Below are 72,089 nucleotides of genomic sequence, written 5' to 3'. Positions count from 1 at the left end.
CTTTGTATAATATCTTCTATTTCTATCCATTTTGTCACAAATGGCAAGCTATCTTTTATGGGTAAGTAATATTCTATGTGTGTGTGTGTGTGTATATATATATCCATACATATATGTACATCCTTTATATCTATATGGAATATGTGTATGTATAGATATGTAATATTCTGCATGTGTGTATATATATCCATGCACATATATACATCCTCTATATCTATTCATCTAGTAATGCATACTTGAATTTTCACCATTGTAAATGATGCTGCAATAAACATAGAGGTGAAGATACCTTTTGAATTCGTGTTTTTGTTTTCTTTGGGTCAATGTCCAATAGTGGAATTACTAGATTATATAGTATTTCTATTTTTAACCTTTTGAGGAAACTCCATAAAGTTTTCCACAGTGCTTGCACTAATTTACATTCCTGCAGCAGTGTCTGATAATTCCCTTCATTCCACATCCTCAAAAAGATAAAAAACACTTGTTTTTTATCTTTTTGATACTAGCCTTTCTGACCAATGTGAGATGATAATCTCATTGTTTTTTCTTATATACATTTCTCCCATGAGTAGTAATGTTGAACGTATATTCATACTGTTCATCTTCTGCATGTTTTGTTAGTCTCTTTGTTTTTGAGTTATGTCTATTGAGGTCCTCTGCCCATTTTCAATTTTGTTTTGTTTATTGGTGTTGAGGTGTATAAGTTCTTTATATATTTTCTATATTAACCTCTTTTTAAATATATCATTTGCAAATGTGTTCTCCCATTTACTGGGTTGCTTTGTTGTTTAGCTTATGGTTTTCTTTGCTGTGCAAAACATTTTTATTTTGGTGTAGAACCAATAGTCATTGGTTTTTTTTTTTGTTTGGTTTGTTTGTTTGTTTGTTTTTTAATTTTTTCAATTTATATATTTTCAGAAAAACAGTATTCATTATTTTTTCACCACACCCAGGGCTCCATGCAATCCGTGCCCTCTATAATACCCACCACCTGGTACCCCAACCTCCCACCCCCCCCGCCACTTCAAACCCCTCAGATTGTTTTTCAGAGTCCATAGTCTCTCGTGATTCACCTCCCCTTCCAATTTACCCCAACTCCCTTCTCCTCTCTAACACCCCTTGTCCTCCATGATATTTGTTATGCTCCACAAATAAGTGAAACCATATGATAATTGACTCTCTCTGCTTGACTTATTTCACTCAGCATAATCTCTTCCAGTCCCATCCATGTTGCTACAAAAGTTGTTTGCTTTAGTTTCCCTTGGCTAAAGAGACATATTCATAAATATGCTGCTGAGGGAAATGTCCAAGAAATTACTGCATATATTTTTAGATGTTTTATGGTTTCATTTCTCATATTTAGATCTTTAGTCCACTTTGAGTTTATTTTGGGCTATGGTATAAAAAGTTGTCCAGTTTCATTCTTTTATACATAGCTGTGCCATTTCCCCAAAACCATTTGTTGAAAAGACCCTTTTCCCTTTGCTTATTCTTGCCTCATTTGTTCTGCATTAATTGAACGTATATGTGTGGGTTTATTCTGAGCTTTCAATTCTGTTCTGTTGATCTAGTGTCCATTTTTGTTCCAATACCATACTGTGCTGATTACTGTCGCCTTGTAGTGCAACTTGAAACCTTGTGATACCTCTAGCTTTGTTTTTCTTTTTCAGGACACTTTTGTTATTGAGGATCTTTTGTGGTTCTCTACAAATTTTAGACTTGCTTATTTCACTTCTGTGAAATTTACTGTTGTATTCTGATAGGATTGCATTCAATCTGTACATTGTTATCCATCTTATGGACATTTTAACGGTATTTGTTTTTCCAATTCATGAGCATGGAATATCATTCCATTGGTTGTTTCATCTTGAATTTCTCTCATCAGTATTTTACAGTTTTTAGAAAATAGGTTTGCACCTCCTTAGTTAAGTGTATTCCCAGATATTTTACAATAGTTCCTGCAATTGTAAATGGGAATGTTTTTGTAATTTCAATGGTATCTGTACATTGTTTTTGTATCCTGTAAATTTACTAAATTCATGGATCCTTCCTAGCAGTTTTTTTTGGTAGAGTCTTTAGGGTTGTCTACATATAGTATCATGTCATCTGCACATAACGAGATCTTTACTTCTTCCTTACCAATTTGGATGTCTTTCATTCCATTTTCTTTTCTGATTGTTGTAGCTAGGACTTCCAGTACTATGTTGAATAAAAGTGGTGAGAATAGACAGTCTTAGCTTATTCCTGACCTTAAGGGAAATGCTCTCCGGTTTTTGGAACTGAATAGCATGTTCATTGCAGATTCTTCATCAATGGCCTTTATTATATTGAGATTTGTTTCCCCCAACCTACACTGTTGAAGTTTTTTTTATCATGAATAACTCTCGTACTTTGTAAAATGATTTTTCTGTATCTACTGACATGATCATATTATCCTTTCTCTTATGGATGAGATGTATTACATTGATTTTCTTTGAATGATTAGCAAATATATTTGCAAATCAGCGTTTGCAAATATTTAAATATTGATTGGCAAATATTTATTCTGCATGAGAGGATAAACCCCACTTGATTATGGTGAGTGATTTTTGTAATGTATTGTTGGTTTCAGCTTGCTAATATTTTGTTGAAAATTTTTGCTTCTATGTTATTCAGAGTTATTAGCCTGTAGTTCTTTTGTTTTGTAGTGCCTTTGTCTAGTTTTGACATCAGGGTAATTCTGGCTTCATAGAATGAATTTGGAAATTTTCCTTTTTTTCTTATTTTTGTGGAAACATTTAAAAAAAAACAGGTATTAACTCTGCTTTAAATGTTTGCTAGAATTCACCTATGAAGCTATCTGTTTCTGGATTTCTGTTTTTTGGGAGTTTTGATTACTCTTTTTATTTCCATGCTGGTAATCTCTCTCTCTTCAGATTTTCTATGTTTTCCTGATTCATTTTGGAATGTTACATGTTTCTAGACTTCATCCATTTCTTTCAGGTTATCCAATTTTTTGGTATATAATTTTTCATAATACTGTCCTACAATCCTCAGTATTCCTGTGGTGTCACTTACTGTTCCTCTTCTTTCATTTTTGATACTGTTTGTGTGACTCCCCTCCTGCCTTTTGTTTGTTTGTATTTGTTTTTATTTTTTAATTAATCAAATAATTAATTAATTTTTAAATTATGTTCAGTTAGCTGCTGTATACTACATAATTAGTTCTTGATGTATTGTTCAATGATTCATTAGTTATGTATAATACCCAGTGCTCATCACAGCATATGCCCTCCTCAACACCCATCACCCTGTTACCCCCTGCCCCACCCTCCTCCCCTCTGAAACCCCAAGATTTTTTTCTTGGGGTCCATAGTTTCTTATGGTTCTTCTCTCTCTCTGATTTCTCCCCCTTTGGATTTCCCCTCTCTTTCCCTATGGTTCTGCATGCTATTGCTTATGTTCCATATATGAGTGAAACTATATGATAATTGTCTTTCTCTGTTTGACTTACTTCACTTAACATAATCCCCTCCAGTCCCAACCATGTCAGTGCAAATGGTGGGTATTCATTGTTTCTGGTGGCTGAGTAATATTCCACTGTGTATAATACCACACTTTTATCCATTCATCTGTTGAAAGGCATCTTGGCTCCTTCCACTGTTTGGGTATTGTGGACATTCCTGCTACGAACATGTGCCCCTTCTTTTCGCCACATCTGTATCCTTCGGGTAAATACTCAGTAGTGCAATTGTTGGGTTGCAGGGTGGCTCTATTCTTAACATCTTGAGGAACCTCCTTTCTGTCTTCCAAAGTGGCTGTCCCAACTTGCATTCCCACCAACAGTGCAAGAGGGTTTCCCTTTCTCCACATCCTCGCCAACACTTGTTGTTTCTTGTTTTGTTTGTTTTTGTCATTCTAACTGGTGTAACGTGGTACCTTTTTTTTTTTTTTTTTTAAGATTTCATTTATTTGACAGAGATCACAAGTAGACGGAGAGGCAGGCAGAGAGAGAGAGAGAGGAAGGGAAGCAGGCTCCCCAGTGAGCAGAGAGCCCGATGCAGGGCTTTGTCCAAGGACCCTGAGATCGTGACCTGAGCCGAAGGCAGAGGTTTTAACCCACTGAGCCACCCAGGTGCCCTTGTAAGGTGGTATCTTATTGTGGCTTTATTTGTTTTTTGATGAATCTACCTAGGGGGGGTCATCAATTTTGTGGGCCTTTATGGCACCAGCTCCTGGTTTCAATGATTTGTGCTATTGGTTTTCCAATGTCTATTTCATGTATTTCTGCTCTAATCTTTCCTATTTTTTTTCCTTCTGTTGGCTTTAGACTTCATTTGTTGTTCCATTTCTAGCTCCTTTATGTGTAAATTTAGGTTTACTTCAGAATTTTCCTGCTTCTTGAGATAGACCTGCATAGCTCTAAACTTAATTCTCCGAACTGCTTTTGTGGCCTGCCATGTATTTCAGATCATTGTGTATTTACTTTCATTTGTCTCCATGTATTTTTTTATTTCCTCTTTGTCTTTTGGTTGAACCTTTCATTGTATAGAAATATTAATTAACCTCCATGTCCTTGTGCTCTTTCTGGAGTTTTTTCTTGTAGGTGATCTTTAGTTTCATTGCATTGTGGTCAGAACAGATGTATGGTATGTCTTCAATTCTTTTTTAATTTTTAATTTTTTAAATTTCTTTTCAGTGTAACAAAATTTATATTACAACCTGTTGAGGTTTGTCTTATGGCCTAATATGTGATTATCCTGGAGAATTTTTCATGCCAAGAACATGAGAAGAATGTGTATGCTGCTGTTTTATGAGAGAATATATCTGTTAGATTTGTCTGGTTCCCTGCGTCTTGCAAAGCTACTATTTTTTTGTTGATTTTGAGTTTTGATGATCTGTCCATTGTTGTAAATGGGGTGTTAAATTCACCTACTATTATTGTATTGCTATCAATTAATTCCTGTATGTTTGTTATTAGCTGCTTTATATATTTGGGTTCTCCAATGTAGATGTTAGGTGCGTAAATATTTACAGTTCTTATAACTTCTTGTTGGATTATTTTGTTTAAGATAATGTAGCATCCTTGTTGGGAAACTTGGGAGGCTCAGTCAGTTAAGCATGTGCCTTCAGCTCAGGTCATGCTCGAGGGTCCTGGGATTGAGTCCCACATTGGGCTCTCTGCTCAGCAGGGAGCTTGCTTCTCCCTCTTCCTCTGCCCTTCTTTCTCTCTCACTTTCTCTCTTTCAAATAAATAAATAAAGTCTTTCTAAAAAAATAGCATCCGTCTTTGTCTCTTATTACCTTTTTTATCTTAAATTCTATTTTGTATGATATAAGTATTGTTACCCACCTTTCTTTTTGCATCCATTTCTATGATAAATGCTTCTCCATCCTTTCACTTTCATCATGCATGTGCCTTTAGGTAGGAAATGAGTTTTACTACAGATGAGTTTTGTTTCTCTATCCATCTGCCCCCCGTCTACTGATTGGAGCATTTAGTCAATTTATATTCAAAGTAGTTAATGAAACCAGAAGCAAGTTCTTTGGGCACAAAATTCACAATATGTGCAGATTAAACAACATTCTCCTAAAGAACCGAAAAAATTAAACAACATTCTCCTAATGGGCCAAGAGGAATCAAAAGGTAAATAAAAAAGTATCTTGACACAAGCAAAATAAGGCACACAACATACCAAAATGTATAGGTTACAGCAAAAACAGTTCAAAGAGAGAAGCTTAGAGTAATAAATCCCTATACCTAGAAAAACAAATTAATATCTCAAATAAGTAACCTAACTTTACACCTCAAGAAATAGAACAAGAAGAGAAAACTAAGCCAACAGCAGGCAGAAGGGAAAAGATCAATATCAAAACAGAAATAAAGGAATGAAAGACAAAAAAGTAATAGAAAATATTGATGAACCAAGAGATAGTTTTTTAAAATGATAAACAAAATGGGCAAATCTTTAGCTAGCCAGAAGAAAAAAGAGAAGACACACAAAAATCAAATTGAAAAAAACTGATAAACGAAAATACAAAGGATCTTATATGTCAACAGATTGGATTACCTAGAAGAAATACATAAATTCCTAGAAACATAGAACTACTAAGACTGACTCAGGGACAATTTTTTTTTTCAGGGACAAATTTTTTTAAAGTCTAAATAGATAGAAAATGATGGAGATTGAGTCAGTAATCAAGTCTCTCAATAAAAAATAACCCAGGACTACATTGCTTCACTGGTAATTCTACCAAACTTTGAAAGAAGAAGTAATACCATTTCTTTTTTTTTTTTTCCTCTTGTAAGATTTTATTTATTTATTCAACAGAGAAAGAAAGAGATCACAAGTAGGCAGAGAAGCAGGCAGAGAGAGAGAGAGGGGAACAGGCTCCCTGCTGTGCAGACAGCCCGATGTGGGGCTCGATTCCAGGACCCCAAGATTACGACCTGAGCCAAAGGCAGAGGCTTAACCCACTGAGCAACCCAGGTGCCCCAGAATTAATACCATTTCTTTTCAATCTCTTCCAAAGAATTGAATACGAGGAAACATACACAAACTTATTTTAAGAGACCAGCATTATTACCCTGGGACTAAAGCCAGACAAAACAGTAGAAGAAAGAAAAAGTATAAGCCAAAATCCTTAATGAGCATAAATAATCAATTTTTTAAACAAAATGCTAACAAATCTAATTCAACAGCATATCAAAAGGATCATACAATAATAACAAATGGGACTGAACCCTGGGATGCAAGCATAATTTCACATGAACAAATCAATATATATATAAGTCACCAAAGCCAAATAAGGGGTACAAATCATATGCGTACCTCTGTGGAGGCCAAAATTAAAAATTGAAGAAAATTAAATGCCTTTTTATGATAAAAGTGCTCAACAAGTTGTGCATAGAAAGAAGGTAACTCAACATAATAAAAGCCACATAGGACAAACCCACAGTTAACATAATATGCAATAGCAAAAATTAGAGATCTTTTCCTCTAAGTTTAGGAATGAGACAAGGATAACTACTCACAGCAATTATACTCAAAATAGTACTGGAAGTTCTAGCCATAGCAATGAAATAAACCTACAAGCAAAAAGATAGGAAAGGCATCCAAAACATAAAGAAAGAAGTAAGCCCTAAAGATTCCACCAAAAACTTTTAGAAATAATAAATAAATTTAGTAAAGTTTGAAGAGATAAAATGATTATACAAAACCCCTTTGCATTTCTGCACACTAAAAATCAACTAGCTGAAATACAAATTTAGAAAACAATCCCAGTTACAACTGAATTGAAAAATAAATAAAATACCATTCATAGAAAAATGGATGCAGAAGATGTGGAGTGTGTATATACCATGGATGGATAGCCATCTGGAGGAAGGGCAAGATGGAGGAGAAATAGGAGATCCTGTTTCAACCAGTCCCCTGAATTGCACTAGACATCTACCAGAACACTCTAAACACCCATGAAATCAGCCTGAGATGTAAGAGTATATACTTATGGATCTCTGCTGGAGCAGAGGATCATCAGTGGAGAGGTACTTGGGGACCAGTATTAACTTGGAGTCTAATTAAAAGCACACAAAAAGAACAAATGGGCCTTAAGGGGCAATTGGTGGAATCGGGCAGCCACAAACATGGATATAAACCCACAGTCCCAGGGTGGCCACAGCCAATGCCCACCCATATCTGAGAAAGCCGGGCAAGGGCTCCAGTTGGTAGCCCCTGAGTCCACGGCTTTCCACTGCTTGTACCACCGTTCAGACTACGTGCACCCCTGCCCATGCCTGAGAGAGCCTGGCTCAGGCTCCTGCCAGAGGTCCCTGAACCAGGAGCCTTCTGTGACCTGCACCAGTGCTGGATCGTGGGCATGGACCCCAGGCAGCAGTCCTGGCAATGGCAGCTGCCAGCATTGGGTTCACCCAGACCAATATTGCTTGCAGGTTTAGTGGCACTGGGGTGCAGAGACAAGCGGAGGGTCATGGGTGACCACTGACACAGTGGCTGGGAGTGCACACCACCTGTGGGAGGCTGTGGTGTTCAGCAGAGTTTGCAGAGGGGGAGTCTGTGTGATCTAGACCATTCAGAAGGGAGGAGACCGAGGCTTCTCTCTGAGGCCAAGGACTGGGTGCAGTTTACTTTGCACTAACTCTCTGAAAAGCCACTAAAGAACAAAAACTCCAGGGAACAAAAGCCTGAAAAAACAGTTTCCACAGAGCTTAGACTCTTGATAGGGTGCAGGGCAACTCACCCCAAGCGAAATTGTCTGAAAAACAATGTGGTAGGCCCCTCCTTCAGAAGATAAACCAAAAGAAAAAGAGGACAACCACCACAATATCTCCATAAAACTGTACAACCCCAACATCAGGGGAAAACAGTTTATTAAGCCTCCAGTATGGCCCCAAAACCTGTGTATTTCAATAGCAAAAAAAAAAAAAAAAAAAAAAAAAAATCTGATTAAAAGATTCCCAGAGGATCTGAAGAGATATTTTTCCAAAGAAAATTTGTACAGATGGTCTACAGGTACATAATAAGATCCTCAACATCACCATTGTGCAGGAAAATGCAAATCAAAACCACAATGAAATACTGTCTCACGCATTTTAGAATGACTACTATCAAAAAGACTTGAAATAATAAGCATCGGCAAGGATGTGGAGAAAAGGGAATTCTTGTGCAGTGTTGGCAGGAATGTGAATTGATGCAGCCACTATGGAAAACATGAGATTTCCTCAAAAATAGTAAAAATAGAGCTAACATATGATACAGGAACTCCTGTTCCGGGTATTCAACCAAAGATAATGAAAAACATTAACTTGAAAAGGGACTTACACACCTCCATGTTCATTGCTCCATTTTTACAATAGCCAAGATATTAAAACATTCTAAGTGTTCATCAATGGATCAATGGATAAAGAAACTCTGTATATATCTATATAGACATATATAGATATATGAAGATATATATAATCTGTGGTATATATAAATGCAGTATATATTTATGTGTGTATATGTGTACATACAGATCTATATGTGTATATGTAAATATGTGTACACACACACACACACACACACATATATATATATATATATATATATATATATATAGTAGAATACTATTCAGCTATAAAAAATAGTAACTGTCATTATTTGTAACACCACAGTTGGACCTTGGTTGCTTCAGCTAAGTGAAATAGGTCAGACAGAGGAAAAAAAAAATCATGTGATCTCAAGTGATCTAAACAAGAAAACAAAACAATTTTTTAAAAAGCTCATGAGAACATTAGAGAACAGATTGGTGGTTGCTGCTGGGTGAGGCATAAAATTGGTTGAAGAGGTAAAAGGTATAATTAAGCCTAATTCTCACTTTGACTCTCTAGCTCTCATTTTTTCCCTTTGTTTTGTTTCTTAAATTCCACATATGAGTGAAATCATATAGTATTTGTCTTCCTCTGACATATTTTTCTTAGCATGACACTTTCTAGCTTCATCCATGTCATTACAAATGGCAAGATTTCTTTCTTTTTATTTTCTTTCTTTTTTTCTATTTCCTTCTTTTTATTTTCTTTTTATAATCCTTTAATAATTGAAAAAAAGTGTTTAACAACGTATAGCATCCATACATGATAAAAAACTCTCAACAAACTAACGGTAGAGGAAACATATCTCTACAAAATTAAAGCCAAATGTAAAAAAACCACTGCTAATATCATTCTCAATGGGAAAGAGCTGAGGGCTTCTCCTCTAGAGTCAGGAATAAAACACGGATGTCCACTCTAAAAGAGTATTGGAGGTCCTAGCTACAACAATCAGACAGCATAAAAGAAAAACAAAAGGCATCCAAATCAACAAGGAAGAAGTAAAACTTTCACTGTATGCAGAAGACATGATGCTCTATATAGAAAACCCAAAAGACTCCATCAAAAAATCATTAGAATTGATACACAAATTCAGTAAAGCTGCAGGATTCAAAATCAATGTACAGAAATCGGTTATATTTCTGTCCATCAATAATGAAGCAGTAGAAAGAAAAATCAAGGAATCGATACTATTCATAATTGCACCCAAAATCACAAGATATCTAGGAATAACATAACCAAAGTAGTAAGACCTGTGCTCTAAAATCTATATAACAATGATGAAAGAAATTGAAGATGACACAAATAAATGGAAAGACATTCCATACTAAGGGACCAGAAGAACACATATTGTTAAAATGTCTATACTACCCAAAGCAATCGAAACATTTTATGCAATCCCTATCAAATACCATGAGCATTTTTCACAAAGAGACAACAAGCAATTCTAAAATTTGTATGGAACTAGAAGAAATCCCAAATATCCAAAGTAATCTTGAGAAAGAAAAGCAAAGCTGGAGGAGGCATCACAATTCTGAACATCAAGTTATATTACAAAGCTGTAATGCCCCAAACAGTATGGTACTGGCACAAAAATAGATGTGGAGATCAATGACACAGAATAGAAAACACAAAAGTGAACCCACAACTGTGTAGTCAATTAATCTCTGACAAAGCAGGAGAGAACTGCTATGGAAAAGACAGTCTCTTCCAAAAACGTTGTTGGGAAAACTGGACTAGCAATATACAGAAGAAAGAAACTGGACCATTTTCTTATACCATAAACAAAAATGAACTCAAAATAGATGAAAGACCTAACTGTGAGACAAGAAACCATAGAAATTCTATATGGGAACACAGGCAATAACCACTTTAACATTGGCCATAACAACTTCCTACTAAATATGTCTCCTGAAGCAAAGGAAACAAAAGAAAAATCAACATTTGGGATTTCAACAAAATAAAATGAAAAGCAAACTACAGAATGGGAGAGATATTTGCAAATAGCTTATTTCATTAAGTGTTAATACCAAAAATTTATAAGGAACTTATCAAACTGAACACTCAAAAAACCAATAATCTAATGAAAACTGGGCAGAAGTCATGAATAGAAGTTTTTCCAAAGAAGAAAGACAGATTGCCAATTGACATGTGAAAAGATGTTCAAAATCATTCATTATCAGGGAAATAAAAATCAATTGGAAGTCCTAGCAACAATGAAGTATCACCTCACTCCAGTCAGAATGGCTAAAATCAAAAACACAAGAAACAGTGGGTGTTGGTGAGGATGTCAGGAAAGGGGAACCCTCCTGCATTATTGGTTGGAATGGAAACTGGTACAACCACTGTGGAAAACAGTATGGAGGTTCCTCAAAAAGTTAAAAATAAACTCAGCATTTGTACTACTAGGCATTTACCCACAGAATACAAAAATACTAAATTAAAGGGATATATAATCACGTATATTTAAAGCAGTAATATCTACAATAGCTAAACTATGAAATTAACTTACAATGGATATTATCCAGCCATAAAAAGAAAGAAATCTTGCCATTTGTAATGACATGGATGAAGCTAGAAAGTGTCATGCTAAGAAAAATATGCAGAGGAAGACAAATACTATATGATTTCACTCATATGTGGAATTTAAGAAACAAAACAAAGGGAAAAAATGAGAGCTAGAGAGTCAAAGTGAGAATTAGACTTAATTATACCTTTTACCTCTTCAACCAATTTTATGCCTCACCCAGCAGCAACCACCAATCTGTTCTCTAATGTTCTCATGAGCTTTTTAAAAAATTGTTTTGTTTTCTTGTTTAGATCACTTGAGATCACATGATTTTTTTTTTCCTCTGTCTGACCTATTTCACTTAGCTGAAGCAACCAAGGTCCAACTGTGGTGTTACAAATAATGACAGTTACTATTTTTTATAGCTGAATAGTATTCTACTATATATATATATATATATATATATATATATATATATATATGTGTGTGTGTGTGTGTGTGTGTACACATATTTACATATACACATATAGATCTGTATGTACACATATACACACATAAATATATACTGCATTTATATATACCACAGATTATATATATCTTCATATATCTATATATGTCTATATAGATATATACAGAGTTTCTTTATCCATTGATCCATTGATGAACACTTAGAATGTTTTAATATCTTGGCTATTGTAAAAATGGAGCAATGAACATGGAGGTGTGTAAGTCCCTTTTCAAGTTAATGTTTTTCATTATCTTTGGTTGAATACCCGGAACAGGAGTTCCTGTATCATATGTTAGCTCTATTTTTACTATTTTTGAGGAAATCTCATGTTTTCCATAGTGGCTGCATCAATTCACATTCCTGCCAACACTGCACAAGAATTCCCTTTTCTCCACATCCTTGCCGATGCTTATTATTTCAAGTCTTTTTGATAGTAGTCATTCTAAAATGCGTGAGACAGTATTTCATTGTGGTTTTGATTTGCATTTTCCTGCACAATGGTGATGTTGAGGATCTTATTATGTACCTGTAGACCATCTGTACAAATTTTCTTTGGAAAAATATCTCTTCAGATCCTCTGGGAATCTTTTAATCAGATTTATTTTTTTTTTTTTTTTTTTTTTTTGCTATTGAAATACACAGGTTTTGGGGCCATACTGGAGGCTTAATAAACTGTTTTCCCCTGATGTTGGGGTTGTACAGTTTTATGGAGATATTGTGGTGGTTGTCCTCTTTTTCTTTTGGTTTATCTTCTGAAGGAGGGGCCTACCACATTGTTTTTCAGACAATTTCGCTTGGGGTGAGTTGCCCTGCACCCTATCAAGAGTCTAAGCTCTGTGGAAACTGTTTTTTCAGGCTTTTGTTCCCTGGAGTTTTTGTTCTTTAGTGGCTTTTCAGAGAGTTAGTGCAAAGTAAACTGCACCCAGTCCTTGGCCTCAGAGAGAAGCCTCGGTCTCCTCCCTTCTGAATGGTCTAGATCACACAGACTCCCCCTCTGCAAACTCTGCTGAACACCACAGCCTCCCACAGGTGGTGTGCACTCCCAGCCACTGTGTCAGTGGTCACCCATGACCCTCCGCTTGTCTCTGCACCCCAGTGCCACTAAACCTGCAAGCAATATTGGTCTGGGTGAACCCAATGCTGGCAGCTGCCATTGCCAGGACTGCTGCCTGGGGTCCATGCCCACGATCCAGCACTGGTGCAGGTCACAGAAGGCTCCTGGTTCAGGGACCTCTGGCAGGAGCCTGAGCCAGGCTCTCTCAGGCATGGGCAGGGGTGCACGTAGTCTGAACGGTGGTACAAGCAGTGGAAAGCCGTGGACTCAGGGGCTACCAACTGGAGCCCTTGCCCGGCTTTCTCAGATATGGGTGGGCATTGGCTGTGGCCACCCTGGGACTGTGGGTTTATATCCATGTTTGTGGCTGCCCGATTCCACCAATTGCCCCTTAAGGCCCATTTGTTCTTTTTGTGTGCTTTTAATTAGACTCCAAGTTAATACTGGTCCCCAAGTACCTCTCCACTGATGATCCTCTGCTCCAGCAGAGATCCATAAGTATATACTCTTACATCTCAGGCTGATTTCATGGGTGTTTAGAGTGTTCTGGTAGATGTCTAGTGCAATTCAGGGGACTGGTTGAAACAGGATCTCCTATTTCTCCTCCATCTTGCCCTTCCTCCAGATGGCTATCCATCCATGGTATATACACACTCCACATCTTCTGCATCCATTTTTCTATGAATGGTATTTTATTTATTTTTCAATTCAGTTGTAACTGGGATTGTTTTCTAAATTTGTATTTCAGCTAGTTGATTTTTAGTGTGCAGAAATGCAAAGGGGTTTTGTATAATCATTTTATCTCTTCAAACTTTACTAAATTTATTTATTATTTCTAAAAGTTTTTGGTGGAATCTTTAGGGCTTACTTCTTTCTTTATGTTTTGGATGCCTTTCCTATCTTTTTGCTTGTAGGTTTATTTCATTGCTATGGCTAGAACTTCCAGTACTATTTTGAGTATAATTGCTGTGAGTAGTTATCCTTGTCTCATTCCTAAACTTAGAGGAAAAGATCTCTAATTTTTGCTATTGCATATTATGTTAACTGTGGGTTTGTCCTATGTGGCTTTTATTATGTTGAGTTACCTTCTTTCTATGCACAACTTGTTGAGCACTTTTATCATAAAAAGGCATTTAATTTTCTTCAATTTTTAATTTTGGCCTCCACAGAGGTACGCATATGATTTGTACCCCTTATTTGGCTTTGGTGACTTATATATATATTGATTTGTTCATGTGAAATTATGCTTGCATCCCAGGGTTCAGTCCCATTTGTTATTATTGTATGATCCTTTTGATATGCTGTTGAATTAGATTTGTTAGCACTTTGTTTAAAAAATTGATTATTTATGCTCATTAAGGATTTTGGCTTATACTTTTTCTTTCTTCTACTGTTTTGTCTGGCTTTAGTCCCAGGGTAATAATGCTGGTCTCTTAAAATAAGTTTGTGTATGTTTCCTCGTATTCAATTCTTTGGAAGAGATTGAAAAGAAATGGTATTAATTCTGGGGCACCTGGGTTGCTCAGTGGGTTAAGCCTCTGCCTTTGGCTCAGGTCGTAATCTTGGGGTCCTGGAATCGAGCCCCACATCGGGCTCTCTGCACAGCAGGGAGCCTGTTCCCCTCTCTCTCTCTCTCTGCCTGCTTCTCTGCCTACTTGTGATCTCTTTCTTTCTCTGTTGAATAAATAAATAAAATCTTACAAGAGGAAAAAAAAAAAAGAAATGGTATTACTTCTTCTTTCAAAGTTTGGTAGAATTACCAGTGAAGCAATGTAGTCCTGGGTTATTTTTTATTGAGAGACTTGATTACTGACTCAATCTCCATCATTTTCTATCTATTTAGACTTTAAAAAAATTTGTCCCTGAAAAAAAAAATTGTCCCTGAGTCAGTCTTAGTAGTTCTATGTTTCTAGGAATTTATGTATTTCTTCTAGGTAATCCAATCTGTTGACATATAAGATCCTTTGTATTTTCGTTTATCAGTTTTTTTCAATTTGATTTTTGTGTGTCTTCTCTTTTTTCTTCTGGCTAGCTAAAGATTTGCCCATTTTGTTTATCATTTTAAAAAACTATCTCTTGGTTCATCAATATTTTCTATTACTTTTTTGTCTTTCATTCCTTTATTTCTGTTTTGATATTGATCTTTTCCCTTCTGCCTGCTGTTGGCTTAGTTTTCTCTTCTTGTTCTATTTCTTGAGGTGTAAAGTTAGGTTACTTATTTGAGATATTAATTTGTTTTTCTAGGTATAGGGATTTATTACTCTAAGCTTCTCTCTTTGAACTGTTTTTGCTGTAACCTATACATTTTGGTATGTTGTGTGCCTTATTTTGCTTGTGTCAAGATACTTTTTTATTTACCTTTTGATTCCTCTTGGCCCATTAGGAGAATGTTGTTTAATTTTTTCGGTTCTTTAGGAGAATGTTGTTTAATCTGCACATATTGTGAATTTTGTGCCCAAAGAACTTGCTTCTGGTTTCATTAACTACTTTGAATATAAATTGACTAAATGCTCCAATCAGTAGACGGGGGGCAGATGGATAGAGAAACAAAACTCATCTGTAGTAAAACTCATTTCCTACCTAAAGGCACATGCATGATGAAAGTGAAAGGATGGAGAAGCATTTATCATAGAAATGGATGCAAAAAGAAAGGTGGGTAACAATACTTATATCATACAAAATAGAATTTAAGATAAAAAAGGTAATAAGAGACAAAGACGGATGCTATTTTTTTAGAAAGACTTTATTTATTTATTTGAAAGAGAGAAAGTGAGAGAGAAAGAAGGGCAGAGGAAGAGGGAGAAGCAAGCTCCCTGCTGAGCAGAGAGCCCAATGTGGGACTCAATCCCAGGACCCTCGAGCATGACCTGAGCTGAAGGCACATGCTTAACTGACTGAGCCTCCCAAGTTTCCCAACAAGGATGCTACATTATCTTAAACAAAATAATCCAACAAGAAGTTATAAGAACTGTAAATATTTACGCACCTAACATCTACATTGGAGAACCCAAATATATAAAGCAGCTAATAACAAACATACAGGAATTAATTGATAGCAATACAATAATAGTAGGTGAATTTAACACCCCATTTACAACAATGGACAGATCATCAAAACTCAAAATCAACAAAAAAATAGTAGCTTTGCAAGACGCAGGGAACCAGACAAATCTAACAGATATATTCTCTCATAAAACAGCAGCATACACATTCTTCTCATGTTCTTGGCATGAAAAATTCTCCAGGATAATCACATATTAGGCCATAAGACAAACCTCAACAGGTTGTAATATAAATTTTGTTACACTGAAAAGAAATTTAAAAAATTAAAAATTAAAAAAGAATTGAAGACATACCATACATCTGTTCTGACCACAATGCAATGAAACTAAAGATCACCTACAAGAAAAAACTCCAGAAAGAGCACAAGGACATGGAGGTTAATTAATATTTCTATACAATGAAAGGTTCAACCAAAAGACAAAGAGGAAATAAAAAAATACATGGAGACAAATGAAAGTAAATACACAATGATCTGAAATACATGGCAGGCCACAAAAGCAGTTCGGAGAATTAAGTTTAGAGCTATGCAGGTCTATCTCAAGAAGCAGGAAAATTCTGAAGTAAACCTAAATTTACACATAAAGGAGCTAGAAATGGAACAACAAATGAAGTCTAAAGCCAACAGAAGGAAAAAAAATAGGAAAGATTAGAGCAGAAATACATGAAATAGACATTGGAAAACCAATAGCACAAATCATTGAAACCAGGAGCTGGTGCCATAAAGGCCCACAAAATTGATGACCCCCCCTAGGTAGATTCATCAAAAAACAAATAAAGCCACAATAAGATACCACCTTACAAGGGCACCTGGGTGGCTCAGTGGGTTAAAACCTCTGCCTTCGGCTCAGGTCACGATCTCAGGGTCCTTGGACAAAGCCCTGCATCGGGCTCTCTGCTCACTGGGGAGCCTGCTTCCCTTCCTCTCTCTCTCTCTCTGCCTGCCTCTCCGTCTACTTGTGATCTCTGTCAAATAAATGAAATCTTAAAAAAAAAAAAAAAAAGGTACCACGTTACACCAGTTAGAATGACAAAAACGAACAAAACAAGAAACAACAAGTGTTGGCGAGGATGTGGAGAAAGGGAAACCCTCTTGCACTGTTGGTGGGAATGCAAGTTGGGACAGCCACTTTGGAAGACAGAAAGGAGGTTCCTCAAGATGTTAAGAATAGAGCCACCCTGCAACCCAACAATTGCACTACTGAGTATTTACCCGAAGGATACAGATGTGGCGAAAAGAAGGGGCACATGTTCGTAGCAGGAATGTCCACAATACCCAAACAGTGGAAGGAGCCAAGATGCCTTTCAACAGATGAATGGATAAAAGTGTGGTATTATACACAGTGGAATATTACTCAGCCACCAGAAACAATGAATACCCACCATTTGCACTGACATGGTTGGGACTGGAGGGGATTATGTTAAGTGAAGTAAGTCAAACAGAGAAAGACAATTATCATATAGTTTCACTCATATATGGAACATAAGCAATAGCATGCAGAACCATAGGGAAAGAGAGGGGAAATCCAAAGGGGGAGAAATCAGAGAGAGAGAAGAACCATAAGAAACTATGGACCCCAAGAAAAAAATCTTGGGGTTTCAGAGGGGAGGAGGGTGGGGCAGGGGGTAACAGGGTGATGGGTGTTGAGGAGGGCACATGCTGTGATGAGCACTGGGTATTATACATAACTAATGAATCATTGAACAATACATCAAGAACTAATTATGTAGTATACAGCAGCTAACTGAACATAATTTAAAAATTAATTAATTATTTGATTAATTAAAAAATAAAAACAAATACAAACAAACAAAAGGCAGGAGGGGAGTCACACAAACAGTATCAAAAATGAAAGAAGAGGAACAGTAAGTGACACCACAGGAATACTGAGGATTGTAGGACAGTATTATGAAAAATTATATACCAAAAAATTGGATAACCTGAAAGAAATGGATGAAGTCTAGAAACATGTAACATTCCAAAATGAATCAGGAAAACATAGAAAATCTGAAGAGAGAGAGATTACCAGCATGGAAATAAAAAGAGTAATCAAAACTCCCAAAAAACAGAAATCCAGAAACAGATAGCTTCATAGGTGAATTCTAGCAAACATTTAAAGCAGAGTTAATACCTGTTTTTTTTTAAATGTTTCCACAAAAATAAGAAAAAAAGGAAAATTTCCAAATTCATTCTATGAAGCCAGAATTACCCTGATGTCAAAACTAGACAAAGGCACTACAAAACAAAAGAACTACAGGCTAATAACTCTGAATAACATAGAAGCAAAAATTTTCAACAAAATATTAGCAAGCTGAAACCAACAATACATTACAAAAATCACTCACCATAATCAAGTGGGGTTTATCCTCTCATGCAGAATAAATATTTGCCAATCAATATTTAAATATTTGCAAACGCTGATTTGCAAATATATTTGCTAATCATTCAAAGAAAATCAATGTAATACATCTCATCCATAAGAGAAAGGATAATATGATCATGTCAGTAGATACAGAAAAATCATTTTACAAAGTACGAGAGTTATTCATGATAAAAAAAACTTCAACAGTGTAGGTTGGGGGAAACAAATCTCAATATAATAAAGGCCATTGATGAAGAATCTGCAATGAACATGTTATTCAGTTCCAAAAACTGGAGAGCATTTCCCTTAAGGTCAGGAATAAGCTAAGACTGTCTATTCTCACCACTTTTATTCAACATAGTACTGGAAGTCCTAGCTACAACAATCAGAAAAGAAAATGGAATGAAAGACATCCAAATTGGTAAGGAAGAAGTAAAGATCTCGTTATGTGCAGATGACATGATACTATATGTAGACAACCCTAAAGACTCTACCAAAAAAAACTGCTAGGAAGGATCCATGAATTTAGTAAATTTACAGGATACAAAAACAATGTACAGATACCATTGAAATTACAAAAACATTCCCATTTACAATTGCAGGAACTATTGTAAAATATCTGGGAATACACTTAACTAAGGAGGTGCAAACCTATTTTCTAAAAACTGTAAAATACTGATGAGAGAAATTCAAGATGAAACAACCAATGGAATGATATTCCATGCTCATGAATTGGAAAAACAAATACCGTTAAAATGTCCATAAGATGGATAACAATGTACAGATTGAATGCAATCCTATCAGAATACAACAGTAAATTTCACAGAAGTGAAATAAGCAAGTCTAAAATTTGTAGAGAACCACAAAAGATCCTCAATAACAAAAGTGTCCTGAAAAAGAAAAACAAAGCTAGAGGTATCACAAGGTTTCAAGTTGCACTACAAGGCGACAGTAATCAGCACAGTATGGTATTGGAACAAAAATGGACACTAGATCAACAGAACAGAATTGAAAGCTCAGAATAAACCCACACATATACGTTCAATTAATGCAGAACAAATGAGGCAAGAATAAGCAAAGGGAAAAGGGTCTTTTCAACAAATGGTTTTGGGGAAATGGCACAGCTATGTATAAAAGAATGAAACTGGACAACTTTTTATACCATAGCCCAAAATAAACTCAAAGTGGACTAAAGATCTAAATATGAGAAATGAAACCATAAAACATCTAAAAATATATGCAGTAATTTCTTGGACATTTCCCTCAGCAGCATATTTATGAATATGTCTCTTTAGCCAAGGGAAACTAAAGCAAACAACTTTTGTAGCAACATGGATGGGACTGGAAGAGATTATGCTGAGTGAAATAAGTCAAGCAGAGAGAGTCAATTATCATATGGTTTCACTTATTTGTGGAGCATAACAAATATCATGGAGGACAAGGGGTGTTAGAGAGGAGAAGGGAGTTGGGGTAAATTGGAAGGGGAGGTGAATCACGAGAGACTATGGACTCTGAAAAACAATCTGAGGGGTTTGAAGTGGCGGGGGGGGTGGGAGGTTGGGGTACCAGGTGGTGGGTATTATAGAGGGCACGGATTGCATGGAGCCCTGGGTGTGGTGAAAAAATAATGAATACTGTTTTTCTGAAAATATATAAATTGAAAAAATTAAAAAACAAACAAACAAACAAACCAAACAAAAAAAAAAACCAATGACTATTGGTTCTACACCAAAATAAAAATGTTTTGCACAGCAAAGAAAACCATAAGCTAAACAACAAAGCAACCCAGTAAATGGGAGAACACATTTGCAAATGATATATTTAAAAAGAGGTTAATATAGAAAATATATAAAGAACTTATACACCTCAACACCAATAAACAAAACAAAATTGAAAATGGGCAGAGGACCTCAATAGACATAACTCAAAAACAAAGAGACTAACAAAACATGCAGAAGATGAACAGTATGAATATACGTTCAACATTACTACTCATGGGAGAAATGTATATAAGAAAAAACAATGAGATTATCATCTCACATTGGTCAGAAAGGCTAGTATCAAAAAGATAAAAAACAAGTGTTTTTTATCTTTTTGAGGATGTGGAATGAAGGGAATTATCAGACACTGCTGCAGGAATGTAAATTAGTGCAAGCACTGTGGAAAACTTTATGGAGTTTCCTCAAAAGGTTAAAAATAGAAATACTATATAATCTAGTAATTCCACTATTGGACATTGACCCAAAGAAAACAAAAACACGAATTCAAAAGGTATCTTCACCTCTATGTTTATTGCAGCATCATTTACAATGGTGAAAATTCAAGTATGCATTACTAGATGAATAGATATAGAGGATGTATATATGTGCATGGATATATATACACACATGCAGAATATTACATATCTATACATACACATATTCCATATAGATATAAAGGATGTACATATATGTATGGATATATATATACACACACACACACACATAGAATATTACTTACCCATAAAAGATAGCTTGCCATTTGTGACAAAATGGATAGAAATAGAAGATATTATACAAAGTAAAAGAAAGTCAGAAAGAGAAAGACAAATATATAATTTTACTTATATGTGGAATCTAAACAAACAAATAACAAAGCAGATTGTTAAATACAGAGAAGAAACTGGCAGTTGCTAGAGGGGAGGTGGGGGGGAAGGTAAAATAAGTAGATTAAGAGGTACAAACTTCTGATTATTATAATAAGTCACAGAGATGAATAGTACAACACGGGGAATGTAGTCAATAATATTTTAACAATGTTGGACGGTGACAGATGGCGACTACACTTACTTGTGGAGCGATATGAGTAATGTACAGAGTTGTTGAATCAATGTTGTGCACATAAAACTAATATAATATCTTATGTTAATTATTCTTCAGTCAAAAACTTGTGTTTGTGAGGGTGTAACCTCCATGTTGGAGGAGGGGGTTGTTATTCACAGGGTATCCCAGAGTTTACTGGGTTGATGGCAGGTCCAATTTCTTTTTCTACTTTTTAAAAATGACAGCTGTTTTTTTAAAAAATAATTTATGTATTTGAGAGAGAAAGAAACAGAGAGCACTGGAGAGAGCAAGCACAAGTGGAGGGCCAAGAGAGAGGGAGAAGCCGACTCCCCACTGAGCAGAAAGCCCTACTCGGGGCTCAATCCCAGGACCCTGAGATCATGATCTGAGTTGAAGGTAGATGCTTAACTGACTGAGCCACTTAGGTGCCCCAAAATGACAGCTTCTTTGAGCTATAGTACACATAGGTCTTATTCCTTCAACTACTTGTCAGTAAAACAGACACTCATTTCAAAAGACATTAATAAAAATATTTTTAACAGGAGGAGTTTTGAGGGTACTCATCTAGAACAATTACCAAATAGCAAACGAAGAACTCATGGCACAGGACGTCGTGTACGGAACGCTGCCATTTTTGTAAAAAGGAGGAAATAGGGGTGCATATTGGTTCATAGGTTCAAAAATGGACCTATAAGGATGGCATGGTCCCTCTAGTACAGACACTTGATGATTGCCCATTTTGTGTGGAGGGACATATTATTGTATACAGCTTACACCTCTCGAATTGTAAACTATATAGAGGATTTCTACTCAAAAAATAAATAAAACCAAATAAAGGCAGAATATGGCTACCAATGACACAGGGCTGCTCCATTCTGTTTCCACTCCAACGAGGTATAATGTCTATTAATTCCTATACTAGCCATCCAGAGTTAACAAAGACTCTGGGTTTAAGAGTTTAGGCCTTGGGAAGACTACCATCACTTCAGACACCAGTTGCACTTGGGGAGGTTCCCTAGGTCATCTGGATCTTCCACTGAATGTCTACAAATGTGAGGGTTCCTATAACTCCCTCGGGCTTGATAATTGATTAGAATGATTCACAGAAGTCAGGAAAGCTTTTTATGTATAAATATAGTTTCACTGTATTTCGGATATAAGGATACACATAGGGTGAGGTCTGGGAGGGAGGACACAGCTTCTATGCCTCTCCCCAAGGAATCAGGGTACACCCTCCTCCCAGAACAACAATGTAAATATCAACTAAAAAGCCCACTTGGGCATTGGTGTCTAGGTTTCTGTGGGGATTTTGCTACATAGACATGATGGATCAAATCTTTGGCTACTTGATTAAACACAATCTCCAACCCCCCCCCACCCACTCCCCCCCCCGGGATCCTACTGGACCAAAGACCCCACCCTCTATTCACATGGTTGGTCTTTCTAGCGACCAGCCACTGACATGAAGCTATCTAGGATCCTGCCTGGAATCACTTCGTTGACACAACAAAGTCAGTTCCTATCACTCAAGAAATTCCCAGGATTCTGAAGCTCTGTGCCAGGAACCAGGAACAAGGACTAGATACCCTCTTTACTAGACTTCACTCCCCACAAAGTATGGGCTGTCCAAGGTTAACAGGGGGGCCCCAAGTGTCATTTTTCCAGGACTCAGGCCTGTGTTCTTTGATTCTAGATTCAGACTCTGACTGGCCTGGAGCCTGACACTTGTTTAGTGCGATCTCTCAGAGGTCACTGAGAAGCCTCCTGCCTGGGATCTTAAGCCCTCCTCTCACTCCTATGCCAAAAAAACACACCATATCAATGACCATGGTGGCTTTCACTTCCCCTTCCTGACAATGGCTGTGTTTCTCGAAAGGAGCCCTCAGAACTTTGTTTCACTCTTTGTTCTTGCAAATGCAGAGCTCAGCAATCTGATGGCTGCTGCTTTACTACTGGCCAGATTCCCATGAGGGTGGAGTAGAGGCCAGAGATGATTTAAGTCCTGCCAGCTCCTCACAGGCAGTGTAGACATTTGGGGTGACCGTCAGCTCTTTCTCTCTGCAGTGACCCCACCAGCACGCAGGGCCTATTCCAGTGCAAGGCCAGTCTGAGCAGGGGAGTGTTCCTGTTGTAGGCTGCAGGGAGAACTTCAACCAGGCTCAGCATTTTCTGAGCTGGCTGGGGACACATTTAGACTCAATTCTGACACCAGAAGTCTCTTTTCCTCCGGGAGCAAGAAACCACCATGGATTGAGTGCAGATCTAAAAATAGAATTACAGCTTTGTAGGCCTGAGGTTGGGAGAGCCTGGGTGCTTGATTTTGGGTGCTGTGGACTTGAAAGGCTGAGGGGAAGGATCTCTGGTGGATGACTGTAAGCCAGCTAGAGAATTTAGCTCTTTGGGGCATTTTTCAGAGGACAGTTGGGGAACAGACTTTATGCCTGTGAACTGCAGAAGGCTCATGTGAATGTCATGGCTGTCAATGGATAGGGTCATTCCCCAAGAGCTTCCTGATCAGACACCCCTGCCCCACCATACCTCATGCCTAACTACCTTTCCCTGGGGAGACAATGCATTTATTTTCTATTAAAAAACAAAATTTAACTGAAAATTTTAAAGAGCTGATTCTATTTTTGTTTAGTGATTCATGAGTTAGGCAACATCTTATCTAGCAAATAGAAAAGAGCTCCATTGTCCTGTAGGGAAAAACAAAACAAAACAAAACAAAACAAAACAAACTTTTTTCACCGGCGGCCCGCAAGGCCGGCGGACCCCGCCCCGCCCCCTCGCGGGGACGGAGGGGCGCCGGGGGCCTCCCACTTATTCTACACCTCTCATGTCTCTTCACCGTGCCAGACTAGAGTCAAGCTCAACAGGGTCTTCTTTCCCCGCTGATTCCGCCAAGCCCGTTCCCTTGGCTGTGGTTTCGCTGGATAGTAGGTAGGGCAAAACAAACTTTTTTAAAGGAACAGAAAAAGAAAAAAAGAAAAATCCTTAGGAAAGAATGCAGTGTTCTTAGTCAAGATCGCTTTCCTAAGCATTATCAAAAAAATGCACTGTTTTAGTCAAGATCATTTTCCTAAGGAGAAGGAAAAGGGTCTATCAGAAAATTTCCTAGTGCTGACCTGAAAATTGACTGGTTAAATTATACATGCCCAAGGGAGTAAAACTGCAGTTAGGTTAGGTATTTAGTCTTGGTTTAATGAGGTCAGGCCTTAACTTAAGTGACTTCTAGGGCCCTTTGACCCTGTGGAACTTCTTTTTCACAATTCTGCTACTTTGATTCAGACTCTTAGCTTCATGTAGAGATGTGATCGAAATGAAGGCATTGGTGCCAACTTGAACTACTGTTCAGGGGTTTTCTCAGCTTTTGCTGTTCCTTTTCCTGGTATTCACATGTCATGATGTTTTTGCTTAATCTCTATGATATTCACAGGTGATGACTTCAGATGGACAATTTTGGTACATTTTTCTGATGTTCCAGTCTCAGGGAGATTACTTGCTTGATAGTTAGCATCTGTGAACATGCATTTAAAATTTTTGAAAGCATACATTATACCTGGCAGATTATCAGGATAATTTTCAATGGCTGGAGTGCACATTGAAGCCATGGTACCCAAAACCCAAACCCTCCAAATCAAATAAGTCAAAGAAAGGCCCTGCCGAAGGAATCATCTTTTTAAGCCATGTGGTTTGCTCAGTGATTTTATGTAGCTGTGTTTCAACTTCCCCAGAAGTGTCCATCTGAATGCACCAGGTGGTTGGTGTTGATCACCGTATAGACAGCTCCTGTTATGGTCAAGAGAATCTTTGGCCAGAAACTAAGCGCATTTGTTGGGCATCTATTGTTTTAGGAATGGATTCTGAAAGATCCTTTAGGAGTTAAGGAAGTTTCTGGATTAAATTGTCATGTAAATTTACTCAACTAAGGAAGCTTGGTCCTACAAAGAAATAAAATCCCAAGTCATGAATGGACCATAATTGGCCCATTTTAATTCATTTATGTAATCCAAGGGATTCAACAAATGAGATCTCTTAATTTGGTTAGAAAATGTAAGGGACAAGATTAGATTTTTCTCTTAACCTGGAGGTTATGCTCCCTTCCCGCATTCAGCTGAGGGCATTTGATTTCCAGAATTACCCCAGAGCAAAGGAAAGAAAAAGGAGAAAGGGTTTCACATTTAGTTAATGTGTGAAGACTTGATCTGTTATCTTGGGTGAAAGCAGTCTGCCTTGATGTCAGTTACTTATCTTTCACATCAGTTTGATTTAGAGGTCTCTAGCATCTGCGTAGGACCAGGTGTCAGGTAAAGCTTTCTTTAGCTGTGAAATGTGCACCTTCTAGTTTTATAACAATGTCAGTGGTTGGCAGCATTTAGTAAGATTCCTTTCAATGGGGCTCAAAAGCTGTATTCTTCTGATGACGATTACAGAATATCTGGTCACTAGGGTCTAGACTATAAACAACAGGATCCTTTGAACTGGGATCTGGGAAGATATCTTTAACCTGTTGATGACAGGCTTGATGGTAAAACATTAGATACATATTTTTTTAACATTTCTTTTTTCATTTATTTATTTTCAGCATAACAGTATCATTATTTTTTCACCACACCCAGTGCTCCATGCAATCCGTGCCCTCTATAATACCCACCACCTGGTACCCCGACCTCCCACCCATCTGCCACTTCAAACCCCTCAGATTGTTTTTCAGAGTCCATAGTCTCTCGTGATTCACCTCCCCTTCCAATTTACCCCAACCCCCTTCTCTCTAACTTCCCATGTCCTCCATGCTTTTTGTTATGCTCCACAAATAAGTGAAACCATATGATAATTGACTCTCTCTGCTTGACTGATTTCACTCAGCATCATCTCTTCCAGTCCCGTCCATGTTGCTACAAAAGTTGGGTATTCGTCCTTTCTGATGGAGGCATAATACTCCATAGTGTATATGGACCACATCTTCCTTATCCATTCGTCCGTTGAAGGGCATCTTGGCTCTTTCCACAGTTTGGCGACCGTGGCCATTGCTGCTATAAACATTGGGGTACGGATGGCCCTTCTTTTCACGACATCTGTATCTTTGGGGTAAATACCCAGGAGTACAATGGCAGGGTCATAGGGAAGTTCTATTTTTAATTTCTTGAGGAATCTCCACACTGTTCTGCAAAGACGCTACAGCAACTTGCATTCCCACCAACCGTGGAAGAGGGTTCCCCTTTCTCCACATCCTCTCCAACACATGTTGTTTCCTGTCTTGCTAGTTTGGGCCATTCTAACTGGTGTAAGGTGATCTCTCAATGTAGTTTTAATTTGAATCTCCCTGATGGCTAGTGATGATGAACATTTTTTCATGTGTCTGATAGCCATTTGTATGTCTTTATTGGAGAAGTGTCTGTCCATATCTTCTGCCCATTTATTGATATGATTGTCTGTTTTGTGTGTGTTGAGTTTGAGGAGTTCATTATAGATCCTGGATATCAACCTTTTGTCTGTACTGTCATTTGCAAATATCTTCTCCCATTCCGTGTGTTGCCTCTTTGTTTTCTTGACTGTTTCCTTTGCTGTGCAGAAGCTTTTGATTTTGATGAAGTCCCAAAAGTTCATCTTCACTTTTGTTTCCTTTGCCTTTGGAGACATATCTTGAAAGAAGTTGCTGTGGCTGATATCGAAGGGATTACTGCCTATGTTCTCCTCTAGGATTCTGATGGATTCCTGTCTCACATTGAGGTATTTTATCCATTTTGAGTTTATCTTTGTGTACGGTGTAAGAGAATGGTCGAGTTTCATTCTTCTACATATAGCTGTCCAGTTTTCCCAGCACCATTTATTGACAGCACCATTTACTGTCTTTTTTCTACTGTATATTTTTTCCTGTTTTGTCAAAGATTAATTGCCCATAGAGTTGAGGGTCCATATCTGGGCTCTCTACTCTGTTCCACTGCTCTATGTGTCTGTTTTTATGCCAGTACCATGCTGTCTTGGTGATCACAGCTTTGTAGTAAAGCTTGAAAGCAGGTAACGTGATGCCCCCAGTTTTATTTTTGTTTTTCAACATTTCCTTAGCGATTCGGGGTCTCTTCTGAGTCCATACAAATTTTTGGATTATTTGCTCCAGCTCTTTGAAGAATACCGGTGGAATTTTCATCAGAATAGCATTAAAAGTATAGATTGCTCTAGGCAGTATAGACATTTTAACAATGTTTATTCTTCCGATCCAAGAGCATGGAATGGTCTTCCATCTATTTGCGTCTTCTTCAGTTTCTTTCATGAGTGTTCTATAGTTCCTCGAGTACAGATCCTTTACCTCTTTGGTTAGGTTTATTCCCAGGTATCTTATGGTTCTTGGTGCTATAGTAAATGGAATCGATTCTCTAATTTCCCTTTCTGTATTTTCATTGTTGGTGTATAAGAAAGCCACTGATTTCTGTACATTGACTTTGTATCCTGCCACGTTGCTGAATTGCTGTGTGAGTTCTAATAGTTTGGGGGTGGAGTCTTTTGGGTTTTCCATATAAAGAATCATGTCATCTGCAAAGAGAGAGAGTTTGACTTCTTCATTACCAATTTGGATACATTTTATTTCTCTTTGTTGTCTGATTGCTGTTGCTAGGACTTCTAATACTATGTTGAACAAGAGTGGTCAAAGTGGGCATCCTTGTCGTGTTCCTGATCTCAACGGGAAGGCTGCAAGCTTTTTGCCATTGAGGATGATATTTGCTGTGGGTCTTTCATAGATAGATTTGATGAAGTTCAGGAATGTTCCCTCTATCCCTATACTTTGAAGCGTTTTAATCAGGAACAGATGCTGGATTTTGTCAAATGCTTTTTCTGCATCAATTGAGAGGACCATGTGGTTCTTCCCTCTTCTCTTATTAATTTGTTGTATCACATTGATTGATTTGCGAATGTTGAACCATCCTTGTAGCCCAGGGATGAATCCCACCTGGTCATGGTGGGTAATCTTTTTAATGTGCTGTTGGATCCTGTTTGCTATTTTCCCATAGTTGGTCATACTAGCATGAGAGAACAGGGGATCAGGAGAAAGTTTATACCAATAGACATTGGTCTGCCTTTGACTGTGTTGCATGGGGTGAGTTTACATTACCCAAAGACAATACAGCAAACAGTCAGCAAGTCCAAAGGCAATACCTCAGGGCAGGGAAGTCTGTTATTTTTGGCTAGCTTAATAATTTTAAGTTTGAGGATTCCATTAGATCTTTCAACCTTGCCTGAAGATTGAGGGTGATAGGGCCAGAGATAATTCCAAGAAGTCTGCAAGTTTGTTGTTAAAGCTGGTATGATTTGTCCAATGAAATGGCTATCAGTTTACCAAAGATCATGGAAAGCATGGCCCTCATGGGTAACGCATTTCTAACAAGTCCTTTGCCACCACGAGGACATCAGCCTTTCAGCACAGGAAAGCTCCAACCGAACTGGAAAACACACGTACGTAAATAGAACATATTGATAACATGTACCTTGTGGCAATTGAATAAAGACAAGCTGTGGGTATTCAAAAGTCTTTTCAAAGGAGGAGTCGTGAGGCCTCTGAGGGCAAAAGTAATTTTTGCGGGATAATGGGTCTGACAAGTCAGACGTGGATGGCAGAGCTTTTTCACATTTATACAAATCTCCCCTCAAATGTTTAGTCAAAGCGTGAGTTATCTTAAATGCACTCTGATGGGTGAGGGAATGGGCGGGGGGGGGGGTGGAATGGGGTTTGACAGGAAGCCAGGAAGAATCCAGCAGCTGTCTGGTGTTTTGTAAATCCCCGACTGTTCAACTTACAGCCATTCTTTATCCATCTTATTTTCTCTGCTTCAGAATGTTGCCATGTTACCCTGATGCCAGAATGGCGGAAATCTCACGAGGGGACATTTTTGCAGAGGCAGAATGGATTTTATTCACACGTGCCACATTCTTTATAGATTCTTTTGCTGGCTGCTTTTGCATGAGAGTCAGCTGGGCCATTTTCCTGATACTCAGGTTCAGTCCTTTTAGTGTGAGCCTCAGTCTTGATGACAGCAGTGTCAGAAGGTAAGAGAATAATTACAAGTGATAACATACTAGGATGTATCAAATTTCCAGGAATTTCATACAATTTCTAGAGTACTTACATATCTATACAAATAGAACATAAACCACAGGGTCTTTGTTTTCTAGGAAGATCACTTAAATGGTAAGGGAAGTTTCACAACCTATTACCAAAAGTAGATCAATGTTAGAAAAACAAACAAACAGAACTTTGTCCTTTTAACACATAGGAAACCAAATTCTATTCTAGAAACCTATTCTATCTAGGAAATCAGTTTATATTTCTATTAAAACATATTCATTCCAAAGTGAGAAGTCCTGACCATGCATAAAATTCCTTTCCAGAGTTTCCCTTTTCACAATTTTTGTACAACTTTCTTTTGCCCGAAGAAATACAGTGCATCTCTAGTCATACATACATATATATATATATATATATATTTTTTTTTTTTTAAAGTAGGCTCCATATTGAACATGGGGTTTGATCTCACCACCCTGAGACCAAGACACTTATGCTATTTGGACTGAGCTAACCAGGCACCCTCATGGTTTTTTTTTTTTAAACCAAAAATGCATGTCCTATTTTATTTTCATTTAGAGATGCTCCCTTTTTCTATTTTTAGTTGCTTTTACCACATATATTAGAGTTCTTAACCCATAGAAACATTAATTTCAAGCAAACATTAAGTAGTAAGCATGTGTTAACTTTCTGCTAGACTAGTGTTCTTTAGATTGGCAAATTTACAAATTTATAAATATACAAATATTCGTTGTATCTTTATATACGATCTTTCAATATAATATGCCAAAAAATGTTTGCCAACAGACCTATATTTATCTTTAGTTTCTCAGTAATAAAGAAGCCAAAATTAGAGAAGCATGATTAGTAGTTAATGTTTTATTATTTCATCTTATTTGGAAATAATCTAGACATTTAATGAATTTAACTTAAATCACTACTGAATCTAACTTGGTGAAATTTTAAGGTTTTAGTTTATCAGAAGGATTTTGGAAATGATTTAAAAGTTTACCTCAATTTTTTAAAATTAAATTTTTATCTATTTAATTTCCTTGTTCTTAATAATTGTGGCTAGATTACATGACACATCAATTATTCTCCCAAAAAAGTGTTTTTATTTTTATTTTATTTTTAATTTATTATGTTTTATTACATTTTTAACTCCAGTACAGTTAGCATACAGTGTTGTATTAGTACAGGTGTGCAACATGGTGATCCAACAATTCTATACATTACTCAAGGCTCATCATGATGAATGTACTCTTAATCCCCTTCACGTATTACACCTATCCCCCTACTCACCTCCCCTTGGTATATTTAGCAGTTTGTTCTCTCTAGATAAGAGTCTGTTCCTTGTTTTGTGTTTTTTCTCTTTTTAATTCCCTTTGTTTACTTATTTTGTTTCTAAAATTCCACCTATGCCTGAAATCATATGGTATTTGTCTATCACTTACTGACTTGTTTCCCATAACATTACAGTCTTCAGCTATATCTGAAGCTATAGAATTATAGTCTTCAGGTCCATCCGTCTCATTGAAAATGGCAGGATTTCTTTTTTCAGGCTGAATACTATTCTAATGTGTATATATGTGTGTATATATATATGTATGTGTGTGTGTATACATATATATATAAAATGTGTGTGTGTATATACATATATATACATATATATATATATAATGTGTTTGTGTGTGTATGTATATACATATATATACATATATATATGTATATACACACAGAGGCTGTAACAACAGAGGCTGGACGTCTTAGATCAAGGTGCCTGTAGGTTTTGCTCCTTCTGAAACCTCTTTCTCGGCTTGCAGGTGGCTCCTTTCTCCTGTGTCCTCACATGGCCTTTCTCTCTGTGTGCATCCCTGGTGTCGCTTTCCCATCTTCTAAGGAGATCAGTCCTACTAGATAGGGTCCCACAGATCTGTGCTCAGTTAAATTCACTATCTCCTTAAAAAATCTAGAAATGCAATCATAATGAGGATTAGGGCTCAACACAGGAACTTGTGGGTGTAGACTTTATTCCAGAAGGCACCCTAGGTATAAAAAAGTGTTTAGTAGCAGTACTCCTTGTGTAATGTTACAGTTGAATGAGAGAATAGTGTGTGGGAGTCTGAGAACTCCAGTACCCCTGGTGAATTCCATTCAGAGGAAGACCCAGGAGGATGAGCCAGTAGATTCGCAGACCTTAAAGGACATGACTCAGGAAGCTGCTTCAGATGCAGATGTGGTCTAATACCATGTAACCTTCTCAAGGGAGATATGGGTCATCACAGGTACCAAACTACAACTGTAGTCTACATTTGAGATGTAAGTGTAAGAGGGCCTTCTCAACTGACCAATAGTAATAGAAATACAAAATATATATGAGAGGTGGGAGATTTCAGACTTTTTAAGGAGGCAATGCCTTGTCTTCCTTTCATGGAATGTGTAAGAATCTGTATGTTATGACCCAGCAATTCCACACCTATTTCTGGAGAAGGTTCTATGCAGTGTACCAGAAACACGTGTAAGATATTTTTAGCAGAATAGGCAGTAACCTTTTTGATATTGGCCACAGAAATTTCTTTCAAGACACGTCTCCAAAGGCAAGGGAAGCAAAAGCAAAAATGAACTTTTGGGACTTCCTCAAGACAGAAAGCTCTTGTACAGCAAAGGAAAGAGTCAATAAAACTAAGAGGCAACCCACAGAATGGGAGAAGATATTTGTAAATGACACTATAGATAAAGAGCTGGTATCCAAGATCTATAAAGAACTTACCAAACTCAACACCTAAAGAACAAATATTCTAGTCAAGAAATGGGCAAAAGGCATGAACAGACATGTCTCCAAAGAAGACATACAAATGGCTAACAGACACATGAAAAAATGTTCAACATCACTAGCCATCAGGGAAATACAAATCAAAACCACAATACAATCTAATCTTATACCAGTTAAGACGGCAAGGAGGTAGATCTTCAGAATTCTAAGATGAAATGATGTCAAAAACAGAATTCTGTAGTCACACTATTTATTAAACATGACCAGAAAATGAAGGCATTAATTGGAACTGCAGAGACTCAGAAAGTTTATCTCCCTATTCCCCTCTCTATTACCTCCCATGGAATGAATTTATTATCTACCTACATTTACTCTTCCTCTCACTACTAAACATGCCTCTGTTTCTTTCTTTCTTTCTTTCTTTCTTTCTTTCTTTCTTTCTTTCTTTCTTTCTTTCTTCCTTCCTTCCTTCCTTCCTTTCTTTCTTTCTTTCTTTCTCCTTCTTTCTTTCATCTTTCTTTCCTTTCATTCTTTCTTTCTGTCCTCCCTATTTTTTCTTCTTAGACACAGAGCCTCCAACTGGGTAAGTCTGTGTGGCCTGAAGCAGGATGAAATTACCTAAGAATTTTAGCAGAGGCTGATCCTTCACTAGACAGCAGGGAAGGACATGTCCAGGGGCCAGGGAGGGAAAGGCTGTGATTGAAGATGGTGCAGCTTCTTCATGCTGGGTCCATGCAGGAGTGAGTGCTATAGTGAGGGAAGAGGTCATTCACAGCTGCCAGCGCTGTGGGGAGCTTCTTAATGGTATTATCTGTTATCTGTTGCTGTGGATCAGATTACCCTGAAACTTAGTGGCTTAAAACAAGCATTTATTTGAAAAAAATAAAACATAAAATGAAATGAAATGAAAAACAAGCATTTATTTGCTTATGGTTTCCAAGGGTCAGAAATATAGGAGCAGTTTTAGTTGTGTGATTCTGAATAAAGGTATCTCCTGAGGTGGCAGTCAAGTTATCAGCTTGGCTCCATCTTCTGATGCTGTGCCTGAGGTTGGAGGGTTTGCTCCCAAGATGACACATGTACATGCCTGGCAGTTAATGCTGGCTGCCTCTCTTCTCCTCCAGATGGCCTGTAATTCTTCAGGGTCTCTCCAACAGGTTAGCTTAAATATTCTATTTTTATTATGCTGAGAGACAGAGAGAGAGAGAGGTGGAAGAGACAGAGAGAGAGAGAGCATGAGAGAGAATAAGAATGAGCCAGTGAACAGAGGATTTGTAAGTCAGAAGCTGCAGACTTTTCATGACTAAATTTTGGAATCTTGGACGTCCCGTCCTTCCTTCCTTCCTTTCTTTTTCTTTTTCTTTTCCTTTTTTTTTTTTTTTTTTTTTTAGAGAGAGCTAGAGAGAGAGAGAGTACAAGAGTACAAGCAGGGGGAGCAGCAGGCAGAGGGAGAAGCAGCCTCCCCGCTGAGCAAGGAGCCTGATGGGGGACTTGATTCCAGGACCTTGAGACCACAACCCAAGCTGAAGGTGGACACTTAACTGACTGAGCCACCCAGGTGCCTGGACATTCCATTCTTGATGCCATATTTCATTTGTCATTCCACAGTACAGGAACAAATGAAGCTATGGAAATAAGAAATATTGTTAGAAGCCATCTTAAATCTGCCTTCCACTGAACATTCACCACCGACCTGCAGCAGGTCAAGATTGTTTTCCATTCCTCTTTGGCTTCATCCCTGCTGGGACTCCCTGGGGCACTGAGGAGGAAGCTTTCATCAGAGGTTCTGATCACCTTGTCTTCTGGTTTGTCTCATTTGTTGATCTGTCTTCTTTTGTCTGAATGCATTTCTAGCTGACTTCCTGTGTGGTAAACTTGGTGGTCTCAACTCCTCCAGTAGACCTCTGCAGTGGTCAGGCTTCCTGGTGTTCACTGGGACCTGGTTTTCTCCTTGCCTGTGCTATGGGAGGTTCCAGTAGGTGTGGCCTCTTATTTAACCTCCTTCAACACCATGACCCAGGATAGGCTGTCTAGGGTTGGGTTTACTCCAAGAACTCTGCACCTATAGCCATTCTGACCTTTAGAGCCCTTTAACCACTCATCTCAGTTCTCTCTCTCTTCCCTCATTCTCTGGGGATCTCACAATGCAGGACAGTGCTCTACATGGGACTGTCTTCTGCTTCCTGAATTCTCTAAGAAGGAAACTTAACAAGCTCAGTTGGGAATAAGATAAGATGTAACTATTCCTTGAAGGCTTCCATGTGATTGTAGGACTCTCCAGCAGACTCTTCTCACTCCACTGGATGGAGAATCTGAGTAGGACACTCACCTTTTGGTGAAACTGTCTTTGCATGTGATCTTATGTTGTCCCTTCTTGGCCATGAAGAGAAGGAATGATAATGATAATGCCAAACATTTACATAAGTCCATACCTGACCCTATTCTATGTGCTTTATGTGCTTTAACTCATTAAATCCTCACATTACCTGGACTCAGATGGACCCCCGTAAGATGTAATATTATTACCATCACCATTTTAACTATTGAAAAACTAAGATAGTGGAATGTGTCCAAGGTCACATGGCAGGGGCATACTGGAGCCAGGATTTAACCATAGGATTCTTTATCACTTTATTATGCCTCTTTCATTTCACTTTCATTCAATATTAACTTCACTTTCTATCTCAGCTAGTATTTATGATAACCTCTGAAAAACCCTCCTCTTTGAGCAGAAGCCTGAAGATGGGTCAAAATTATACACATTGGTCCAGTTTAGGTACATCCACCAAATTCAGATTGGATTCCATATTGGAGAATATCTTCCCAGGTAAGTAGAGTAAGGTGATGAGGTTGAAGGAGAATGATGCAGAGAAGGAGGGATGCTCTTGGTAGGACTGAATAATTCCCACAGTGGTGAGAACCAAGTTAGGATACTTCTGGTGGTGGAGAGTGAGGTTTCAAATTTTATCTGAAAAAAACTCTTAAAAATTTTTTTCATTATATATACACCCACCCAGGAGAAAAATGTAGATTTAGGATGTGAAATGGTTCAAATTAGGAGAGTTTTTAATAGCCACAGCACACCAGAACCAAACAAACAGGGCACGAGCCCCAGACAGATACTCACGCACTGCTGGGGAGTAGCCTAGCCCTCAAGAGATACTGAGTGGGAGCTTTCTATCATCCATTACAAACAGCCCCATCACTGCAAGGGTACCTGAGTTTCAGAGGTAGTTCTTACCATACTACCAAGGGCTGTGGTTGGCTGTCTGTGTGTGTTCATTGGCATCCACAGCTAGTTTTCAAGTTCATTTGTAAGCTTGCATTTTTTACTTGCAGTTATTTCTACCCAGAATGCAAATATTTAACTGCATTGAAGAAACTGCCCCTATTGCTGGACACCAAATCCATCCTTTATAGGTATATTGGTGAGGTGGGCTTTCCAAACACTATTTCCCCAGACCATGTCCTTTAGAGCTTCATGCCTATTGATAATGCAGATGTTTATTATACTTCCCTAGAATAAATCAATATGTTGATTTTTTTACTCACCTTTTCCTTGTGGTGATAAAATGGGGAGAAATGTGGGGCTTGGTCTACACTGAGTTCATGCTCACAAAAATTCCTGATGCCTCAGAACTCTAGTCCAGTCCAAGGCTGATCCTTGCAACATGGCTCAAGATAATTGGGCGTGACATGAACTATACAGGATCCTGCATGGGAAATGTACTAATGAGTGTTTTTCATTCTGCTTCTTAGATCATGAAATCTATCTGGTACATTATAACAAGAGTTCAAAGATGCTACCCATTGGAATAGATGCAGTAAATCAAAATGGAGGGTAGGGAAATCATTGGTAAATCTTTCCTCAGGTGTATGCATGTGTGAGAATGCATGTGTGCGTTTTACTGCTGGTGTCCATCAGAAGATGAAAGATCTGCTCACAGTGCCTTGTTCTCTTGTAAGCTCAACTGCCTTCTCTAGTTGAATCTGCTCCCTGGACTCTTTCCATAAAGGCCTAGGTTTCCTTATTCAGAGACCTCAAAGTCTGTTGGGGAAGAGGGGTGACCAGAAGTAAGATCAGTAAGTTGGGAGCTGAGGGGTCACCTGCTCTCTGAGCTGATCTCTGAGGTCCTCTACTCAACTTCTGGGCCTGTAATCTGAGTCTCAATGTCCTACAGGCTCACACATGCCAAAAATTGCACACTGAAGATTCCTGGAAGACCCTGCAACCTCTCATGTAATTACCCTTGTTCCAGCCTGGCCTGGCAGTGTCACATGGGGAGAGTATGGTTTTAAAGGATCCTGAGAGGGTCCCATGTGCAGGGTTGTCTAGCACGAGGATCAGGGCAGGGACCAGATGAGAAGGTAGTGGAGGATAGGGAGTTGTGGCTGGTGCTGCAGGGCCCCAGTTACCCCCTCTGGTAGGGCCCAGCATAGATGATCTGATGAGCAGACTTTGCAAAGTCCATGGCTGGGTCAGACATGGTCACAGAAATGGTCCGGAAAGCATAGGATTGTGCTCACCTATCACACCAACATTGAGGGAGAGGTGTCATACTCTGTCCTAGGCCCTACTTGCTGGACTCTGGAGTAGCTTCCCCATTTCCACATTTCAGATAACAGATTTAGGAAGAAAACTTAACTAATTTGTCAACCAAGGAGTGAAGGATGTGCAATGATGCTTTGTGCTTCATTCCTCTAACAGAAATATGTCCCATACCTGCTGGGCACTAAGGCCAGCAGAGAGAGAGTCTAGGGAATTATTTACTCTAAGTGCCAAGGCCTGTATATGTGTTTTTATTATACTTTCTGGGACCTTTTCACCTTTTGAAAAGACAGGATATTTTTTTTTTTCAATTGATCTAGCACATGGGAAGTCAAGGTGAGATGGGCACAGGTGGAGGTTGTGATGGGATTTGGATAAACCTGGAAAAGGATTCAAGGGTTTTAGCCTAGATCCTGTGTTCTGACTGGCCTGGGCCCCACAGGACATCCAGACTTCTCCACCCCATACCAGGGGCAAACTTAAAGGCAACCAGAATGCACAGCATGCTCAGGGGCAGAAGAAACCCTTTCATACAACCAAGTCAGTGAGCCTGGAACTCACCCAGGAGACTGTCTCCCTGGAGCCAGGGTGGCTGGTAAGACCTTCAGAAACCTCAATGTTCCCCCCTAAACAAGAACTTGGGCTATTGTTGGGAAAGGTCAAGAGAGGTCTTAAAGAAGGTTTTGAGTACAAAGGCAAGGGAGGTATTCTCATTCCAAAAGTAATCTTCATTTTTCAAAATTTTCCCTCAGCCTGAGCCGGCCCAGAGCTCCATCTTTCTGGCTTGTAGCTAGGTTGGCCCTTTTATGCTCTGAGGTTCACTGCACTGGTACCAAGGCAAACTTGGTCAAGAACAGCAATACCAGCAGAGTGCATTAGTGTGAGACTTGGAGTAAACAGTTTAGGCAAGCAGTATTGGTGTGGTGCTGTTTACTGAAGGTTGTTATAGTTGAGGGGTGGGGGAGGGAATGGAGTCAGCCCCTCCTTTGTCCACAGGGAGGAGTCTCTTTGCTTGCTGCTTGCAGGGAAACACTGCCAGGAGAGCTAATAATCTCCCTTCTGTGTGTCTCAGGAGTTTTTCAGATTGCTGTTTTCATGCTCTCTGACTGTGGGTTGTTTGCCTTCTCTCCAGGAACAGCACTGTGTGCTCTGGACTCTAGCCCAGCCAAGGCTGCTGACCTTTAAAACTCCAAACTTTAGGGACATTTTGTAGCTAGGAGCCTGTGCTGGTCCTCTGGGGAGGGTTTTGTCTCACTGGGACTGATGCAGGCAGGTTTGACTGAGATGGGCAGTCATACCAGAGTGCAGGGGCTTGGGACTTGGAGCAAGGTGACTAGGCAGCCAGGGACAGGGGGAATACCCCCTGAGCAGGTGGCTCTGTGCCTGTCCTGAGGGGTGAGGGAGGGAAATGGGGCCCATTCATATTTTTGTCCCCTGAGAAGCATCTCTGTGAACTCATCTCTTACAGATGGATGCACTCCAAGAAGAGTGAACGATCTCTCCCCTGTGTGCTTTTCTCCATGACCAGGGCTCCCTCCTCTCTCTGGCACCCATGATCCATTTCTCCTCCAAACCACATCTCCATGCTTCCTATCTTCCTCAATGTGGTCTCTTCTCTCCCTCTAGTTGTGGACTCTGTTCTGTCAGTTTCAGGTCAATTTCTTGGGTGTTCAGAATGATTTGACAGTTATCCAGCTGTGTTTGAGGGAGGGGACCAACTTAGGGTCCTTCTATGATACCACCATCTTAGCTCCTCCTCCATAGTACTTACCTAACTGATAGCTGAAATCTTGTACTTTTTTGACCACCAATTCACCCTCCTCTCATCATCTGTCTCTGCCTCTCTACAAGCCTGATCTGATTTTCAATGAATTATTTCATTTCAGTTTTAGATCCACACATCAGTTAGATCATACAGTATTTGTCTTGCTCTGCCTGATTTATTTTACTGGGCATAATGCTTTCAAGGTATATTCATGTCATCACAAATGATAGGTTTTGCTCGTTTTCTATCGTTGAATAATACATTCAAAGTTTTGACAATCTATTGAACAGTTTTACAGAGGCTTGCTGTTTCTTTCTTTTTTCTTTTTTTATTTTTTAAAATTTTTTATTTTTTATAAACATATAATATATTTTTATCCCCAGGGGTACAGGTCTGTGAATCATCAGGTTTACACACCTCACAGCACTCACCAGGCACATACACTCCCCAATGTCCATAACCCCACCCCCTTCTCTCAACCCCCCTCCCCCCAGAAACCCTCAGTTTGTTTTGTGAGATTAAGAGTCTCTTATGGTTTGTCTCCCTCCCAATCCCTTCTTGTTTCATTTATTCTTCTCCTACCCATTTAAGCCCCCATGTTGCATCACCCCTTCCTCATATCTGGGAGATCATATGATAGTTGTCTTTTCTCCGTTTGACTTTGACTTATTTCGCTAAGCATGATACGCTCTAGTTCCATCCACGTTGTTGCAAATGGCAAGATTTATTTTCTTTTGATGGCTGCATAGTATTCCATGGTGTATATATATACCACCTCTTCTTTATCCATTCATCTGTTGATGGACATCTAGGTTCTTTCCATAGTTTGGCTATTGTGGACATTGCTCCTATAAACATTCGGGTGCACGTGCCCCTTCGGATCACTACGTTTGTATCTTTAGGGTAAATACCCAGTAGTGCAATTGCTGGTCATAGGGCAGTTCTATTTTCAACACTTTGAGGAACCTCCATGCTGTTTTCCAGAGTGGCTGCACCAGCTTGCATTCCCACCAACAGTGTAGGAGGGTTCCCCTTTCTCCGCATCCTCACCAGTATCTGTCATTTCCTGACTTGTTGATTTTAGCCATTCTGACTGGTGTGAGGTGATATCTCATTGTGGTTTTGATTTGTATTTCCCTGATGCCAAGTGACATGGAGCACTTTTTCATGTGTTTTTTGACCATCTGGATGTCTTCTTTGCAGAAATGTCTGTTCATGACTTCTGCCCATTTCTTGATTGGATTATTTGTTCTTTGGTGTTGAGTTTGCTAAGTTCTTTATAGATTTTGGACACTAGTCCTTTATCTGATATGTCGTTTGCAAATATCTTCTCCCATTCTGTCAGTTGTCTTTTGGTTTTGTTAACTGTTTCCTTTGCTGTGCAAAAGCTTTTGATCTTGATAAAATCCCAATAGTTCATTTTTGCCCTTGCTTCCCTTGCCTTTGGCAATGTTCCTAGGAAGATGTTGCTGCAGCTGAGGTCGATGAGGTCGCTGCCTGTGTTCTCCTCAAGGATTTTGATGGATTCCTTTCTCACATTGAGGTCCTTCAACCATTTTGAGTCTATTTTCATGTATGGTGTAAGGAAATGGTCCAATTTCATTTTTCTCCATGCGGCTGTCCAATTTTCCCAGCACCATTTATTGAAGAGGCTGTCTTTTTCCATTGGACATTCTTTCCTGCTTTGTCAAAGATTAGTTGACCATAGAGTTGAGGGTCTATTTCTGGGCTCTTTATTCTGTTCCATTGATCTATGTGTCTGTTTTTGTGCCAGTACCATGCTGTCTTGATGATGACAGCTTTGTAATAGAGCTTGAAGTCCAGAATTGTGATGCCACCAATTTTGGCTTTCTTTTTCAATATCCCTTTGGCTATTCGAGATCTTTTCTGGTTCCATAGAGGCTTGCTGTTTCTTTTCTTTTCTTTCTTTCTTTCTTTCTTTTTTTTTTTTTTGGTAAGATTTTATTTTTAAGTAATCTCCACACCCAACATGGGGCTCAAACTCACAACCCCAAGATTAAGAGTCCCACTCTCTACTAACTGAGCCAGCCAGTTACCCCTAGGCTTGCTGTTTCTAATCTAAATACCTTTGCAGTGAGTTGGGAGTGGATCTGAAATCCTCAGTTTGATATAACAAATCTGATGATCCTCAGCCACCCTGTGCCCTTGGCCCTCCTAACTCTCCTGTTTTTCTTATTTCGACAGGTCACTCCACTGATCAGAGAGATGACACAGCCCAATCAGTCCCTTCACACTCATTGTCTACATCCTTCACCCCTGCTCTGCAGTACAATACAGGATGGACAGTCTTACCTAAGGCAACTGCCACAAACACTGAGAAGGCACTGGTAGAAGCGAAGTTGCTGGGGGTGGTCTCTGTGGCCAGGGAAACCCTGGAGATAGCGTCTAGTGCCCCAGTGAGAATTGCTGTCACTGGGGGCTCTGGCAATGGCATGTCTTCCTTCATCAATGCACTGAGGGGAATTGGGCATGAAGAGGAGGACTCAGCTCCCACTGGGGTGGTGGGGACCACCCAGATTCCCACTTGCTACTTTTCCCCCCACTTTCCCAATGTGGAGTTGTGGGACCTACCTGGACTAGGGGCAGGTACCCAAAACTGGGGGAACTATCTAGCGGAGATGCAGTTTGGTCTGTATGACCTCTTCATCATCATTGCATCGGAACAGTTTAGCATGAATCTCATGAAGCTTGCCAAAGCCATCCAGGGACAGGGAAAGAAGTCCTACATTGTCTGGACCAAGCTGGACAGGGACATCAGCACACGTACCCTCTCTGAAAAACGACTCCTGCAGAATATCCGAGAGAATATTTGGGAAACTCTCCAAAAGGAGAGAGTGCACAAACCCATCATATTCCTGGTCTCCAGCTTTGACCCTTTATTGAATGACTTCCCAGAGCTTAGGGAGACCTTGCACAGGGACATCTCTGATATCAGGTACCATTGTCCTCTAGAGAAATTGTTTGACACCTGTGAGAAGGTCATTAATGACAAGGTGACCTCTTTGCAGGGGCAAATAGCTTCAAATTCTTTCCAGGACGTCCTTGGCATCCAGAATACAGATGATCTGGCAGAGTGTCTGATGGCCTACCACTTGTTTTTTGGTGTGGATGATGAGTCTCTCCAGCAGGTGGCCCAGAGTATGGGTAAACCTATGGAGGAGTACAAGGCTATTATGAAGTCTCAGGATCTGCACACTGTCCTCACTGGGGACAGGATATTATCTTTCATGAATTGTAATACAGCCTCTTATATTCAATTCTGAGACACATCCCATTCTTAGGTGATACTGTTCTCAACTACCTGAGAGTGTGGAAACACAGACACTTCCTTGAAATAGTTGCCAAGGACACCAGGACCATCATGAAGAAAATCCTTACAGACTCCATCATCTGAAGAGCTGTGATTTCTTCTGGAGGGAAGTCAGGACATCTGGGGTCCTCTTTTCACACTGTACCCTTCCTGAATTCTCAATCAAGCTGAATATTTCCACTTTCATTGGCTGTAAGTTCTTCAAGAAAAATGGGCTGATTTTCTCATTTTGAATCCCTGTTGGGAAACTCTAAAATTTTTTCTAATTTTTATCACTTATTAAATGAGCCTGGATCCAAAGGTGAATGAAAAGATTTGCTCTGTGATGTACAGTCTCATTCTGACATCCCCTTATCACTTCACATTAACATCCAGACCCTCATGTTCCTTCACTTCTCACCTCTGGACTTATAGAGGCATACAGATGCAGAGGGGAGAACATCCTTTGGGATGTTCCCTTTGGGGAAATATGATGGAGAATGTATGTTTAGCTATTCTTTGAAAGTTTCCAAGACCATTCTGGTATTCTGCAAAGCTCTGCCCTTACACCTCCCCTCACTGATTGCACAAAAACATTTATATAAGGGGAAAAAAAGGGAAACAGGAAATGGACGCAAGGGCCATTGTTATTGGGAATAGAAAACTGTTGAATGTATAAGCAAATCTGACTATTGTAAGTAGTAACACTGACTGCCACTCCCTCCAAGAGTTCATGCTCTTCACATGCACAGCTCATATAGGCCTGTCATTGGAAATAGTACCTGTTAGATTATGTTTCCTTTAGAGAAGTGTTTGTTTACTTAAAGTTACCGTCTATGTTGTGTTCTTTGCTAAAGTCATCTCCTATGTCAGTCAAAGAAATCTTAATCTGATTGTCAACATTGAGGAAACTAAACCATTGCCTATGACCTCACTGTCTATACAGTTAACCCAACATATATAGACTCTATGGAAATTCTCCTAATTGGAAACCATTTTAGACCCTGGTTCTAGATTTTTCCCTTTACTGTGTGTGTGTGTGTGTGTGTGTGTGTGTGTATAACAAAAATTGTTTTTTATAACACCCTTTTTTCAATGATGTTTGAAACCTCTCTCTCCACACCAAAAGTAACATAACCTGGGTCTCACCACTGTGGGAATCATTCATTCCTCACAAGAGCAGCTGTCCTTCCTAGCAACATTCTCCATCAACCACGTGACCTTACTCTATTCACGTGGGAAGATCGCACCCAGTATGGAACCCAATCTAAATTTGTTGGACATATCTGAATTGGATCAATGTGTAAAATTTTGGCCACCAAATCTTTGTAACTGAAGGTATAAGATAATTAAACAAATCTGGGGGCAAAGTAAGAAGGGGATGAGGAAGTGGCACAGTATGATTTTATCATAATAATACTATGCCATTCCCTTAACCTCAGATGACTCTGTGTAGTAATGATGACATTACTCCAGAAAATCCTTTTTCCCTGAAAGGGTTCCATGCAACTCTTCTAATTCTTACTCTCAGTTGGACTAGTTGCTCTCCCAGCCTGGAGCACAGGCCTTGCTCACATGATTCCATTACGTTGGTGGTGCTTGTGCTTCTTGGATTCCCTGGTTCATTCACATTAGGTCCATTCTCAAACAAAGTGAAAAAAAAAAGTTCCCTGGGAGGTACTTTCTGAGTCTTTGCTATTCCATTTAAGGACTTCGTTCTATGGTCACTTTTAATAAATAGTTTGTGTATAGGAAACATCATTTTCTCTTAGAACTCTGAAGATCTATCTCCTCCTAGCATGTCATGTTGCCAGTATAAAGCCCAATGCCAATTCCATTCCATTCCTTAAATGGCCACCCGGTTGTCGTCATCCATGGGGACTATGTCAGAAGTGTCACCGGGGGGCTAGTGACCTGAAGGACCTCCATCAACACTCAGCATTCAGAAGCCTCCTTAGTGAGAGCTGATGTGAAAAGACATGGATGAAATGGAAACACATATTACCAAGTGAGAGAAATCAATTTGGAGAGGCTAAATACTGCATGATTCCAAGTATGTAACATTCCAAGAAAGGCAAAACTGTAGAAATGAGAAAAAGATCAGTGGTTATCAAGGGTTCAGGGCAGGAAGGGACAAGCCGGTGGAGCACAGAGGCCATTTAGAGCAGTGAAACCACTCTGTGTGATATAATAATGGTGGATAAATTATATTTTTATCTTATAGAATATGCAACACCAAGAGGGAACCCAGTGTAAACTATGGATATGGAGGGAGAAAAATGGGTCATTTTGGGTTCATGAATTGTAGGATGGTGTGAGTTGTTGACAGTGGACAGGCTGTACTTGTGTGAGGGCAGGGGTTCATGGGTTCAGGGGGTTCAGAAGGTCCTATGCACCTTCTGCTCAATTTTGCTGTGACACTTAAGCTGCTTTAAAATGGAGTCTAGTGAAAAAGATAATGGTTTCTGACATCATTCTTCCCCTTTGGCATTGTTCCTTATTACGTGTTCTAAGTACAGTCATGTTCAGCACTCTGTATTGTATCATATATATCCTACTGATATATATATCCTACTGATATATATGATACAATACAGATATATACACAGAGTAAAGTGAGATATAAAGATGAATACCTGTTAACTCAACTCCCATATTAAGAACTGGAATGTTACTTAAATCATTGGATATTCCCACAAGCATCACCCCATATGTGTCTCTCTGCATCTATTCTCAGATGTACAGATCCTTTGAATTCGGAGGTGTGTGTGTGTGTGTGTGTGTGTGTGTGTGTATGCTTGTTTTTGCTTTCTTTAGTTATTTCCATAGATGTGTGTTTCCTCAGACATTATATCATTTAGTTTTGCTTGTTTGAATGCTTTAGAAAAATTGAATTAGTTTGTGTTCCAACCTCTGTAAGCGGCTTCTCATTTACATTGTTTCTCTCGCATGTGTTCTCCATTTTGCCAATATAGCACATAATCTATTCACTGTCAGTGGAAATTTGAGTTTGGGGTTCTTTACAGTTCTTCCTATCTCCTCAACACCCTTCTTCTAAAAACATCCTACATATGTTTCTGGTACACCTGTGGCAAACTTTCTCTAGAACTAGCTGTGGAATTGCTGTGTCATAATATACAGATACACATTGTGTGAAAGGAATATGATGCATTGTTGACAAAACACACTCAAATCTCCCATCTCTCAGATATTTTCTGTATTTATAACTCTACTGGCCAGTTGAGAAGGCTCCTAACCTTACAACTCAGATGTAGACTATACCTGTAACTTGGTGCCTGTGACCACCCCCTTGTCTCTAGGAGATTAATGGTGTCTAACCATATTTGCATCTGAAGCAGTTTTCCTGAGTCATGTCCTTTAAGCTCTGCAGGAACTGCTGGCTCACTCATGGGTTCTCCTCTGATGGACTTCCCCAGGGATGCTGGGGTTCTCAGACATGCACACAACATTCTGTAATCCAACTCTAACACTACACAAAGACTACTGTTACTAAACATATTTTTAGACTTAGGACTCATTCTGGAGTGAAGTGTATACCCACAAGTTCCTGTGTTGAAGCTGTAAAGCTGTAGGAGGCTCATTAAGGAGATAGTGAAGGTTAACTGAGCTCAGATGGGTGGAGCTGTGACTCATGGGGTTGATTTTAGAAGGCGGAGAAGAGACATCAAGGATGCACACACAGACAAAGGCCATATAAGGACACAGGAGAATGGGGCCATCTGCAAGCCAAGGACAGAAGCTTCAGAAGAAGCAAAACCAAAGCACCTTGATCTAAGACATACAGCCTTCAGAATAGTGAGAGAATAAATTTCTGTTATTTAAGCCTCCCAGCCCATGGTATTTTGTTATGGCAACTCTAGCAAACCAACTTCCTGAAACTAGGAGAAATTTCCAGAATACAGTCTGATCCCCAATAGATTTTTATTCTAATTCATGCCTCAGTTGCTCTCCATTGGATTGGAAGTATGTTCTTAGTTAGGGTTGAGGAAGACTCCAGAGATTTAACTCCCCATTTTTTTTTTTTTTTTGTCACTGAAGCCTTGAATACTCTCCTTCTCTTCCAGCTAGCACCATGATCAACTCTGGGGAGCTGCTCACGTAGATGCATGAGCTCAAGAGACACCTGGGTGTTTTCCACCCAGCCTCTCACAGAGGCTCTACCATCCTTCCTTCACCATCACTATGCAACACTGGTTAGGTTTCAGTGTGTGACAGCCAGAGTGGCCCACTGAGACCCTGAGTGTGCTCTGAGCACTGAGGTCACAGGGCTGGGTTCAGGTCCCAGATCTTTCTCTGGGAGTATAGTGAATGAAGACTCTCCCGATGGTGGTTCCTCTCACTGCATATGACCAGAGATATTTTGTGGTTTAAGAACTATGAAAGATGCTTTCTGCCTTTTGCTTTCTACCAACTTGAGAAATAAAAAAGGAGATTAACCAAAAAAACAGAGCATCACTTCATTTTGAGTGCCATTTTTAAATTTAAACATACAGTGAACTCCTATGAAGGCAGTGACAGGAAAATGAGTGTGTTGAGAAGGAACATAAATGACTCAAAAAGCCCACAGAGGCAAATATTGGTGTTGTGCTTCTTCTCTCAGTATTGGAGACCAAGAAACTCAGGTTGTCTGGTTGTAAGATGGGTGTTTCTGACTGATGAAATAGAAAAGTTTCCTATTCTTACTAAGGTCTGGGTGGATCTTCCTTTGAGATCACCACATTCACCTTCATTTCATAAACTAGAAGGTGACTGTGACTCTCAGCACCTCCATATTAGGGACGGTGGTGGCTGGGGAAAGCTTTCCTGCCCTCAGTATTTTCAGAGGCTTGTGGGAAGAAGCAAAAAATGGAATATAGGAAAAACATTTAGAAAGAGACCACCCAAAGCAAATTCTGCTGTGTAGGGGAGGATCTTGTAGCTCAGGTAAAGACTTTCCTGGCACAAATAGGAGATGCAGTGTAGGGAATATGGCCAATGAGATTGTAGTAGTAGTGTATGGTGACAGCTGGTAGCTACACTTGTGATGAGCACAGCAGAGCTTACAGAGTTGTGGATTTATTTGTTGTATACCTGAAACTAACGCAACATTCTGTTTCAACAATACTTCAAGGAAAGAAATGAGTTTCCCAGGAGTTCTAATTAAAGAAATCCCTCATTAAGATAATGGGGGTTAGGCTGGCTGTGGAGGTGAGATGGGAGTTCAGATGTAACTTATCTCCTTTTGTGTTGTCCCAAAGAGCCATCTACCAATCAATGCAGGACCTAGAGACCACTTGGAAATCCCACAGCAGTTGCCTCTTACTCTTTTCTCTCTAGCCTCAGACTCTGGCTCACCTCCTCCATGGACCATGCCAGTCATGACATCACCCTGGACCTCATTCCTCATGCATAAAATACGGAATTGGAGGATAGTAGTATTCAAGGACTCCTCCTGCATCAGTGTGCTTTGGTTCTGTGACTCCTGGAAGCAAAAGAGGACAGTTTCCCTGCCCACCTAGCTATAGACTTGCACACCTGCTGACAGAAAGTTGGACTCAGTCAAGGGCTTCAGCTGCCCTTTAGGGCCTGAGACTTCATGGTTGTTCCATACAGATCCCCAAGAACTGATGTGAGATCAGTCATAGTCAGAGCAGCCTCCTTCTTGAGGTCAGGTCTAAGGGGGAAGGGAATGATGACAACTGTCCTCCTGTTATAAGCCACACCAACACTCACAGTTCCTTTCCTCCTTCCTCAGTTTGCTTCAGAAATGCTTGTATGCCTGTATAGGTGGGGTGCTAGGTAGTTTCACACTTGCAAATGGGTTCACCTTGGCCTGATCACCAGCCAGCTGCACTAGTGTTTTAGTCAGAATTATTTCTGCTGCAAGAGCTTTGTCTGCTCAGGCTGCCATAGCAAAGTCCCACAGTCTGGGTGGCTTAAACAACAGAAATTGGTTTTCTCATAGCTCTGGGGCTAGAAGTCCTAGATCAAGGTATTTTCAAGGTTGGTTTCTTCTGAGGCTTCTCTCCTTGGTTTGCAGAGTGCCAGCTTCTCCTTCTCTCTGTGTCCACATGGTCTTTCCTGTGAGCCTGCATGACTGCATCCAACTTTCCTCTGCTAAAAGAATTCCTATTGGATTCAGGACCATCCTGAACATCTCATTTTAACTTCACTGCCTCTTTGAAGACCTTGTCATCACATACATTTACTTCAAAGGTATTGGGGGTTTGGACTTCCATCACAGAGTGGGGTAGATGTGGCGGGACACAATTCAGCCAGTACTGACTTCACGCACCTCCACCAGCCTGGGGCATAGAGGAACAAATGTGGCTGCCTTGTTGTCACATCAGGGTTTTGTTTTCTCAGGTCAACTAAATCCCTTTCCACTCACTCACCTGCTTCCTGGCTTCCCTCATTGTCTTTTTGTTGTCTTCTCCCCTGGAGAGAGAGAGAGAGAGAGAGAGAGAGAGAGTATGTGTGTGTGTGTGTGTGTGTGACTATTTACATAGGATAGGTTTCTATATATATATAGGAAAGGACAGTCAAGGATCACAGCCTCTGGCATGAGCCCCTAACAGTGATGGCAGCACTTAGATGGGAAGGCGATGGCAACTCAAAGGTATCAGAGGGAAATGAGGGAGCAGGAGGAAAATCGACCTTTCATTAGTGTCAGAGAGATAAGAAACTACTACACTATACCTACACCTAAATGATTTTCTGGCACATAGTAGCCTGTCAGTCAATGCTAGCTGGTTGAAAACTGAATGCACAAAGATCAGAGGCCATACACAGGGAACATTCAGAGAACAACAACAACAAAATCTCTTGGAAATAAGAAGTTTGAGAACTAGGTGGAAACGAACGATTTTCCAAGGCTTGGAAAATCAGGAAATCATTCAGAAGTAAAAAATAAAATTTTAAAATGATGGCATTTGAGCCTTAAAAGATGACAGAAGTGTAGGAAGACCCTGGGCTTGTCTGTTCCCAGGAACACAAGTAGATAACTATCAACTCTTCCTAAATACTCCAGAAATCGGTCTGAAGACTGACAGAACAAACTTCACAACATAGAGAGGAGACTACCTCAAACATGCTGGGAAGGAGAGTCTGCAGACAACTGGCCTAAAGGATTGTACAGCCAGAGCATAACAGCAGAGTGCACTTAATGCAAACCAGAGTCGTTCTTGGGAGCACAAAGCCCCAAACATTACATAACCTGTTCTTCATAAAGCCATTACTTTCAGGAACAGGAAACATAACTGGCTTTTATAACACAAAAAAAAGGAGGTAGAGGATTAGAAAAGATGTCAAGATGGAGGAATTTATCCTAAATGAAAGAACAAGATAAGACCATAGCAGACATCTAAACAAAACAGATAGAAATAACATGATGGATAGTGAATTTAAACTGATAAGCAGGGGTGCCTGGGTGTCTCAGTGGGTTAAAGCCTCTTCTTTTGGCTCAGGTCATGATCTTGGGGTCCTGGAATTGAGCCCTACATCAGGCTATTTGCTCAGCAGGGAGCCTGCTTCCCCCTCCCCCTCTACCTGCCTCTCTATCTAGTTGTAATATCTCTGTCAAATAAACGAATACAATCTTAAAAAAAAAAAAAACCCTGATAATCATCAGCATACTTACTGGGCTTGAGAAGATAATTGAAGACATCATCCTTATCACAGATGTAAAATATTTTTATTTATTTATTTATTTATTACATAGAAAAGCAATTTATTCCATTATAAGCACTTACACAATTAGTCATGGAGAGTAACAGGCCTGCTGGTGAAACAGGTCACCCAAAATAGAGATGGTACCAAACTAGTGGTCAAGGACTAACTCCTAAAAAAAAAAAAAAAAAAAAGCAACTCTTATCCAGGATTAATTTAATTTTAAAAACAAATACAAACTATCAATTCACTCTTCTCAACTCAACTGGACAGTCTACCTGTGGTATGACTGTCAGGTAAAAACATACATCTTTTCAACTTGGTGGTCCCAAGTTTCTTAAAAAAACCATTTCACAGAAAGGAAAGAAATATGAAAACAGCTCAAGAAATATACTAACAAGCAAAAATATATGGGGAAAGAGGAACACATAGTTTTGACTTAACTGAAGAAACTGAGAGGAGACTGGTCTACATAGGGAAATGTGCATCCTGGAAAGTCAGGTGTGAAAACTTTAGAATAGGAATTTATATGACTTGAATCTCCCCCATTTCCTGAATAAAAACAACATCTTGTGGTATTTATACTTCATGGCTCAGACACCTACTTCACTTGGCTCTATCCTTCCTCACTTTAGCCTTTAATTAAAAGGAGTCTGTAAAACTTGGGGATATAGCCTAAGAAGAAAAATAACCACACCCAATATTCCCCTTTCTGTGGCTACATTAGACCTTTTGTTACTAGAAAATTCCTGAAGAAAATTTAAATATAAGTCTGTGGCTTTACTGAATCAAGTCCCCCAGTTAATATTTAGAAAACACCCTCTGTTTGGGCTAGTAACATCGTTGATGGTACCTATCATAGAGGGATAGCCAAACAAAGTTTGTGTCTCAAAACCAGTGTTAAATCAATCTCAGGGTTGAGAGGGGGGAAAAAAGGGGAGTCTAAAATCACAAGAAGTGCAGACATATCTAGGACCCTTGTCCTTCTGGATCCACGCTTCCTTCAGGATCTTCATCATTGTAAATATTCTCTGCCATTTGCCACACTTGCATGATATTGTCTTCTGATACAGAACAAATCACCCAAGGTTCATTGGGATTCCAGGAGAAATCAGATATCTTGGCAGTGTGACCACCATGAATAAACAACAATTCTGGTGGTCCATCTTCTGCATCTTCCGGGGATTGTTCCTCTCCAATTTTACTTAAATCCCAAACATTCAGTCTGCGATCAGTACCACTGGAACCAAAATGGTCTCATTGTGAGGCGACCACTGAACCTGGAATATTTCATCCTTATGAGATTCAAAGGAATGCAACTTGAGTTTCAGATTTCTCAGATCCCACAAGGCAACAGTCTTGTCGGCTGATCCTGTGGCCAGAATGAACTCACTGTAAGGATTGAAAAATAGGCAGTTCACTTCAGCAGTGTGAGCATCAACTGAGAGGCTTGGTTTGGAAGTATTGTTTGAACGAGTATCCCAGATCATAAGTTTCTGATCATCAGCAACTGACCCAAACAGAGACTCATGGAGCAGATGCCAGGAAACAACTTCTACTACTGCTGTATGTCCTGTAAAGATGGTCTTCGCATCCACAACTTTTCCTTCCTTTGGAATAGCACTGATGTCCCAGAGGCAGATGGTGTGGTGGTCTGAAGCACTAAGTAAGTGCCCACTGAGATTTGGGTTCCAAGAAAGTCCATAGCCCTCCTTCTGATGTCCACGGAGATGCAAGTCTGGGTTGCACTCTCCAGAAGGGTCTGGTTTAGAAGGATGTTTTGTATAGTCAAAAACAAGAACATCACTGGATGGAGTCTTTGTCGCAATGATACAAGGGTTCTGGGGCATATAACGTGCCCGGTTTACTTCTCCTTCATGGTTGATCTTGATTTCTATTTCAATTTTTCCACTAACTGAGCCAAAACCTCCAAATTCTCCTTTCTCACTGTCGTAGTGTGAAGCATCAAACTGAGCATCATTGTTAGGGAGCTGCACACTGGCTATCACAAGATGGTTTTGTTCATCGGACGTGTGTGTTCCCAGGACAAGTCGATGAATGCTGAAGTCTTTCCCTTCTGGTCTGGTTACATCTGGAAGGCACTGCGCAATTAGGCTAGGCCACTCCAGGGCATGGGTCATCACCAAATCGTAAAGAAAAGGAGTGTTCTTTTTCCATATTTGTACTCTTCGTTGATCCCACGTTCTTCCACTGCGTCATCAAAGGCTGCTTCCTTGTCGGCTGTGGCGGGCAGGCAAGCCGGGGGGATCCCGGGGTCGAGCGTTGCGGGAGGGGTGGGGAGGCTACGGGCCTAAAATATTTTTAAAAGATCCAATCAGAAATTAAGAATTCTATAAATGAGATTGTAAACAGGCATTAATGCAATGAACAAAAGGCAGGAAGAAACAGAGGAATGAATAAATAATGCAGAGAACAAAACGGTAAGAAATAATGAAGCTAAACAAGGGAAAAAGAAGAATTATGAAACACAAGAATAGACTTAGGGAACTCAGTGGCTCCTTCAATTATAATAACATTCATATTATAGGAGTCCCAGAAATAGAAGAGAGAAAAGGGGACAGAAAATTTATATGAGGAAATAATGGCTGAAAATGTCCCTAATCTGGGGAAGGAGACAGACACCCAGATCCAGGAGGTACAGAGAACTCCCATCAAAATCAACAGAAACAGGCCAACACCAAGATAGAGTAAAATAATATTTGTAGAATATAGAGATATAGGGAAAAAAATCCTAAAAGCAGCAAGACAAAAAAAAAAAAATCCTTACTTACAATGGAAGATAGACAAGGCCAGCTGCAGATCTCTCAGGAGAAACTCATCAAGCCAGATGGGAGTGCCAAGCTATATTGAATGTGTTGAGTGGGAAAAATTTGTCCCCAAGAATAGTCTATCCAGCAAGACTATCATTCAGGATAGAAGGAGAAATAAAGCATTTCCCAGAGAAACAAAACTTAAAGGAGTTTGTGACCAAATGGGTGGTCACTGGAGGGGAGGAGGGGAGAACAGTGGGTGAAAAAGTTGATGGGGATTAAAGAGTACTTATTTATTCACTTATTGTGGTGAGCATAGAGAAATGGTCAGAAGTGTTGAATCACCATTGTATACCAAAACTAATATAACACTGTATGTTAATTACAGTGGAGATTTAAAAATAGTAAATAAATAAATAAGTAAATAAATAAATAAATAAATAAATAAAATCTTCAAATAAATTGTTTTAAGGAAGGGAAAAACGAAGGGGGGGGAATCAGAAGGGGAGACAAATCATGAGAGACAGTGGATTCTGAGAAACAAACTGAGGGTTTTAGAGGGTAGGAGGTGGGGGATGTGTTGGCCTGGTGATAGGTATTAAGGAGGACACATATCCATGGAGCACTGGGTGTTATATGTAAACAATGAATCTTGGAACACTACATCAAAAACCAATGATGTACTGTATGGTGACTAATATAACATAATAAATGGAGGAGGAGGAGAAAGAGGGGGAGGGGGAGGAGGGAGGAAGAAGAAGGGAAGGGGGAAGGGAGAGGGAGGTGGAGAAGAAAAAGAAGAGATAAATTGTTTTCTTATACCAACAAAGTTTAGATTTGCTTTGTGTTTTATTAAATGTTAGATCATCTTGTTTAATTACACAGTTACCAAGCTTTGTAAAACATTTGCATGCATTTTCAATGTAAAATAAGTTGCATTAAGGAAAAACTAGCCTTTACACTGCCTCTCCACCCATCACTTCCCCAATACACAATTGAATTTTATTACTGAAGTTGTTTCATATTTAATTGAAGAATATGTGCAAATATATAATTCACATTTTACACTGTCTTAGATTGTCACTAACATACTGTACATATAATTCTCCATCTTATTTTTGCATTGAACAATATATCTTGGAGATGAGAACACAGCAATATAGAGGATATTACTTACTCCTTTGTATAGTTGTCAAATCATCTATCTATTTTGTAGCTATAATGTTTCCTATTGAAGAACATTTAAATTTTGTGTTTTACCATTTCAAATAGTGCTGTAACTAATAACTTTTAACATATGTCTTTTTGTAGTTTTTCCAGATTTATTATTCCTTTCCCCCTCATCTTTATTTAGGTAAATTGACAAACAAAATCATATATATTTTAAGTGTACAATGTGATTATTTGATATATTTGTACATGTAGTGAAATGATAACCATAATCAAGTTAATTAATATAATTAATACATCCATCACCTCACATATATACTGTGTGTGTGTGTGTGTGTGTGTGTGTGTGTGTGTGGAAAAATGCTTAGGATCTATTTTCTTAGCAAATTTCAAGTATTATTATTATTGTTGCAGAGTATAAAAGACTGTTACAAACCATAGTCACCATGCTATACATTCAACTTATAACTAGAGTATCAAAAGCTGTACACATTTCTCCCCCACTTTCCATCCCCTGTTAACCACCAATCTACTCCCAGTTTTTATGGCCCAGATTCTTCAAAGTGGGATCACTGGGGCAAAGTGTAAAGGCATGTTTTCCTAGGAATGGCCTAATCTGTACATACTGTGTACGGATGAACATTGTATGACAGACTCTATTTTTCTAGTTTCATCCACACAATGTCAAACTTGCAATCCACCCAATCTAATAGCAGATAAATGATATCTTATTGTAGGTGCCATTTATAATTTATAGTTCCCTCCTTAGATAAGAGATTGGATATGTTTAAGGAGCTTTTGTATTATTTTTTTTTAATTTCCACTTAGATTCATGACAGTCCTCTTGGCTCTTATTCTCTTACCTCCATTCTCAGGCACAAAATATGCTGCCAGCCACCAAGAGGTGTATAGACCTACAGTTTGCAAACCCTTGGACTATTTTCCCATCTTACACATTTCTTCCTCTCACAGTGTACCTTAGATAGATTTTTTCCTTAGCTAATGTTTCTCTTTCTTTGCCTGACACATGTTCAGTTCACTATATTTAATATTTATTAAATATAATGATAATCGTAGAAAGGACAAGTAGGATATCAGTCAACATTAACTGAGCAGAATTTCTGCCTTCACAACAGAATAACAGGAATGCCAAAAATAGACTATGTATGCAATCATTTAAAAAATAATTTCTGAATATCTGTGTGAACAGCCTTTTTTCACTACTATGTCAGTAGAAAGACCAGTGCTGGGTATGTAGTAACCATCACACAAAGAGATATTCTCTCTGCTAAGCAGAAAATTCCAGACTCCTGTCCTTCATTTTCCCAGGAAAGATCATATGAAAAGAATTTTTAGAGCTGATTGTTCTCACTGTCAAATAACAGTCATTAAGTTAATGGTTTGCTCCAGAGTGAATTATGGAAATGTCTGTGAAACACCTTGAGGGGAGTGGATCAGGATTGATTCAGGGAAGTCCTAAGTCATCCTTCCAGGTCCCTGTGCCATGCCAATACTGAGAATAATTCAGGATCTGGCTGCCTCATTTTCCCCATTTTCATTCCTGACATCCTGAGGTAGATAGGATTGCCCAGATTCAACAGGGTCCATAAAAATATCTTCTTCTTCTTTTTTTTTTAAAGAAGAACTTTTGCATCATTCACCACGGTCTCAAGGAAATAATTTTGCAAGTTGAATATCTTCCTAAAGTAAATACCACTGGCAATGGGTCCTCCAGTAACAGCGCAGAATTTTTCCACATATCTCAACAGTTTTTCTCCTAATAACTCATCACCCTTCTCAGCTGATAGCAAATGGGGAGAGTTGAGGTTTGCCTTGAGTTTCTCCACTGACACATGCAAGTCCTTGGCTATGGTTTCCAGGGATGCATCATCCAGCCCAAAGTAAGACCTGTAGAGGGTTAAAGTCTCCTCCAGCTTCTCTACATCATTATCACTGATAAAACCCTTGAAGGGGATGGTGGCTGATGCTCTAGCCTTCAGGGCCTCCAGCCAGACCTTCTGTTTCAGGGAATCCCTCTTCCGGTCAATGGGGCAGTCACTGCAGATCCTTTGCAGGATTTCATCCTTATTGAATGCGCTGGGTTTACTTATTTTTGCACTATGTAAATCACTGTCCACTTTAGTTCGAAGAAAGTAGAAATTCTTCTTCATTTTTCTAATTGCTTCAGCCAAATGAGCATCACTAATTTTGAGGCGTGTAGAAGAGTTGATACTAAAGTCATACTCACAAAATTTCATCTTCTTCAGATACTTCTGTGGCTGAAAAGTAATGGTCATCATACCAGGCAGATCCCAAAATGTCACATTGGGAAGTTTCGGGTGTTTGTATGCTCTTCTCTCCAAGGTTGTCTCCACTGCCCCGGTGAGGGCAGCCCCTTCTTCATCGTGCCTCACCCCCCGCAGGGTATTTATGAAACTGGATTTCCCTGTTCCAGACTCCCCGGTCACAGCAATGTTTAGAGGGGCACTGTCAATGTCTCTCAATGCATCACTAATTACAGAAGCCAATCTGGGAATGTCCCCCACCTTCAGGTGTGTTTCAATCAATGTGATGGTTTCCTGAGAGAGGATTTTGCTTTCTGGCTTGAAGTTCTTAAAAAATTTGTCAAAGCCAGAGGCCAAATCAATACTCTTTGTATAAGAGGATGTGGAAGAGAGGGACTGACCCATGGCTGGAGCAGTAGAAGGCACTATGGGGAGGAGAAAAAAAGGGAAGGAAAAAGTTAGTACAGCAAGGAATGGTGTGGGCTGTGCTGTTAGGGACAGGTATAATGTCAGTCCTGGCCACAACATTGTACCCAGGAGTGCTTCTCTTTCTGTCCAGTCATTGCTCTTCCCTTATCTTGGAAAGCCCTTCTTCTATAAGACACTCTTCATTCTTCCAGACTAATTTTACAGCCTGATTCTTCAATCCAAACTTTTCCAGAAGCCCACATCATTCTTATTTATCTTGCTTTAGTTTCCTTTGTTTGTAACATTATGAAAATATTACTTTTTCATTGCAGCGAATCTAAGACAGCACCAGCAGTTATCTCAACACCCCTTCCCACTGTGATGTAAGACCCTCCAGAAAACCCACTTCTGATAACCTCCAACAACACCGTGTCATAGAACTTGGTTCTCACATGAGGCACCTAAGTAAGGAAAACTGGCTCCTTTATCTTCATTAGGAGAAACTTTCCATGATTGCAAATATGTTTCTTATCTAGTTTTCTTTTATGTGTGTGTGTGTTTTTTTTATCTAGTTTATATCTAGTTTTTTCTTTTATGTAGAAAGTGTGCTGGCTCATGAAAGTTTTGAAAGGACTCTTTGTATTTCATGGAAAAGCAACAGCAGGTGGCATGGGTTCCCATGTTATAAAAAGTATGTTGGACTATCCACTTGCTATGACCCACCCCAACTGTTCCAAGACCCCACCCATCACCTCCTTCATACCTGTGCATAAAAGTGGACAGAAATCATGCAGGGAAGATAGTCCTGCTGGAGGAATGACTGATGTATAGAGTGTCAATGAAGTAAAAGATCATGTGAACAAAGACTGAAGCAGGGACTTCTGTCACTTTCTCTGATATCAATGAAACTGAGCTTGTTCTTGAATCCCTGAACCTATGTGATCACTGGAAGCTTATATCTTGAGAGGGGGCACCAGAAGAATCATATATCCAGCACTAAAGGTAATGTGAAAGATTTGTATACTGCCCCCTACAGAGATTGAGAGCAGAGTTTTTAGACCAGGAAGCAAGTCACTTCAAGTTGTCACTGATGTCTGAGCAGCACGCAGGCTGGAGAGGTGTGCTTTGGCTAAAATGAGGCATCAGACGTCCTTTGGGGGCTTTTGGCTAGCCGTTGCTGCAGCCCAGGAGATGATGGCAAAAGACATTTTTGGAAGAAATTATTCAGACCAAGTGTACATTGTCTGGACTTGCACACATATGAATGCAGCATGCAGACATTCTCCTTAGAAAAGAAAACTGGGGGGAGGGTGTCTAGCTTGTCAAGGGTGAAAGAGGCAACTATTAAACAAACAGGAATCATGGTGCCAGCACATCTGACTACCCAGCAGGAATATTCTTCACATACAGAAGAAAGGAAATCCTGAGCATCTGGCATGTGCAGGGACAACCTCTTGCTGTGTGGAGAGAAAAGCATCCCACCACCCCTCTGGGGAGCAAGCCTCTCACAAAGCAGATTGAAGGAGCCTAAGTATGGAAGTGGCATATAAAAGCTTTGCCTCAAGGGCGAGCCAACAAGGTGAGACTACAACTCCTTCTGGTATAGTCTCCTGCCTGTGCATTCTCAGAGGATGGGGAGGAAAAACAAAAAGACTCCTTGAAACAACTTGTTTCATGAGCCGGTCCACTTTCTAGATAAAAGAATGCACTGGAGCGTGAGGAAATACACCTGAGACAGGTCCTAAGGAGTGGAACAAATAAAGGGAAATAAAGGGAACCAAATGACAGGGTTAGAGAGTAAGCAGACATGGAAAGTGAAATTCTGTGTGCTGAGCAAATTTCAACTCCGCAAAAGCCATGCCGTATTCTTCTATAGGTTCTATACCTCACCTGATGTTGTATGTAAAGCTCTGTTACTTACTATTTTCTGCTGCAGCAGCAGTGCGTGGGGGCAGGGGCAGAGTACCTTATGATATCCCTGGGAGCTCCACTTACCTTCTGGCACTGTGTTCTCTGCAGCTAGAATAGAAATGACAGGGAATGTAAGAAATCCATGCCAGTAAACCTTAGATGTGCATCTCTACATACGTTCCTCATCTCATCCACTTAACAATCCTATAAGGATGTATAATAATTTCCAACTTCAAATCAAAAAATCAAATAAATGTTGCAGTTAAGAGACAGGCAACCTTACTGTTATCAATGTTCAGACCTAGAATTCAAGGTGAGGGCTCTCTTCCAAGGGCAGAGCTCTGTCTCAGGAAGCAAAGGCAGAGCACACAATGAGGTGGTGAGAGATAAAACTAGGACTCAAAATGAAGTCAGTGTGAGACACACAGGATTTATAGTTCTATGGAGAGATGTGTTAAAAAGAAAACCACAGAGTCATAATGGGTCCGTTTAAGTTAAAGCCCAAAGTCAGTAAACCAAGACTTAGTATCTAACAGCAGTTTCAACCCCCAAGGATGTAATCTTACAGCAGTCAACTTGGCAGTTTCCTGGTCAGCACTAAAACCTATACTGAAAGATCTTCTTCTCTCTCCTTAGGATGGCAACTGAGCCTAAAACAAGGATTCTTTCCTAATAACTGTTTTCTTAATAATTGTTTTTCTGCTCTCTTTACTCATTAAAACCTTTTCTTTTCTATAGCAAAATGGAGCTCCTTTATACTTCCTAGATGGGATATTACCCAATTCAAAAATCACTTAATAAAGTCAATTAGGTTGTTAGAATTACTTGGTTCAATTCTTTTGTTTAATATATTTAGTGGCAGTATCTACAGCCTAAGCAAACTTCTGACTCTATTTGGGGACAATAAGAAACACAGGTGTGGTGCCCAATGAAGCCTTTTGAGTTCACTCTTTCTCAACATTTACAAGGGTCATTGGTAAGTCCATCTTGTTTTGGGCTCTGCTCTGTTTTGCATGAGAGCTTGGGAAAGAATTGCCTTTCCAACCCAGGGTTAGTGGATCACTCTGTCACTGACACACAGGCTCTGACAAAGCAACATTCTTAGGCTTTGGTTCAATCCACAAGTCCACACTGGAATCCTTTCCCCAATTCCAGGCCACAGTCTGTATTTACTGGTCTTTGCTGGCTTAGTCTTTTCCCCATTTCCTGCCTGCAGCCTTCAATAATGGAACCTTCTGGTTTAGTCCATGATGGAAATCTGTGGTTTTGTGTAGAGGGCACACTATTGAATAGTTCATAGTAACTTAAACCTAGCCCTTGGTTCTGAACTCAGATTCTGATTTGGGAACTGTTTATGGTAGTTACAGTTCTCCATGTGTGTGGAAGCAGGCTGCAGTCCCCATTCTTGGAGGTCTACTGGCTCAATTCCTGTCCTAATCCCTAGTTATTTGGGTATTGCTCGTGTCCATAGTTCAATTACATCAGTACTGTTGTGTTCTTTGAATATGTCCATGAGGTAAAGGACTAATAAACAAATAGAAACTAAACTAATAAACAAAAGAATAAATAAACTAACAAAAAATAAACAAATAGAAACTAAACTAATAAACAAAAAGAATAAATAAACTAACAAAAAATAAATGGGATCTTTAAAACTCCAAACAGTTAAGTGCTCTAACCCACCAGCACATTGTGTATGTTGTATCTAAGATCCATGGGACTCCTTCTTAAGCTGTTCATAGGAAAGCAAACTGGGACTGTACTTGAAAACAGTATGGAGGTGACTCAAAAGTTAAAAAGAGAACTACCATATGATCCAATAATTTTAAAACTAGATATTTACCCAAAGAATAAATAAATACTGATTCCAAAGGATAGATGCACCTTAATATTTATAGCAGCATTATCTACAATAGCCAAATTATGGAATGAGCCCAAATGTCCATCAACTGATGAATGGATAAGAAGACATGTGGTACATATGTAGAGGATGGGATATCATTTATACATAAAAAATAAAGCCTCCCCATTTAAAGAGAAGTGGATGGACAATTATATCATTCCGAACACCTATGAATTCAAACTGAGATAAGAAAAGAAATTGCTGAAATCCAGAAAAGAATTGCTGAATCTCTGCCAGTAGAAAAGTAGATGCAGGGAAGTGAAACTGAAGGGAGATATTGGAAGATAAAGGGCAGGGAAGGGATCCTCCACAAGTCAGCTATGGGAAAGTGAAATAGCCCCAGAGCATAAAATTGGAACCTGTAGAAATGTGTTCTGGGGAAAGACATGCCTGCATGAAAGGTGCTCACCAGGTGAAGTAGGGCAGAATGCTAGGTAGGAGAGTGTGGTCTCAGGATCCCCTGAACCATAGAAGGAATGGGGGTGCCTGAGCTGGTAGAGTTCCCATACATTGGAGCAGAGAAACTAGTTGTCAGAAAGCTCTGGAGGAGGCTCTGAGCTCAGTTTGCCATAAATCACAAGCTGTGTCCTGATGGGGTGACTGTTTCCTGCATGGAGACCCTGCAAAGGACAAGAACATGGGGACCCTCTGCCTTCCCCTGGGAGGGGCAGAGCAGATGTGTGTGGGATCAGGCAACAACTCTCTGTGTGGGAGCCTTTTAAAGGATGTTAATGTAAACCATCTACCTTCTCCTGGGAGGATCAGTGTGGGCACACACTGCAGAAGACTGCAGAGTTTGGCACATACAAAGTGAAGACTGCTTATCCCTGAGAGAGGGGACCACCATCTTTCAGCTCTGGGGTGGAGATGGGGCATGGCCATTTTTACTTTGATCCTCTAAAGGGGCATGAAGAGCCTTCAGGGAACAAACACCACTCAGAGCAACTAAAACTGCTTACACTGAGTCTGGTCCACTTATAAGGGGGAGGTGAACTACTCTCAGGAAAGACACCTAAGAATCAGGGCTGCTGCCCCACCCCCAGAAAGCCAACTGGAAGAACAGGTAAACAGCAAGTTTGTGGCCCACATGGGCTTGTAAAATTCCAGCTCTAGAGGGAAAATAATGTATACAACTTAGTTTTGGTTATTTTTTTTTTCTCATGATTCACTTACCTTTCAGTGTAAAATTTTCTATTTTTTCTTTTTTCCTCTTTCAACTAGTTTCTTATTTTATCAACTCCTTGATTTTGTTGTGTTGTTGTTGTTGTTGTTTGACAGAGAGATATCACAAGTAGGCAGAGAGGCAGGCAGACAGTGAGAGGGGGAGTGGAGAGCCTGATGCTGGGCTCAATGCCAGGACCCTGATATCATGACCTGAGCCAAAGGCAGAAGCTTAACCCACTGAGCCACCCAGGAGCCCCTCAACTCTTTGTTTTTTGGTCTTTTTTAACTTTCATTTTTTACATTTTCACACACACACACACACACACATATAATATATATACATACACTTCATTTTGGCTTCTTTTCTCTATTCAATTTTAGTGTGTGTGTGTGTGTGTGTGTGTGTGTGTGTGTGTGTCTGTGTGTCTGTGTCTGTGTGTCTGTGTGTATTTCTCTATTCAATTGTGTGTGCATGTGTGTGTGTATTTTGTTGTTGTTGTTGTTTGGTTTTGCTTCCCTTACAATTTGGGGATTTAGTGTCTTCTAACAGACCACAATACACTCAGGACCAAGTGGATCACCCCGTTCTGTCCACTCTATAACATTATATACCATCTTCTACCATCTTTTTTTTCCCCCCTTTTTCTTTCTCATTTTTTTCTAGTTTCTGACCTCCCCAGACTTGTCTAGTGTGTATTTTGCTTGTCTGGATGTTCATATTTTCCATAGTGCTCACTCATTCATCCATTCTTCTCTGGGCAAAATGACTAGAAGGAGGGGTTCACAACAAAAGAAAGAACCAAAGGTAATACTCTCTGCCACAGATTAAATTGATATGGATATAAGTAAAATGTTGGAGATGGAAATCAGCAGAACAACTATAGAGTTACTAGCTGGGCTGAGTGACATCTTCGTGCAAAAATGAGATTTAGTCAGGTCAAAAATAAAAATGCCCTAACTGAGATGCAGTCTAAATTGGATACTCTAAAAGATAGGGTAAATGAGGCAGAAGAGAGAGTCAGTGACAGAGAAGACAAGTTGATGGAAAGAAGAAAGATGAGGAAAAGAGAGATAAACAACTAATGGACCATGAGGGAAGGCATTGAGAAATCAGTGACATCATAAAGCAAAACAATACTAGTATTACTGGGGTCTCTGAAGAAGAAGAAAGAGAGAGAGGTCCAGAAAATATATTTGAGCAAATCAAAGCTGAGAAATTCTCTAACTGGGGAAGGAAACAGGCATTCAAGTCCAATAGCTAAAGAGAATGCCTCTCAAAATAAATAAAAATAGGTCAACACCCCAACATATAATAATGAAGCTTGCATATTTTGAGGTAAAGAGAAAAAGTCGTGAAAGCAGCTTGAGATAAGAGGCTCTTAAGCTACACTGGTAGAAACATTAGGCTGCCACCAGACTTATCCACAGAGACCGAAAGGGCTGGCATGATATATTCAGAGTACTAAGTGAGAAAAACACACAACCAGGAATATTTTATGCAGCAAGGCTGTCATTCAGAGTGAAAGGAGAGAGAAAGAGCTTCCAGGACAAACAGAAACTGAAAGAATTTGTGACCACTAGTCCAGCCCTGTAAGAAATATTAAAGGGGATCCTGTAAGTGAAGAGAGAGAATATTCTTGGGAGTAACATAGACCAGAAGAAACAGAGACAATCTACAGAAACATGAACTCTAAAGATAATACAATGGTATTAAATTCATATCTTTCAATAATTACTCTGAATCTAAATGAGCTAAATGCTCCAATCAAAAGACACAGGTGATCAGATTGGATGAAAAAGTGAGACCCATCCATATGCTGTGTACTAGAGACTCATTTTGGACACAAGTTCACCTCCAGATTGAAAGTAGGGTGGCAGACAACCATTTATCATGCTAATGGACCTCAAAAGATAGCTAGGGTAGCAATCCTTATTATCAGATAAATTAGATTTTAAACCAAAGACTGTAGTAAGGGGTGAAGAGGGATACTATATACTACAACAAGAAGATCTAACAATTATAAATGTTTACATCACTAACTTGGGACCAGCCACATGTATCAACCAATTAATAATCAAATTAAAGAAACATATTGATAATAATACAAAAATAGTAGGGGACTTCAAAACCCCACTCACAGTGGTGTACAGATCATCTAAGCAGAAGATCAACAAGAAAACAAGGGCTTTGAGTGACAGACTAGACCAGATGCACTTCACAGATATACACAGAGCATGCCATCCTAAAGCAACAGAATACACATTCTTCTCTAGTGCACATGGAACATTCTCTAGAATAGATCACACACACTGGGTCACAAATCAAGTCTCAACAAAAGGATAAGATTGGGATTATTCCTTTCATGTTTTCAAACCACAATGCTTTGAAACTTGAACTCCATCAGAAAAGGAAATTTGGAAGGAACTCAAACACTTGGAGGATAAGGGAATCCTACTAAAGAATGATTGGGTCAAACAGGAAATTAAAGGAGAATTTTAAAAAATTACGGAAACTAATGAAAATGAAAACACAGCCGTTCAAAATCTTTTGGCTATGGCAAAGGAGGTCCTAAGAGGGGTGAATATAGCAATGCAAGCCTTTCTAAAAAAATTAGAAAAGTCAGATACACCAGCTAAACTTGCACCTCAAGGAGCAAATACTGCCTAAACCAAGCAGGAGAAGAGAAACAATAAAGATTACAGCAGAAATCCATGAACTAGAAACTAGAAGAAGAGTAAAACAAAACTAGAAACTGCTTCTTTGAAAGAATTAATAAGATTGATAAATCCCTCAGCAAACTTATCAAAAAGAAAAGAGAAAGGACCCAAATTAATAAAATCATGAATGAAAGAAGAGAGTTCATGAACAACAGCAATACAATAATACAGTAATTTTAAGAACACATTATGAGCAAGCATATGCCAACAAATTATGCAATCTGGAAGAAATGGAGGCATTCCTGGCAACTTATAAACTACCAAAACTGAAAACAGGAAGAAATAGAAAACATGAACAGACCCATAACTGGCAAGGAAATTGAAGCAGTAATAAAACTCCCCCAAACACTGGAGTCCAGGGCCAGATGACTTCCCAGGGGAATTCTATCAAACATTTAAAGAGAAACTAATACCTATTCTTCTGAAGTTATTTCAAAAATAGAAATAGAAGGAAAACATTCTATGAGGCTAGCATTACCTTCATCCCAATACCAGACAAAGAACCCACCAAAAAGGAGAATTACAGAAAAATATCCATTAAAAACATGGATGCCAGAATTCTCACTGAGAAACTAGCCAAAGGATCCAGCAGTCATTAGAAGGATTATTCACCAGGATCAAGTGGGTTTTATGTCTGGGCTGTAAGGGTTGTCCAATGTTCACAAAACAATCAAGATTATAAATCACATTAATAAAAAAAAAGTCAAGAAACATATGATACTCTCAATTGATGAAGGAAAAGCATTTGACAAAATACAATATCCTTTCTTGATGAAAACTCTTCAAAGTGTAGCAATAGAGGAATATGCCTTAATATCATAAAAGCCATCTACAAAAAGCCCACGGAGAATATCATTCTCAATGGGGAAAAACTGAGAGCTTTTCCCTTAAGATAAGGATCATGGCAGGGATATCACCATCACAACTGTTGTTCAACATAGTGCTAGAAGTACTAGACTCAGTAACCAGACAACAAAAAGAAATAAAAGGTATCCAAGTTAGTAAAAAAGTTAAACTCTCACTCTTTGCAGGCCACATGATACTTTAGGTTGAAAACCCAAAAGACTCCACCCCAAAATTGCTAGCACTTGTACAGTAATTCAGGAAAGTGGCCAGATATAAAATCAATGCACAGAAATCAGTTGCATTTCTTTTTTTTTTTTTTAATAATTACTGGATGAAAGTAATACACTCTTCCTTTTTAAAAAAAATTTTTAAAGATTTTATTTAGTTATTTGACAGGCAGAGATCACAAGTAGGCAGACAGGCAGGCAGATAGAGAGAGAGAGGTGGAAGCAGGCTCGCTGCTGAGCAGAGAGCCCGATGTGGGACTTGATCCCAGGACCCTGAGATCATGACCTGAGCCCAAGGCAGAGGCTTTAACCCACTGAGCCACCCAGGTGCCCCATCAGTTGCATTTCTATAGACTACCAATGTGACTGAAGAAAAAGAAATTAGGAAATTGATCCCATTTACAATTGTACCAAAAACCGTAAGAAACCTAGGAAGAAACCTAAGCATAGAGGTGAAGGATCTGTACTCTAGGAACTGTAGAATGCTTATAAAAGAAATTGAGGAAGACACAAAGAGATAAAAAAACATTCCAAGTTCATGGATTGGAAGAATAAACATTGCAAAAATGTCAAAGCTGTCCAGAGCAATCTACACATTCAATGCAATCCCTATCAAAACACCATCAACATTTTTCACAGACCTGGAATAAATAATTCTAAAATTTGTGTGGAACCAGAAAAACCCCGAGTAGCTGAAAGAGTGTTGAAAAGGAAAACTAAGGCTGGTGGTATCACAATGCCAGACTTCTACTTCAAGACAGTATGGTACCAGCTCAAGAACAGACACATGCACTGATGGAACAGAATAGAGAGCCCAGAAATGGACCTTCAGCTATATGGTCAACTAACCTCCAACAAAGCAGAAAAGAATACCCAATGGAAAAAGGACAGTCTCTTCAGTAAATGGTGTTGAGAAAGTTAGAAAGCCACATGCAAAAGAACGAAATTGGATTATGTATCTCTTACATAATAAAAAAGATAAACTCAAAATGGATGAAAGACCTCAATGTGAGACAAGAATCCATCACAATCCTAGAGAAGAACACAGGCAGCAACCTCTTCCACCTTGGCTGCAGCACCTTCTTGTTAGACACCTCTCCAAAGGTGAGGGAAACAGTGAAAATAAACCATTGGAACTTCATCAAGATAAAAAGCTTCTGTTTGTTCATCAAAAGAAATGTCAACAAAACTAAAATGCAACTTACAGAATGGGAGAAGATATTTGCAAGTGACATATGAGATAAAGAAATAGTATCTAAGATCTATAAAGAACTTCTCAAACTCAACACCCAAAAAACAAATAATCCACTCAGTAAATGGGCAGAAGACATGAACAGACATTTCTAAAAAAGATATACAAATGGCCAGCAGATACATGAAAGAGTGCTCAAGATCACTTGGCATCAGGAAAATACAAATCAAAACCACAATGAGTACACCAGTCAGAATGGCTAAATTAACAAGACAGGAAACAACAAAGAAACTAACTATAGAGAAAAATAGAGAACAATGTCCATACTCTGTCCATACTCTCTGATGGTTACCAGAGAGGCTATAGTAAGGGGAATGGTAGAATAGGTGATGGAGATTAAAGAGTGTACTTGTGATGTGCACCCAGCATTATATATAAATGTTATTGAACACCTGAAGCTAATATAACACTGTACATTAACTATCCTGGAATTAAACTAAAAAATATATAAAATTAATAAAATAAAAATAGCTCAGGAGAATAAATGATATTGATGTCTCATTATGTCTGAGCACTCATTTTATGGGTAACCTAAGGTTTGTTGTTTAGAATAACTATATTGAATAGATGTTTACATATATTTTTCATCATTTTATGTACATTTTTAAATAGTTTCATATATTTTTGAGTAACTAAAATCTTAGAGTTTTGCTGAATTAAATTACGTAATGATTTAAGTTAAATTCATTAAATATCTATCAACATCATTCCAGGTAAGGTAAAATAATGAAACATTAATTACTAAACATCGGTTTCTCCAATTTTGGCTTCTTCATTACAGGAAGACTAAAGAAATATGTTGATCTGTCACATGAAAAAATGTTCATCACCATTAGCCATCAGGGAAATTCAAATCAAAACCACATTGAGATACCACCTTATACCAGTTAGAATGGTCAAAATTAAAAGGACAAGAAACAACAATCATTGGACAGGATGTGGAGAAAGGGAGCCCTCTTACACAGTTGGTGAAAATGCAAGTTGGTACAGCCACTTTGGAAAACAGTGTGGAGACTCCTTAAGAAATTAAAAATAGAGCTACCCTATGACCCTGCAATTGCACTACTGGGTATTTACCCCAAAGATACAGGTGTAGTGAAAAGAAGGGCCATATGGACCCCAATGTTCATAGCAGCAATGGCCACAATAGCCAAAATGTGGAAAGAGCCAATATACCCTTCAACAGATGAATGGGTAAAGAAGATATGGTCCATATATACAATGGAATATTACGCCTCCATCAGAAAGGATGAATACCCAACTTTTGTATCTCATGAACTCCCCACTGATACCTTGTTGTCTCATACTAGTATGACTAACTACAGCAAAATATTTAATGTTTTGCCATTAAGCCTATCGTCAACGGGTTAAGGATGTCTTCCCAGATACCAGTTCAAAGGATCCTGCTGGTCACAGTCTCGAGTCTGGTGATTGGGTAGTCTGTAATTGTCATCAGAAGAATACATTATACATTTTGAACCCCACTAGAAGGAATCTTACCAAGTGCTCCCAACTACTGACATTATTAAAAAACTAGAAGGTGCTGAGTCTTGGGTATACATATCACAGCCAAAGAAGGCTTCACTTGACATCTGGTCCTGCACAGATACTAGAGACAACAAAATCAATTGAATAGGAAGCTAAGCAACTGACATCGAAGCACGTTGACTTCATCCAAGACAATAGATCAATTCTTCAGACTTTAACTAAATGTGAAACCCTTTGTCCTTCTTTTCCTTTCCTTTATTCTGGCATAATATTGGAAAAATAAGGACCTCAGGTGTATGTTTGAGCCCATGCTCAGAAGGAGGAATAAACTCCAGAATGTAAAACAACCTTTTATTTCAGGCTAAGAGAAAAATCTAATCATGTCCCTAAATTTTCTCAAGCGAAATATGACATCACATTGGTTGGCTCCCTTGGATTTACATCATTGAGTTAAAAAAGACTAACCAAGACACATTCAGGAACCAGAATTTGCTTCCTTTGACATGGAAATGATTCTCTGGTTAACAGCTATATTTACAGGACAATTTGATTAGGAGCCCGTCCTTAACTCCTAAATATAATGCAGAATCCATTGTTAAAAGCATAGCTACCCAACAAAGATCTTTAGACTCTCTAGCCAAAGATTTTCTTGTCTATAAGACATACTCTGATTATATTTTAGCTGAGCAAGAGTTGTCTGTACTGTGACCAACAGCACCAGCTGCATCCAGGTTAACACTTTTGGGGAAATTGAAACACAACTACATATGAACACTGAACAAGCCACTTAGCTTAAAAAGATGATTCCTCAGTGGGGTCTTTTTTTGGCTTATTCAGGTTTGGGCGTTTGGGTTCTGGTGTACTCCAACCTTTGAAAACTATCTGTTTATAAAAATCCTAATAATTTGCCAGGTACCCTGTGTATTCTTAAAAATTTTTAAATGCATGTTTACACATGCTAACCACTAAGCAAGTAATCTCTCTGAGACTGGAGCTTCAGAAAAAAAAAATGTAGAGGATGACTGATACCAAAACTGTGAACCTGAAGTCAGCATTGGTGAATATTGCAGAGATTAAGCAAAAACATCATGACATGTGAATACAATGGAAACGATCAGCCACAGGGTCACAGGGCCATAGAAGCCACTTACATTAAGGCCTGTGCTCATTAAACCAAGGCCAAATACCTAACCTAATTACAGTTTCACTCCTCTTAGCATGTATAATTTAACCAGGTAGGAATTTCCTGATCAACCATGGGAAATTTACCGATAGACCCTTTCTCTTCCCCATAGGAGAGCAATCCTGACTAAAGTAATGGAATCTTGAGATCCCAGGTTAGCTCAGTTGGTGGAGCGTCCTACTCTTATTCTCAGCTTTTGTCTTGATCCCAGGGTTGTGAGTTCAAGTCCCACAAAGAGCTCCATGCTTTGTGTAAAGCGTTAAAAAAAATGCAATGGATTCTTTATATATATATATATATATTTTCCCTTCCACTCTTCCTTTAAAAACATTTGTTTTCTACAGTTCAATTTAATTCATGACTCATTTAATAAATAATAAATAAATAAAACTAATCATTCTTTCCTCTCTATTCAGTTGAATTGTCTTTTAACAGATAATATGCATTGTCTCCCCAGGGGAAGGTATCTAGGCCTGAGATGGGGAGTATCTGATCCAGAAGCTCTTGGGGAAAAGCCCCTATCAACTAAAACCCCTGATATTGACTTGTTCCTTCTGCAGTTCACAGGAATAACATTTGTTCTCCAACCGCCCTTTGAAAATGTCCCAAATAGGTAAATGCTCTAACTGGCTTAAGGCATCCACCAGACATCTTGCCCCTCAGCCCTCCACATCCACAGCACCCAAAATGGAGCATTCAGACACTCACCCTTAGATGTTCAAATCTGTAATTTTATTTTTATACCTGTACTCAATTCAAAGTGATTCCTTGCTTACCAGTTCCTGAAGGAAAAGAGACTTCTGGTGTCCCAGCTGAGCTCCAAATGTGTCCCCTGGCTGTGCAGGAAATTATGAGCCAGGCTGAAGTGCTCCCTGAAGCCCACATCAGGAACACTCCTCTGCACAGACTGGCCTTGCACTGCAAAGTTTAAAGAGCTGACTGTCACCCAAATGTCTAGCACTGCCTGTGAGAAGGTGGCAGGACTTAAATAATCTCTGGTCTCTGCTCCACCCTCACAGGAATCTGGCCAAAAGTAAAAAAAGAAGCCATCACATTGCAGAGCTCTGCATTTCCAAGAACAGAGAGTAATACCAAAATTCAGTTCTGAGAAACACAGCCATTGCCAGGAAAAGAAAGTGAAAGCCCCCATGGCCATTGATTCTGTGTGGTTTTCGCATCATGAGTAAGTCTTCTAGTGACATCTGAGAGGCCACACTAACCAGGGTACAGGCTCCAGCCCTGGCAGAATCTGAATTCAGAATAAGAGTCCACAGACCTGAATCCTGGAAAAATGACACTCATGGTCCCTATGTTAACCTTGGACAACCCAAACTCTATGGAGAGTGATCTCTAATATAGAGTCTATCTATTCCTTGTCACTGGTGTCTGGCACAGAGCTTCAAAAACCCTGATTTCCCTAAGTGTTAGAAGTTGGCTTTGTTATGCTAATGAAGTGATTCCAGGCAGGATCCTAGATGGCTTCATGTCAGTGGCTGGTCACTAGAAAGACCAAACATGTGAATAGAGGGGGACTCTCAGCCAGCTGGACCTCTGGGGAAGAAAAGGGGGAGTTGGAGATTGAGTACTATCAAATGGCCTATGATTTGATCAATCATGTTCACATTATGAAAACTTAATCAAAACCCTGGACACCAATACTCAAATGGGCTTCTTAGTTGACATTTGCATTGATACTCTGGGAGGATGATATAGGCATGGAAGCCATGTACTCTCTCCCAGACCTCACCCTATGTGTATTCTTTTAAATAAAACTGTACAGGTAAAGCTTTCCTTACTTCTGTGTATCATTCTAATTATCAAGCCTGAGGGTGTTATAGGACCCCTGTAATCTGTGGACAGTTAGAGGTCCAGGTGACCTAAGGAAACTTCTCAAATGCAGCTGGTATCTGAAATAAGGGTAGTTTTCTGAAGTACTGAGCCCCGATATTTGGGAAATCTTTGCTAACTCTGGCTGGTTAATGTTGGAATTAAAAGGCAATATGCCAGTTTGGGGTGGAAACTGAGTAGAGAGTAACCCTGTGTCCTTAGCAACCATATTCTGGCTTTAATTTTTTTTATTTATTTGTTGAAAAGAAATCTGCTATGTAATTTATATTTAAGAGTTATAAGACCTATATATCAATACGTCCCACAACAAACAATGGCCATTTACCAAGCTTCCATACCAGAGGGACTGTGCCATCCTTAAATGTCCCTTTTATGAATGTATGAACAAATATGCAAAATGAGTATTCTACTTTTCACAAAAATGGGAGCATTCCCTACACAATGTCCTGTACCTTGGGTTCTTCATTTGCTTTCTTAATTGTTCTGGATGAAAACACTCAAAGCTCCTCCTGTTAAAAAGACTCTGAGAAACAAACTGAGGGTTTTGGAGGGGAGGAGGGTGGTAGGATGGGTGAGCCTGGTGCTGGGTATTACGGAGGGCATGTATTGCATGGAGTACTGGGTGTGGTGCATAAACAATGAATCCTGCAACACTGAAAAAAATTAAATTAAAAAAATAAAAAATAAAGATTAAAGAAATGCAAAAAAATAAAGTGATTATTGATAGATAAAAAATTTATTAATGTCTTCTCAAACAAACATCTATTTTGCTGACAAGTAGGTCAAGAAATAAAACCTACATAAACTATAGCTCAATAAAGGTGTCACTTTAAAAATGAAGAAAAAGAAATCGGACCTGCCCAGCCCAGTAAACTCTGGTGATCCCCTGCAAATAGTAACTACCTCTTCCAATTTGGAGGTTATTCCTTCACACATACACCGCATTTTTTAAAAAAAGTTTTATTTATTTATTTGACAGACAGAGATTACAAGTAGGCAGAGAGGCAGGCAGGGAGAGAGAGAGGAGGAAGCAGGCTCTCCAGAGAGCCTGATGTCGGGCTTGATCTCAGGACCCTGGGATCGTGACCTGAGCTGAAAGCAGATTAACCCACTGAGCCACCCAGGTGCCCCTCACATACACCACATTTTGATTAAAGAATAATTAGCATAAAATATTATCTTAGTTTTAGATGCACAATATACTAATTCAACAACTCTATACATTACTCAAAGATCTCCATAATACATGCAGTCACCATGTGACATTGTTACAATATCAATGATTACATTCCTTATGTTCTACTATTCATCCCTGTGACTTAAATGCTTTATAACCGGAAGTTTATGACTCTTAATCTCCTTATTCATTTTACCTTTGCTGCATCCACCTCCGCTCTGGCAACTACCAGTTTGTTCTCTGTATTTAACAGTCAGTTCTGTTGTTGTTTGTTTGTTCAGATGTCACATATAAGTAAAATTATATAATATTTGTCTTTCTCTTTCTCACTTATCTCAGTGTAATACCTTTTAAGCTATCCATGTTGTGGCAAATGGCAAGCTCTCATTATTTAATGGCCAAGTAATATTCCATTGTGTGTGTATATATGCATCTATTCATCTATCAATGCACACA

At 39.1% G+C, this 72,089-nt stretch overlaps 2 protein-coding genes and 1 pseudogene across 2 annotated transcripts; 1 reads left to right on the top strand and 2 right to left on the bottom strand.

The window, feature by feature from the left end:
• Window positions 1-40,512: 40,512 nt before the first annotated feature.
• On the top strand, window positions 40,513-41,719 carry LOC116585552 (immunity-related GTPase family M protein 1-like). Its single transcript, XM_032334930.1, is given in 3 exon segments — window positions 40,513-40,558; window positions 40,561-41,568; window positions 41,571-41,719. Coding segments are annotated over 3 exon segments (1,185 nt in total). The 5' UTR covers window positions 40,513-40,530.
• An 8,445-nt stretch (window positions 41,720-50,164) lies between these two features.
• Window positions 50,165-51,438, bottom strand: LOC116585892 (annotated as a pseudogene).
• Window positions 51,439-54,857: 3,419 nt separating this feature from the next.
• On the bottom strand, window positions 54,858-55,913 carry LOC116585658 (T-cell-specific guanine nucleotide triphosphate-binding protein 2-like). The gene has a single exon (XM_032334973.1). The coding sequence runs from the start codon at window positions 55,911-55,913 to the stop codon at window positions 54,858-54,860; it is 1,056 nt and encodes a 351-aa protein (XP_032190864.1).
• Between the last annotated feature and the right edge of the window lie 16,176 nt (window positions 55,914-72,089).

The sequence above is a fragment of the Mustela erminea genome, chromosome 3 (genome assembly GCF_009829155.1).
Source record: "Mustela erminea isolate mMusErm1 chromosome 3, mMusErm1.Pri, whole genome shotgun sequence".
In the NCBI taxonomy this organism is placed as follows: Eukaryota; Metazoa; Chordata; class Mammalia; order Carnivora; family Mustelidae; genus Mustela; species Mustela erminea.
The sequence above is the reverse complement of the archived record's forward strand: the minus strand, read 5'-3'. Positions and strand labels throughout refer to the sequence as shown.

Bases quoted from the DNA above. Each gene is read 5' to 3' on its own strand.
- LOC116585658 (XM_032334973.1), bottom strand. From the start codon at position 55,913: ATGGGTCAGTCCCTCTCTTCCACATCCTCTTATACAAAGAGTATTGAT.